Raw genomic sequence first — 72,089 nt, forward strand, 5'->3', positions numbered from 1 at the left:
GCATTACATCAAACAGATACAATCAAGGTCCGACTACGGAACAAAATAAAAGAAGACTACCCCAAAAGCTACACAGATCCCCGATCGTCCCGACTGGGCTCCACTACTAATCAACTGGAAACGGAACAACATAAAGGACAAGATCTTCATCGAGCTCCTCCTTGAGCTTGGTTGCGTCACCTGCTCGGTAACATCGGCACCTGCAAACTGGTTTTGGAAGTATCTGTGAGTCACGGGGGCTCAGCAATCTCACACCCTCGCGATCAAGACCATTTAAGCTTATAGGAAGGGTAAAAGGTATGAGGTGGAGCTGCAGCAAGCGACTAGCATATATGGTGGCTAAACATACGCAAATGAGAGCGAGAAGAGAAGGCAAAAGCACGGTCGAACAACTATGATCAAGAAGTGATCCTAGAACAACCTACGTCAAACATAACTCCAACACTGTGTTCACTTCCCGGACTCCGCCGAGAAGAGACCATCACGGTAACACACGCGGTTGATGCATTTTAATTAAGGTCAACTTCAGGTTTTCTACAACCGGACGTTAACAAATTCCCATCTGCCCATAACCGCGGGCACGGCTTTCGAAAGTTCAAATCCCTGCAGGGGTGTCCCAACTTAGCCCATCACAAGCTCTCACGGTCAAAGAAGGATATTCCTTCTCCCAAGACATTTCGTTCAGACTCGGCATCCAGGTTACAAGACATTTCGACAATGGTAAAACAAGTCCAGCAACACCGCCTGAATGTGCTGACAAATCCTGATAGGAGCTGCACATATCTCGTTCGTAGGGCACACTCAGATGAGCAGTCCGTACAACTAAAACCAAACCTCGAGTTTCCCCGAGGTGGCGCTGCAAGGGGCTCTAGTTTGGACCAACACTCAGAGGAGCACTGGCCCGGGGGGGGTTAAAATAATGATGACCCTCAGGAGCGCGACTCCCAAGGGAAAAGGAAAGGCTAGGGCGAATGGTAAAACCAATGTTGGGCATTGATGGAGGAGTTTTATTCAAGGCGAACTGTCAAGGGGTTCCCATTATAACCCAACCGCGTAAGGAACGCAAAATCCGGGAACATAACACCGATATGACGGAAACTAGGGCGGCAAGAGTGGAACAAAACACTAGGCAAAAAGGTTGAGCCTTCCACCCTTTACCAAGTATATAGATGCATTAATTAAATAAGAGGTATTGTGATATCCCAACAAGTAACAATGTTCCAACAAGGAACAACATCTCCATGTTCCAACAAGGAACAAACTTCAATCTTCACCTGCAACTAACAATGCTATAAGAGGGGCTGAGCAAGCGGCAACATGGCCAAACAACGGTTTTCTAGGACAAGGTGGTTAGAGGCTTGGCTTAACAATATGGGAGGCATGATAAGCAAGTGGTAGGTATCGCAGCATAGGCATAGCAAAAGAGCGAGCAACTAGCAAGCAAAGATAGAAGTGATTTCGAGGGTATGGTCATCTTGCCTGAAATCCCGCAAGGAAGAAGAACGAGTCCATGAAGAAGACAAACGGACGTTGTCGAATGAATCCTCACAACACGACGATACCGGATTACCGAGACGAAGTACACCGGAAAGAAAGCAAACAACATAGTAAACAACCACCACATAAGCATGGCACGATGCGCAAACAAGTATGATGCATGTCTGGTTTAATGAGGCATGGCATGGCAAAGTGCACAAGCAACCCTACAAATTAAGTGGAGCTCAATATGCAACGAGTTGCATATTGACGAAACACCACGACAAGTTTTTAGTTCGATCTCGTTTATGTACCCAACAATATTAAATGTTGTTAAACATGGCAAGAGGGTGAAGCAAAATAAAACTACCTATCTAGTCAAGGTTAAATGAGGCCGGAAACAATGAACAAAAAATTCCGGTAAATCCCCATATGCATATCTTAGATTTGGTGCTGTTCTGCACTAATCACAATTTTAGAGTTGTTAAACATGCAAAGTGATGCCACCATGTTAAACTAGGCATTTTTCTACACCATTTACATATAAAGTTTATTAAAATTGGAGCTACGGTTATTTAATTATGAAAGGATTCATTTTAACACATTATTTAAGCAAATTTAAATAAACATCATTTTAAGCATTTTAAACATGGCTGAAAGTTGCATATTATGAAACTAGACAAGATTCTAAGCAACTTTCATATATAAATCATTTTAATATGATGCGCGGTTATTAAGTTATTATATGCATGATTTACAAGGGGTTTTCTATAAAACAACAAAACCTGGGAAAATGCTAAAATCGCAACAGAGAAAAAAACACTATCGGGCTGAAATGGAACACGGCCCAACACTGCACAGGGACAATCAGTAGCTGGGCTGAGGCTCACTATATGCCTTGGGCCGGATCTGGCGCGACTGGCCCTTGGTCAACCAGGCGAAGAAGAGGCGGCCCAGGCGCATGGAGTGGTCGCAGTCAATGCCTGAGGCATGCATTCCTCCTCCTGCTCGAAGCAGGGGATGCAGGGGCGAAGCAGGAGCTTGCGAGCGGCGCAGGTGGTGCGGCGCAATGCCCTGGAGACGGGGACGAGGCCGAGGACACGGGGCGCATCGGATCCGGCCGGCGGGAGCCCATCTCCGATGATGGTGGCACCGGCTGGAGCTCCTGTTTGAGGCAAGGATAGAGAGAGAGAGCAATAAAGTCAGAGAAGCATAACGGAAAAGGAGAAGAAGAGAGAAGGCAAGGGCTACGGACGCACGAGGAGGAGGCATCGGGCGTGCTAGCAACGCGAAGACGGCTGGATCCGGGCGGCAAGGCGCTGAATCCCCACTTGGACAAGGCAGGGAAGACTGGCGACGAGTTCTCTGGGGCTTCATCCGTCGATGGTGGTGAGGCTCGCCGACGACGAGGCGAGGAAGAAGGGGTCTGTCAGCGTGGGGGACGCCCCGGATCGATTGGGAGGAGCTCGGGTGCGGCACCGAACGGGCTCAGTGGCGCGGGGAAGAAGAGCCTGGCTTGCTCCATCGAGAAAAGGGGGAGGCCGCGGTGAAGCGACTCCGATAGGCTAGAGTCGAGGTAGCGCACGGATCCGGCCGGTCTCGAGGAGCTCCGGGCGGCGCAGAAGCTTGAAGGGGAAGCCATGGCGCTCGACGGCGGCGTTGGTCCATGGCGGCGGTGGTCGAGGTGGAGGCCTGCGGCGGCTTCCATGGCGTGGGGAGCACCTGTATAGAGAAGAGAGAGGGATGAGAGGCAGAGGAAGCCACAGGAGGGAAAAATGGAGGGAGGAGGAACAAGGGAGAGAGCACGGGGTCGGCCTGGTGGTGGCTTCGGTCGCCGACGAGGGAAGTGGCTCAGGTTCGACGGTGGGAGCAGCGACGAGGAAGCAGGGTGCTCGGGCAAGACCGAGACCAGAAGGAGGAGGCGAAGGGGATTGAATCAAAGAAAAACAGAGGAGGCACTGGATTGGGCGATGGGGATCCCAAGGAAGATGCGGCGGCGGCACGACCGGACAGGCTCCCTAGGTTTTAGGGTTTGATCTGATTTGGGTAGGGGTTGGTCTATATATAGGGAACAAAAGGATTAGGTTTGGACCCTCCAATCAAAATCGGACGGTTTCGGATAAATAAGTTAGGTAGCCCAATTAAGAAAACGGAGACGTTTTGTAGACGTTTGGGGATGATCCGGATCCAACGGTGACGACTGTCCGGGTCGGGTCCGGGACAACTTTCGGGCGCGCACGCGAGGAGGGCCGCGGGCTGACGAGAGGGGTTAGGTAGGTCCTGATGGTAGGTAGTGGACTGTGGAGAGCGGGTTGGTCTGAGAGAAGAGGGGAGAGATGCAGCCCGGCAGGGTTTCCGGAGACCGAAAACGTCCGACGAAAAGACCGACTATAATGTCGCTATAGTTATCCGTTGGGCTATCAAACGAAATACAAATGCGATGAAACTTGACAGGCGGTCTATCTACACCATAATAAGACCACACATCAACTCTCATCCCATTCCGAGAACATTCTCCAGCCACTTATAAAATACTATTTCGGACATGCCGCGGGCGTGTGCAAGTGTGTTTGGCTCAGAACAGACAACGGATGGCACTGGGGAAACCCGGACGGATGCAGGTTTTGAAAACATGATGATGCAATGCGGATGATGACATGGTATGCAAAGCATGACACGCAAGCAATGACAAGACAACAACAACGAATAACTGGAGGACACCTAGCACATCGGTCTCGGGGCGTTACAACACTCCACCACTACGAGAGGATCTCGTCCCGAGATCTAGAATGGCACCAGAGGGACAACGGAAGAGAAAGAGAAGAGGTAAAACTAAGTTGCTCCTTTGACAAACGGGTGAAACCAAAAAACCTTGAAAAGGTTAAGCCATTTCGAGAAAGAATACAACAAAGATAAACGAAGTTGAAAGCACGCCGTTAAGAAAGGGGAAAGGAAAAAAACCGATTCAGGTAGCACTCCGGTTTAGAAGGGATGCAAGACTTGATAAGGCAAAAAGAACTTGAGCAAAAAGGTCACAACACTCCGGTTAAAACGGTAAGCACGAAAAGAACATTATCTTTGATGAAACGAGATGATGGTTGAAGAAAGCAACATCACAATGCTTCCGGAACAAAAGAACAGAAGATAGATAATTGAGATAAAAGAATGGAGAAGAAAAGGCCAACTTCTGCCACAAAAAGTTTGAAAAGGCATCCTTAGAAGAAGGGTCGAAACGGAGTTGTTGGAAACCCAACAATGAAAAGATAGGCTTGAAGTGGGCTTATGGAAAACATCTCAAAACCAAGAGGTGAAAATCTGCCACTAACGGAAACGATAGATTGGATTGATAACAACAAGGAGATGAGAAACTTATTTCACCGGGAGGATAGATGAATAACTTGGGTCATTTATAAACACCATAGATAGCAACAATCCTTAGGGAAGGCTTTAGGTGAAATATAACCCAAGATAACTTCAAAGAAGAGATTGATGGATTTAAAATACCTCATTCCTAACAACATGTGAATCATGAAACATGAGCCCAAATTATCAAGAATGACATAGTACCACCTCCAAAGATACGGTAGAAAGAATTGCACTCCGGATTGCAAAATGAAGAATGATTGAGCTCCTTAGAAAAGAATGTTGATGAACGCTTCGAGAAGGAAATAAAACCTCGATGAACCATCATGTAGAACCTCCATGAAGAACTCGGGTAACAAAAAGGATAACAAAAAGAAAGAGAAGTTGAAAACACAAGGTGAAACCTTGTAATGATTTAGATGGATCTTCGTGATAAAATAATTGAAAAAGGTTGGAACTCCGAGAAGAAGAGAAGATGAACAATGGAAATCAGGAATTTTGATGAACCTCTGGAATAGGGAATTAAACGCTTGGATGAAACAAGAATAAGAATTACATTCCGCTTATCCTTCACCATTTTAAATTTGATGATAATCAACGGATTTGACATATTACTTATCCTCGTAGAAAGATTAAGATAGATATAGCGCAAACTTGACAAAGTCTTCAACGATCCACCGGTAGAATTTGAAAAGCACGAATTCATAGATATGAGACACGAAGGAAGAAAACTCTTGAACGAACCACCGATAGGATGAAACAACGAAAGAATGGATATGATAAACGAATGACGAGAAGTCTTGAACGAACCACCGTAAGAATTAAAAATGAACAAAGAAAAGATAAGGAAGACACCGGGAAGAATTTAGCAAATGAACAAAGATGCTTGAGAGAATTTAGATACATGAGAACGAAGAGATCATGAGCTGATAAGAGAATACTTGAATGATGCACCGGTATGATTTGGAGAACGAGAGCTGAAAGTTGGAATGAATAATTATGAGATGATGGGCTCCGAAGAATCAAACTGAAAAGACTCTTGAATTGCTCCGGATGGGTGAAAAGAATTATCACGAACGAAAACAATTATGAGAGGACGGCATAAGGCTAGCACCATGAATCTTGAAGATAATGGAGCAAGATTAAAGAGAAACTCTTCTTCGGTCTTCAAAATTCCGAGAATGACAACGAGAAACACCACCATGAATTATTTAGACACTCCAGAAGAATCAAAACAAAGAGGTTGAGCCAACAATGAAAAGAATTGTGAAAGATCTAGGAGAAGGCATTTGACTGATGATAAATCATTCTTAAGTCAAACTTTGAAAATAAATTTGAGGATAGCTCCGGGAAAATAAGAAGAGTTAGGTAAGATCCTGGGAAAAGACCTGTGGGTTAGGGCCCACTCAAAAGAAACACCATAGAATGATTTGAAAGAGAGATTGCACCGGTTGAATTAAAAGACTTGAATAAGATAACAACCTCGAAAGATCTTGAACGAATGCAGAGTGGAAACACGAATCTTCGAAATATCTTCAACACTCCCGAATAATTAAATAGCGAGAAGTGAATGAATATGAGGTGCACCGGCATGAGAAGGTATTTGGAACGAGGAAAAATATATGATCAATAACGCTTGAATTTAAACCACCGGAGATGAAAAGAATGAAGAATGACGAACTTGAAGCTCCATTAGTCTCTTCCTGAGAATCACCGGATAAGAACACTAATGGAAAAGGAATGGAGAGGCTTCCCATCAATAAAAAGGATACTTGAATAAGAAATCTGAATCGTTGAAGAAAAAGGGTGGGTGGGCGGGAAAAACAAAGGCAACTTGGAGACGGATGAAACAAACACCGTTGAGAAGAACTGATACTTGATCTTGCGGATGTTGAAATGATCGGATCCACTTGAAGAGAGGCACGCCGGTTGAACAGGATTTACATGACAATCTCGATTATCAAGAAGGATTAGTATTCACATAGGAATACGAGAACACCACTTAGGAAAGGTATGGAATCAACATTTGACTTCGAAGCAACTCGAATACCACAACTCAAAACAAACAAAGGATTGGCTTGCAGAATAAGCCGGAACAAACATATGATAGAGATTTCGTCCGAAGTTTTCGTGGTGGGGCCTACACGGGCTCGATCGTACAACACCATCATGTACAAGGCAGTGGACATGACATACGAAGCGTCCCCGAGTCGGCATAGCCAAGGACTCTTTAAGACACAACGAGACCACTGTAAAACCGACCGTGAATAGGCGGACCACTAGACGTCGAACCCCAATTTCATATCATACATCTGTCGGAAAGATTATCCTAAGAGCTACTTGAATTCCCACTTATAAACTCCCGAAATTTTTCCGGTAATGCAATCAGGTGTTGGGGATACAGGGGAAGCAAAATATCTCACCCAAAACTAACAAATCCTACATCCAGCTGTATCCATCCTTCAACACATAACCAAGAAACCTTCGGAAATCGTCTACCTCAACCTTCGAAAATCATTCGTTATACAAGTTATGGCAATACTCCCGAACTCCCACCCCAGTACTGGGTGGCGTCGAGGTTATCTCACCAACAACTGCATAAAAGAGATTTTCGATGTCGGTGAAACTAATCTCAGGTATTCCAGAGCTGCAACGATAAAATTGTGACAACAACACCTCGGAGCTCAACTCCCCGGGACACTGCCACAACCCCTAAATGTCAGGAGGCACCAAGAACAATGTTCTCATCACAAAACCATCGGAATGACTCCAAGATACCCGCGTGATCCTAATTTTTTTTAGTGAAATTTGAGAAGAGAAGAGTCAAAACTCTACGTCAGGATGCCTTACCAAACCGATGAGGAGACTGGGGAGTAAAAAAGAATTCCTAAACTCTCCAATATATAATTCCTAAATGACTCAAAAACATTTTTCTAGACACAACTCGACCGCTAATAACGATCAAGCAATGGGGCTCCTAAGGTCGGGGAAGGCTCTGATACCAACTTGTAACACCCTCGATGCGGCTATATCTCCCATGTGTCGAAGCACGACTTAGAGGCATAACCGCATTGAAAGAAATGTCACAAGTGTGGTAATCTTCACACAACCCATGTAACACATAAGGGAAAAAGATACATAGTTAGTTTACAATCGCCACCTCACACAATTACATGAATAAAGCATTACATCAAACAGATACAATCAAGGTCCGACTACGGAACCAAAATAAAAGAAGACTACCCCAAAAGCTACACAGATCCCCGATCGTCCCGACTGGGCTCCACTACTGATCAACTGGAAACGGAACAACATAAAGGACAAGATCTTCATCGAGCTCCTCCTTGAGCTTGGTTGCATCACCTGCTCGGTAACATCGGCACCTGCAAACTGGTTTTGGAAGTATCTGTGAGTCAAGGGGACTCAGCAATCTCACACCCTCGCGATCAAGACTATTTAAGCTTATAGGAAGGGTAAAAGGTATGAGGTGGAGCTGCAGCAAGCGACTAGCATATATGGTGGCTAAACATACGCAAATGAGAGCGAGAAGAGAAGGCAAAAGCACGGTCAAACAACTATGATCAAGAAGTGATCCTAGAACAACCTACGTCAAACATAACTCCAACACCGTGTTCACTTCCCGGACTCCACCGAGAAGAGACCATCACGGTAACACACGCGGTTGATGCATTTTAATTAAGGTCAACTTCAGGTTTACTACAACCGGACGTTAACAAATTCCCATCTGCCCATAACCGCGGGCACGGCTTTCGAAAGTTCAAATCCCTGCAGGGGTGTCCCAACTTAGCCCATCACAAGCTCTCACGGTCAACGAAGGATATTCCTTCTCCCAAGACATTCCGATCAGACTCGGCATCCAGGTTACAAGACATTTCAACAATGGTAAAACAAGTCCAGCAACACCGTCCGAATGTGCCGACAAATCCCGATAGGAGCTGCACATATCTCGTTCTCAGGGCACACTCAGATGAGCAGTCCGTACAACTAAAACCAAACCTCGAGTTTCCCTGAGGTGGCGCTGCAAGGGGCTCTAGTTTGGACCAACACTCAGAGGAGCACTGGCCCGGGGGGTTAAAATAATGATGACCCTTAGGAGCATGACTCCCAAGGGAAAAGAAAAGGCTAGGGCGAATGGTAAAACCAATGTTGGGCATTGCTGGAGGAGTTTTATTCAAGGCGAACTATCAAGGGGTTCCCATTATAACCCAACCGCGTAAGGAACGCAAAATCCGGGAACATAACACCGATATGACGGAAACTAGGGCGGCAGGAGTGGAACAAAACACTAGGCAAAAAGGTTGAGCCTTCCACCCTTTACCAAGTATATAGATGCATTAATTAAATAAGAGGTATTGTGATATCCCAACAAGTAACAATGTTCCAACAAGGAACGACATCTCCATGTTCCAACAAGGAACAAACTTCAATCTTCACCTGCAACTAACAATGCTATAAGAGGGGCCGAGCAAGCGGTAACATGGCCAAACAACGGTTTTCTAGGACAAGGTGGTTAGAGGCTTGGCTTAACAATATGGGAGGCATGATAAGCAAGTGGTAGGTATCGCAGCATAGGCATAGCAAAAGAGCGAGCAACTAGCAAGCAAAGATAGAAGTGATTTCGAGGGTATGGTCATCTTGCCTGAAATCCCGCAAGGAAGAAGAACGAGTCCATGAAGAAGACAAACGGACGTTGTCGAATGAATCCTCACAACACGACGATACCGGATTACCGAGACGAAGTACACCGGAAAGAAAGCAAACAACATAGTAAACAACCACCACATAAGCATGGCACGATGCGCAAAAAAGTATGATGCATGTCTGGTTTAATGAGGCATGGCATGCCAAAGTGCACAAGCAACCCTTCAAATTAAGTGGAGCTCAATATGCAACGAGTTGCATATTGACAAAACACCACGACAAGTTTTTAGTTCGATCTCATTTATGTACCCAACAATATTAAATGTTGTTAAACATGGCAAGAGGGTGAAGCAAAATAAAACTACCTATCTAGTCAAGGTTAAATGAGGCCGGAAACAACGAACAACAAATTCCGGTAAATCCCCATATGCATATCTTAGATTTGGTGCTGTTCTGCACTAATCACAAATTTAGAGTTGTTAAACATGCAAAGTGATGCCACCATGTTAAACTAGGCATTTTTCTACCCCATTTACATATAAAGTTTATTAAAATCGGAGCTACGGTTATTTAGTTATGAAAGGATTCATTTTAACACGTTATTTAAGCAAATTTAAATAAACATCATTTTAAGCATTTTAAACATGGGTGAAAGTTGCATATTATGAAACTAGACAAGATTCTAAGCAACTTTCATATATAAATCATTTTAATATGATGCGCGGTTATTAAGTTATTATATGCATGATCTACAAGGGGTTTTCTGTAAAATAGCAAAACCTGGGAAAATGCTAAAATCGCAACAGAGAAGAAAAAAACACTATCGGGCTGAAACGGAACACGGCCCAACAGTGCACAGGGACAATCAGTGGCTGGGCTGAGGCTCACTGTAGGCCTTGGGCCGGATCTGGCGCGACTGGGCCTTGGTCAACCAGGCGAAGAAGAGGCGGCCCAGGCGCATGGAGTGGTCGCAGTCAACGCCTGAGGTGTGCATTCCTCCTCCTGCTCGAAGCAGGGGATGCAGGGGCGAAGCAGGGGCTTGCGGGCGGCGCAGGTGGTGCGGCGCGACGCCCTGGAGACGGGGACGAGGCCGAGGACACGGGGCGCATCGGATCCGGCCAGCGGGAGCCCATCTCCGATGATGGTGGCGCCGGCTGGAGCTCCTGTTTGAGGCAATGACAGAGAGAGAGAGCAGTAAAGTCAGAGAGGCAGAACGGAAAAGGAGAAGAAGAGAGAAGGCAAGGGCGACGGATGCACGAGGAGGAGGCATCGGGTGCGCTAGCAACGCGAAGACGGCTGGATCCGGGCGGCGAGGCGCTGAATCCCCACTTGGCCGAGGCAGGGAAGACCGGCGACGAGTTCTCTGGGTGTTCGTCTGTCGATGGCGGTGAGGCTCGCCGGCGACGAGGCGAGGAAGAAGGGGTCTGTCAGCGCGGGGGACGCCCCGGATCGATTGGGAGGAGCTCGGGTGCGGCGCCGAATGGGCTCAGTGGCGCGGGGAAGAAGAGCCTGGCTTGCTCCAGCAAGAAAAGGGGGAGGCCGCGGTGAAGCGACTCCGACAGGCTGGAGTCGAGGTAGCACACGGATCCGGCCGGTCTCGAGGAGCTCCGGGCGGCGCAGAATCTTGAAGGGGAAGCCATGGCGCTCGACGGCGGCGTTGGTCCATGGCGGCGGTGGTCGAGGTGGAGGCCTGCGGCGGCTTCCATGGCATGGGGAGCACCTGTACAGAGAAGAGAGAGGATGGATGAGAGGCAGAGGAAGCCACAGGAGGGAAAAATGGAGGGAGGAGGAACGAGAGAGAGAGCACGGGGTCGGCCTGGTGGTGGCTTCGGTCGCCGACGAGGGAAGTGGCTCAGGGTCGACGGTGGGAGCAGCGATGAGGAAGCGGGGTGCTCGGGCAAGACCGAGACCAGAAGGAGGAGGCGAAGGGGATTGAATCAAATAAAAACAAAGGAGGCACTGGATTGGGCGATGGGGATCCCAAGGAAGATGCGGCGGCGGCGCGACCGGACAGGCTCCCTAGGTTTTAGGGTTTGATCTGATTTAGGTAGGGGTTGGTCTATATATAGGGAACAAAAGGATTAGGTTTGGACCCTCCAATCAAAATCGGACGGTTTCAGATAAATAAGTTAGGTAGCCCAATTAAGAAAACGGAGACGTTTTGTAGACGTTTGGGGATGATCCGGATCCAACGGTGACGACTGTCCGGGTCGGGTCCTGGACAACTTTCGGGCGCGCGCGCGAGGAGGGCTGCGGGCTGACGAGAGGGGTTAGGTAGGACCTGAGGGTAGGTAGTGGACTGTGGAGAGCGGGTTGGTCTGAGAGAAGAGGGGAGAGATGCAGCCCGGCAGGGTTTCCGGAGACCGAAAACGTCCGACGAAAAGACCGACTATAATGTCGCTATAGTTATCCGTTGGACTATCAAACGAACTCCGAATGCGATGAAACTTGACAGGCGGTCTATCTACACCATAATAAGACCACACACCAACTCTCATTCCATTCCGAGAACATTCTTCGGCCACTTATAAAATACTATTTCGGACATGCCGCGGGCGCGTGCAAGTGTGTCTGGGCTCAGAACGGACAACGGATGGCACTGGGGAAACCCGGACGGATGCAGGTTTTGAAAACATGATGATGCAATGCGGATGATGACATGATATGCAAAGCATGACACGCAAGCAATGACAAGACAACAACAGCGAATAACTAGAGGACACCTGGCACATCGGTCTCGGGGCGTTACATAGAACTACCCCACCAACCACTCAAGCATGACCCACGTTGTCAATCAGTGTGGTGTCAAGCCGCAAGGTGATTAAGTGGCAGCCATTCGCCACATGGCAGCCATTTCCTACAGAAGAAACCCACAGATGACACCCGTTCTACGACATGTCAAGGGAACAGGCGCGGAGCTAGCAAGATAGCCCGGCAATCCTTGCCGAGCCAGCAGTGATGTGACACTAAGTGGTACATTTAATGCACCCTGTCAGCCCGCAGAGTTAGGTATGATAGCACTGTTTGCTATCATATCAGTGGATAATGACTACTTTGCCATTATGGTGACCCCTTGATCTATAAAAGGAGGCCCATGGCACCCATAAGGGGGGGGGGGGTTGGAAAGTTGACGAACCCACACCACCATACGCGTGTAGTCGCTACCGCCCTAAGGCAACCCCTGCTGGGCAAGTGTACTGTGCTCCACCACCTCCATTCCACCATCAATCCACCAAAGCAGCAGTAGGGTTTTATGCCTCACGACGACCCGAACCTGGGTAAATTGCTTGTGTGCTCTCTGCCGTGTTGTCGTGCGCTAGTCTGCTCTTTGCGCAATGCGACGTCCCCCTGCCAAACTAGCAAGGGGCCTCCTGGTCCCATAGGTGGTCGTGGATATCCCGTGACATGACGAAAGGATGATGGAGACTATGATTCCCCCACAAGTCGGGAGAGACTCCGGACGAAAAAAGGCCAAAAAAAGAGAGGGCCCAAAAAAATGAGAGAAAAGAGAGAAGGGGAAATGCTACTATCCTTCTACCACACTTATGCTTCAAAGTAGCACCATGATCTTCATGATAGAGAGTCTCCTACATTATCACTTTCATATAGTAGTGGGAATTTTTCATTATAGAACTTGGCTTGTATATTCCAATGATGGGCTTCCTCAAATTTCCTTAGGTCTTCGTGAGCAAGCGAGTTGGATGCTGTAACGCCCCAGATATAACTTGCCCAATTTGTACTCCAACTCTTGCCGTTTCCGGCGTTAAGTTATATTTATTTCTTGGGTTCGGGTCTTTGTCTCCGTGTGTTGTTTTCTTTTTCATGCATCTCATATCATGTCATCATGTGCATTGCATTTGCATACGTGTTCATCTCATGCATTCGAGCATTTTCCCCGTTGTCCGTTTTGCATTCCGGCGCTTCGTTCTCCTCCGGTGGCCATTTCTAGCTTTCTTTCGTGTGTGGGGATTAAACATTTCCGGTTTGGACCAAGACTTGTCATGCGGCCTTGGTTTACTACCGGTAGACCGCCTGTCAAGTTTCGTATCATTTGGACTTCGTTTGATACTCCAACGGTTAACCGAGAGACCAAAAAGGCCTCGTGTGTGTTGCAGCCCAACACCCCTCCAATTTGGCCCAAAACCCACCAAACTCTGCTCCATGTCCTAGAGCGTTCGATCACGATCGCGTGGCCGAAAACCGCACCTCATTTGGACTCTCCTAGCTCCCTCTATGCCTATATATACACCCCTCCATTTTCGAATCTCTTCTCCCTCTACGAAACCCTAAAAAACCCTCTCCGCCACCGCCGGACAACGTCCGCACGAGCCGGCCGTGTCCGGATCCCTCCGCCTCCAACCGCTAGCCGCCACGTGGCCGCGTCCACCGCCGCCGCCGCCGGCCCGGGAGAGCCCGCGAACGCCCCCCCGGCCCATCGCCGCCTCCGCGCCCAGGCGCCCGCTCCTCGCCTCCTTCCCCGAGGCCGGCGACTCGGCCCGCCGCGCCAGCCGCCACCTCGCCCTGCTCCGGCAGCCCCTCCACGCGGCCGCCGTGAGCCCGCCGCCTCGCCACTCGCCGCCGTGCGCCTGCACCGCGGAAGCCAGACCCCGCCGCCGTCTACGCCAACCCCGGCTCCGGCCTCCTCCTCTCCTCGCGCCGGCCACTGCCGCCTCCAACTCCGGCGTGGATTCCGGCGAGTCCTCCGGCGAGCTCAGATCCGATCCACTGCTACAGTAACCCTAGATCTGGGTTGACTTTTCTCCCTCTCCCTAATTTTTATGCCTACTTTGACCGGCCGTATCTCCGCATCCGTAGCTCGGTTTTAGACGTATAGTATATCAAATTGTTCATCTTGACGAGTACATCATTTCATTCCATTGCATCATTTTCATTTGAGCTCATCTTCATGCCCAAAATGTTGTTAGAAGGGGGCTTCGTGAGTTAATTGTCAGATCTGCTAGTTCATCTTAGACTTTTGTCATTTTTGCCATGATTATTGTGTGCATGCTATGCCTGTGAGTCCTTCATATGTTTTGTTAAGCATTTTGTCTTCTTTCCAAAGGTGCAACCCATGCATTTTTAGGATGTGTATGGTGACTTGTGCAAGCTTGCAAAGAGAGGCACCCGGGAAATCTGTTTTCAGAGACTTAGTTGTTTTCACTAAGTCTGGGATTATTTAGTTCATGATGCCATATGTTCAGCTTGTTTCCTAGTGATCCGTGCCTCTTTTGAGGATGATCAGTAAAGGAGTTTTATTAATCATGTTATGATCTATCCATCCATGTCTTTGTTTGCAATTATAGAGCACCCTAGCTTGAGTCAATCAAGCTCTACTTTTGCTTCGTTGTGAATCTGGGCAGATCGTCAACTCGTTTGCGATTTTGCCGATGTTGTTGTAGTTGATCCGTGCATGATATGCCATTGTTCTTGCCATGTCTAGCTTGTATTTTGTGCCTTATTAATGGATGTATGCTTGTCTTGCCATGACTTGCAACGTGGTGAGTGCATCGAGCTCGTTTACATGCCTTCGTGAGTTATATTTCAGCATGTCTCAGTTTTCACTAAGTCTGAAAACTGATTGTGTTTTAGCCATGTTCGTGTGCCCGTTAGTATATTTTGTGAACCCTTTTGGCCCCAGGTCACTTTGGGTCTTTTGTTAAGCTTGTTGAGTAGCTCCATGCCATGTTCTTACTTGTCTTAATAAGGTCATGCATCATGTTGTTTTGTTGCTCTGAAGAGGGCTTCGTGATCTGAAATTTCAGACAAGTGTTAATTTCACTAAGTCTGGAATCTGTTTTGCATTTGCGTTTTTGCCATGCTTGTTTGAACCTCATAATGGATGAATTGGCCGTGGCTCAGTGCTAGTCTTTTGTTAAGCATCTTGTGTGCATCCCTGCCATGTATTTTGTTGTCATGTTTGGTGGCTGTAGCATGTTCATTTCATTGCGTTTAGATGCCTACTTGCTGTAAATCGCATACCGGTGTCATATCTTAAAACGCTTGCCATTTCCAAACCGTAACTCCGATTCCGATGATCTTTATATCGTTTTCAAGCGATTTCATCTCATATTTCCAGTGGCAACCTTGGAATTCCAAGTTGAGGCCAGGTTCATGCTTTTCTTGTCATATCTTGCATTTTGCATCCCGCATCGCATCCCGCATAGCATACCATCATTGCATCTTATTGTTTGAGTTTGCACGTGGTTGATTGTATCATTGTTGCTTGTTTGTATTGTTGGGTAGAGCTGGGAGAAGAGTTCGCTACCAAGGAGTCCGTTGAGTTTGCTTGTGAGGATCCAGTCAACTCTGACAACTGTGCAGGCAAGATGATCATACCCTCAAAATCACTACTATCTTTGCTATGCTAGTTTGCTCGCTCTTGCTATGCCAATGCTACGATGCCTACCTTTTGCTTGTCAGCCTCCCAATTGCCATGTCAAACCTCTAACCCACCTTGTCCTAGCAAACCGTTGATTGGCTATGTTACCGCTTTGCTCAGCCCCTCTTATAGCGTTGCTAGTTGCAGGTGAAGTTTGGAGGCCGTTCCTTGTTGGAACATCATTTATTTACTTGTTGGGATATCATTACATTGCCATGTTATCTTAATGCATCTATATACTTAGTAAAGGGTGGAAGGCTCGGCCTCTCGCCTAGTGTTTTGTTCCACTCTTGCCGCCCTAGTTTCCGTCATATCGGTGTTATGTTCCCGGATTTTGCGTTCCTTACGCGGTTGGGTTATAATGGGAACCCCTTGATATTTCGCCTTGATTAAAGCTTGTCCAGCAATGCCCAACCTTGGTTTTACCATTTTCCACCTAGCCTTTTCTTTCCCTTGGGTTCTGCAGACTCAAGGGTCATCTTATTTTAACCCCCCCGGGCCAGTGCTCCTCTGAGTGTTGGTCCAAATAGAGCCACTTGCAGCGCCACCTCGGGGAAACTTGAGGGTTGGTTTTAGTTGTATGTAGTGTTCATCTGAGTGTGCCTTGAGAAAGATATGTGCAGCTCCTATCGGGATTTGTCGGCACATTCAGGCGGTGTTGCTGGTCTTGTTTTAACCTGTCGAAGTGTCTTGAGTTACCGAGATACCGAGTCTGATCGGAACGTCTTGGGAGGAGGTCTATTCCTTCGTTGACCATGAGAGCTTGTCATGGGCTAAGTTGGGACTCCCCTGCAGGGATTGAACTTTCGAAAGCTGTGCTCGCGATTATGGGCAGATGGGAATTTGTTAATGTCTGGTTGTAGATAACTTGAACCTTAATTAATTAAAATGAATCAACTGAGTGTGTTGCCATGATGGCCTCTTCTCGGCGGAGTCCGGGAAGTGGACACGGTGTTGGAGTAATGTTTGCGCAGGTTGTTCCTCTAGATTTTCGCTCGCGCTTTGCCTCCTCTTCTCGCTCTCTCTTGCGAATAAGATAGCCACCATATATGCTAGCCGCTTGCTGCAGCTCCACATATATATTTGCCTTACCCTTCCTATAAGCTTAAATAGTCTTGACCGCGAGGGTGCGAGATTGCTGAGTCCCTGTGGCTCACAGATTACTATAACTCCAGATGCAGGTCCAGGTGATTCCGCTCCAGGTGACGAGTACGAGCTCAAGTGGGAGTTCGACGAGGACTCTCAGCGTTATTATGTTTCCTTTCCCGATGATTAGTAGTGGTGCCTAGTTGGGGTTTGATTCAGGGCCTTGTCGCATGTTGGGTTTTCTTCTATTTTGGCGCCGTAGTCGGGCCATGAGTGTTTTGGATGATGTAATGTTATTTATGTTCTTGATTGACGTGGCGAGTGTAAGCCAACTATGTATCTCCCCCTTTTATTATATATTACATGGGATGTTGTAATGATTGCCTGACTTGCGACATTGCTTTCAATGCGGTTATGTCTCTAAGTCGTGCCTCGACACGTGGGAGCTATAGCCGCATCGAGGGCGTTACAGATGCACACCCACTTAGTTTATTTTTGAGCTTTCATACACCTATAGCTCTAGTGCATCTATTGCATGGCAATCCCTACTCACTCACGCTGATATATATATTGATGGGCATTTCCATAGCCTGTTGATAGGCCTAGTTGATGTGATACTATCTCCTTCTTTTTGTCTTCTCCACAACCACCATATTCTATTCCACCTATAGTGCTATATCCATGGCTCACGCTCATGTATTGCATGAAAGTTGAAAAGGTTTGAGAACATCAAAAGTATGAAGCAATTTCCTGGCTTGTCATCGAGGTTGTGCATGATTTGAATATTTTGTGTGATGAAGATGGAGCATAGCCAGACTATATGATTTTGTAGGGATAACTTTCTTTGGCCATGTTATTTTGAGAAGACATGATTGCTTTATTAGTATGCTTGAAGTATTATTGTTTTTATGTCATTATTAGACTTTTGTTTTGAATCTTATGGATCTGAATATTCTTGCCACAATAGAGAAGATTACATTGATAAATATGTTAGGTGGCATTCCACATCAAAAATTTTGTTTCTATCATTTACCTACTCGAGGGCGAGCAGGAATTAAGCTTGGGGATGCCTGATATGTCTCCAACGTATCTATAATTTTTGATTGTTCCATGCTATTATATTATCTATCTTGGGATGTTTTATATGCATTTATATGCTATTTCATATGATTTTCGGGACTAACATATTAACCTAGAGCCCAGTGCCAGTTTCTGTTTCTTCCTTGTTTTTGAGTCTCGCGGAAAAGGAATATCAAACGGAGTCCAATCGAGCTGAAAATTTACGATGATTTTTTATGGACCAGAAGAAGCCCCCGAAGCAAAAGAGTTGGGCCAGAAGAGTCCCGAGCCAAGCAGAAGGGTGGAGGGCGCGCCCTACCCCCCCCCCCCCCAGCGCGTCCTCCGACCTTGTCGTTGACTCATGGACCCCCCTGACTTGTTCTCGACGCCAAAAATGCCTATAAATATAGAGACCCCTAGAAATAAACCTAGATCGGGAGTTCCGCCGACGCAAGCCTCTGTAGCCACAGAAAACCAATCGTGAGCCCGTTTCGGCACCCTGCCGGAGAGGGAAACCACAACCGGTGGCCATCTTCATCATCCCGACACTCTCCATGACGAGGAGGGAGTAGTTCACCCTCGGGGCTGAGGGTATGTACAAGTAGCTATGTGTTTGATCTCTTTCTCTCATGTTCTTGATTTGGCATGATCTTGATGTACCGCGAGCTTTGCTACTATAGTTGGATATTATGATGTTTCTCCCCCTCTACCTTCTTGTAATGGATTGATTTTTCCCTTTAAGTTAACTTATCGTATTGAGTCTTTAAGGATTTGAGAACACTTGATGTATGTCTTGCATGTGCTTATCTATGGTGACAATGGGATATTCACATGATTTTCTTGATGTATGTTTTGGTGATCAACTTGCGGGTTCTGTGACCTTGTGAACTTATGCATAGGGGTTGGCACACGTTTTCATCTTGACTCTCCGATAGACACTTTGGGGCACTCTTTGAAGTTCTTTGTGTTGGTTTGAATAGATGAATCTGAGATTGTGTGATGCATATCGTATAATCAAACCCACGGATAATTGTGGTGACATTGGAGTATCTAGGTGACATTAGGGTTTTGGTTGATGTGTATCTCAAGGTGTTATTTTAGTATGAACTATAGGGTTGTTTATGACACTTATAGGAATAGCCCAATAGATCGATTATAAAGAATAGCTTTGAGGTGGTTTCGTACCCTACAATAATCTCTTCGTTTATTCTCCGCTATTAGTGACTTTGGACTAACTCTTTGTTGCACGTTGATGGATTGTTATATGATCTAATTATGTTATCATTGTTGAGAGAATTTGCACTAGTTAAAGTATGAACCCTAGGCCTTGTTTCTAAGCATTGCAATACCGTTTTTGCTCACTTTTGTTACTAGTTACCTTGCTGTTTTTATGTTTTCAGATTACAAAAACCTATATCCATTATCCATATTGCACGTGTATCACCATCTCTTAGCCGAACTAGTGCACCTATACAATTTACCATTGTATTGATGTGTTGGAGACACAAGAGACTCTTTGTTATTTGGTTGCATGGTTGTTTGAGAGAGACCATCTTCATCCTACGCCATAGACGGATTGATAAACCTTACGTCATCCACTTGAGGGAAAATTGCTTCTGTCCTACAAAACTCTATGCTTGGAGGCCCAACACGAGTCTACAAGAAGAAGGTTGCATAGTAGACATCGAAATGAAACTCACTTTGGTAAACCAGTTCAGTAGTAAGGTGGATAGGATAACAACATGAAACTAACATATATCTATGTAGTATGGTCGCTATATGGTCTATATCATTATAGTTTATGTTGCCAAATCAAGATAGAGGTAGTTCAAATCATATCTATTTAAGACAAAGTAGCATAGACAGAATATAAGTGTGGGAAACTACACAGCAATAACAACACTTGTAATGTGCATGGCATGGGGCGAAAAAATGGCGCTCCCACACCCCACCTCAGCGCTGACCACCTCTCCGGCGATCTCCATCCTCTTCCACTAATATGTGGATCTTCTCCAGCGACTCTCACTGGTGTGCTCTCTGGATCAAGGCAATACCCATCTTATATGGGTTCCTCTGGTGGATCTACTCTTGGTTTGGATTTCTCCAACGGTAGGGTTTTTTGTGATGAGGTTTTCAAATTGAATGGTCACACAATACACCCAGTGGGACGCAGGAGGGCATTCACATTGATTTTGTCTTTTAGTCGTCGTGCTTTCCTTTTGTCGGAAAATTCTGTGGCGGCGGCATTGGAAGCTACGATTGGTGGCTCTGCAATTGATCTTAGGGTTGATCACGTCAAGGATAAGGTTTACTCTTTCCAAGCCTCATGCAAGCAAGTTGGTTTTCTTATTATGGATCTTCGTTTGTTTTCTTGTGATCTGTTCAAATGTTACTTTAATCTGTGGGGCAATGGAGGGCCTAATTGGCTTAGAGAACTCAAGATCTAGCAAAAGAAGTGTGACACTGAATGGATTTTGATTAGTCGAACTAAGCATCGATCATCCTTAGGTCTTTTGGCCATGCATGCATAAACCTCCTATTAGATCTTCTCTTAAGTCAGCTAAGAAGAAATTATCTTTTGCCACATTTGAACAGTATAATGCTTGCAAAGGATATAGATATCCTGCTTCACAAAATTGCATTGACACAATCACGGATGGGGGTTATGATCTTTTTGCTCATGAGTGTGTGGTTATTTGGCAGTCTCACCCTTTAGATTTGCACTGGACGGTGGCTAGAACACCTATCGTGTTTGGTACGGTTGTTCCGTTGCCAGACTTAGGCCGGCTGGTGACCCCTGCGCCAGTGGGTGATCCGGAATCTGTGGAACAGATGCCCATGCATGCTGGTAATCTCTCTGCGCGGATCGCAGAGGCAGGATTGTCTCTAGTTCAAAATGATCACTATGTTGTTGGCCCATTACTTTCGGAGATCCAACCGGGCGGCAGCCCATTATTACAGAATAGCCCAGTTTCTGGTGGGCCTTCTATCTCCTCTAGCCCGAGCCCAATGGCCACTTCACAGGATATTCCTACCTTGCAAGAGGCTGCTCGGCAATTTGAAGCTTTGGTCGATGACATGGTGGACCGCATGGTGACTTGCACTGTTTCCTCTTAGAGGGGCCACATGTCATCTGCCTATGGAATGCGAGCGCTCTGCTCAGCTTGCTCACGCTCGAGTCACTCAAGGAAGGATTGTAATAATTTCGCGTGCTGTTGGGGATATAACTATTGAGTATAAACCGCCCAGGAGGGGCCGGGTTATGCTCGTGATGATTACCAATATAGAAGCCCATGAAGACATAAGAGGATGGCGACTTACGAAGGAGACTTAGTAAGAAGGCCCAAAGCCCGAAGGCGGATTAGGGCCCGTAAATGTAAACCGCCATATGAGTATGAATTTTATTGTAAGATAGGAAAGAGTAGATACCGAGCCGGACTTGTTTATGAGCCGGCCGGGGATCTATGAACCGCCGGGCGTCAACCTGTGTATATAAAGGGATGACCCGACGGCGGTTTGAGGACAAGAAATAATATATCAAGAGCCAGGTCAAGCGTATCCGCTCCCTGCTCATCGAAACCCTAGCAATACGACCTACAACTGGATTAGGCCTTTACCTTCACCGCAAGGGGCCGAACCAGTATAAATTCCTTGTGTCCTTTGTCCTGATTAACCCCTTGAAGCTAACCTCATCGCGATGGCTCCATGACTAAGTCCTCACACTAGGACATCTGCCGTGAAAATTCCACGACAGTTCGCGCCCACCGTGGGGCTATCACACGATGGTTTCAAGTTCTTAGAGGGCAACTTCGAAGGGATCAAGGGATACGCCGTGGGCTGGATGACCAAGAGTCGTCGCGGCAAGCTCTACATCGATGACGCAGGTTGGAGCCCCGATGCCGGCTCAATTGAGTACAGGTACCGGGTCCCCTTTGGCGGAATTCATGTCTTCATAGGCAAGATCGGCGAACCAGGCCCTGAGCCGGACATCTTGCACCGACATCATCGAGACGGCTCAGCATGCGAGACCCTCCAGGGTTCGGCCCGCCGTGAGTCATGCCTTTGTGGGATTTATCCATGGAGCGGAATCTGAGGATAGATCGGCATTTGGTGAGACCGTTGTTTACTCTGATGGTGAGTCATCCACCGGCGAGACCGAGTCATTGTATCAACTACAAGACGACCGGCTTGGGGGCTGTTCCGATTGTGACAATATTCCGGACCCCTATGAGCCACCGAACCGGGTTGCAATCTTCATGGCCGGCACACAACCTATACAGTACTCATCGACTGGAGTGGAGCTGATTTCCGGGTCAGTAGCGGCTGCCGGGGGAGGAGGCCGTGAGCACCCGCCGGCTCAGGTTTTAACCGATTTACTGGATAAACTGACAATGAAGTTAACAACAATGGTTAATCCGGCGGATCAAGATCTGCATAATGCGGCGGTCGTGAAGTTGCGTGACGAGATAGCATAGGCCAAGGAGGAGCTAAATATGGAAAACGCTAGGATGGCCGACGAGCGGGCTGCTTTGGATGCTCAGGCACAACGAATTTAGTCACAGTCTTACCGGCTCATACTAGACCAGAACGCTTCAAACGAAGTCATGAGGAGGAGGTATCAGACTCGTCTGCCCTTGGATTACGAGGCAAGAAATCTCATTAACACGCCAGGAGCAGGAACCTGTAACCCGGCAGTGGTAAACCGGGTCGAAGCGCCTGGGACGGGTACGGCGGTTCAGCCATGTACGATAGACCCGCCTCGTCAGAACAATAACCCGCCGCAGCATCTGCCGACGCCATCGGGTCATTATTCTAACCGTTTGGATAACATGATCGTTGTGGCATCAGGATTGGTGGCTCTTCCGGTTGATGGTGAGTCACCGATGGTGGTTGAGACACGGAGGGCTAGAGAGCTTGTTCAGACAATGCTAACTCAGCAGCAGGCTTATTCTTACAGTTGTGACAGGATTCATTCCACCCCTCACCCGAGTCGGAGTTACATCAGACATATTGATGAGCCGGCGGTGTCAAGCAGTGGACAAAACCATAACCCGCCCCGCGGACATAACCCGGCGGGCACTGGCGCTGATGCTCAGAATGTGGTGGATCAAGGTAGAGCCCGTCGGGAGGCCGAGTTAGTGGCGCAATATGCGGCCCACCAACCTACACCAGTTCGTCCAACCACTTCTGTGGAGCCAGGTGTAACCTTTAGAAATTTGGGCTTGCCATGTTTAGTACTAGATCTACATAATGAGCGTCTGCCCAAGGATTTCAAAGGTCCTCGCAAGGTGCCTAACTATACAGCCGATTTAAGTCCTAAGGCATGGATTGAGAGTTATGAGATGGCGATGGAATTGCTAGATGTCAGCGAGGCTGCATGTGATAAATATTTCCCCCTGATGTTGGAGGGAATGACCCGCACTTGGTTGAAGGGGCTTCCCGCCATTTCCATTGGGTCATGGGCCGAGTTAAAGGCCCGGTTCATCTAGAACTTCAAGGATACATGTAAGCAGCCTATGTCAATTGTGGATTTAGCCTCCTATATCCAAGAAGAAGGTGAGTCGACAATCCATTGGGTGCATCGGGTCTCAGCAATCCTGCACTCATCGGATCGCATCAATGCCGACTCAGTGGTGTTGATGTTGGAGAACAATTGTCGTTTCACGCCCCTAAAGCAGAAACTAGGGCGGCTCAAACGCCAATGCAATGACATGGGGACACTCATGGCGGCTCTGGTTAAGTATGTCGACTCTAATAGTACCAAGGACCCCGAGCCTGATGACGAAAAGCTGGTGAAGGGAAAAAGAGCAACAACGGTAAGCGCAAAGCTGATAATAGTTTTGACTTTGTGGCTAACACCAATGCACAGAATAATGGTCAGCGTCGTAAGGGTAAACCGTCCCCACGGACCGGAGGATCCGGTGTCAATCTTGAACAGATGTTAAATCAGCCCTGCCCAAGACATGGTATGCGAGAAAGACCATCCGGGCACCTCTGGAAGGATTGTTACATCATGAAGGAGTATAAAAATTCCAATCTTTTTCAAGACAGTCATGGGCCAGGTGGTGGTTCAGGATCCAGCTCTCACGGACCGGGTTATGGCGGTGGCGGCTCTAACTCTGGATTCCAAGGAAATCAAAGTAATCACGGCAACCAAGGTGGTTACAATCAGCAGAGTAATGGGGAGTCAACAGCAACAACAGTCTCGTTATCAGAGCAACCCAAAGCAGTTGAACAGTTGGCAGTACCACGTCTTCACCACAAGTTTATGCAAACAGGATTAGAAGCTTCATAAGAGGGCAGTGAATGATGTTGAACCGGCAGTTCCCCGTTACTTGCGTTGGTGTGAGCAGCCCATTGTGTGGAGTCGGGAAGATCACCCGCCCCGGGTTGATAATCCGGGTCACCTGGCATTGGTGGTCGCACCTCAGGTCGGAGCGTATAAATTTACCAAGGTGCTCATGGATGGAGGAAGCAGCATCAATATCCTGTATTACGAAACCTTCTGTTGCATGGGGTTGACGGATAAAAATCTTAAAGCGTCAAACACTGTTTTCCATGGCGTGGTGACGGGTAAGTCGGTGTACACAGTTGGTAAGATAGCGCTGGAAGTCGCTTTTGGAGATGATCATGACTCTAGGCCAGAGACATTGACCTTTGATGTAGTCAAGATTCACAGCCCGTATCACGCTCTGTTTGGACGGCCGGCTTATGCCAAGTTCATGGCGCGGCCTTGTTATGTTTATCTGCAGCTCAAGATGCCGGGTCACAAGGGGACTATTACAGTGCATGGGAGTCATAAGATAGCTCTAGTATGCGAAGAAGGTGATGCGGCTTATGCTGAGTCGGTTTGTGCAACGGAGTTAAAATTTTATAAGGACAATGTTGATCCGGCGGATATGACATCTTTGAAAAAGCCAACTACAGATCATGATCCGGTCTTAAAGTTTAAATCGGAGATGATACCAAGATGGTTGATTTTGTTCCTGGTGATTCATCCAAGCAGTTCAGTATCAGTGCTAATCTGGATCCGAAATAGGAAAACGCGCTCATCGAGTTCATCCGTGAGAACTAGGACATCTTTGCATGGAAGCCCTCTGACATGCTAGGTGTACCGGGGGAACTCGTTGAGCACACTCTTAATATTTACCCCAAGTATAAACTAGTCAAGCAGTTTCTTCATCACTTCAACAAAGAGAGGTGTAAGGCCATTGGTGAAGAAGTATCCCGGCTCTTGGCGGCTGGGTTTGTTATTGAGGTGTTTCATCCTGAGTGGTTGGCTAACCCAGTGCTGGTACTTAAGAAGAAGGGCACTTGGCCTATGTGTGTGGACCACACGGATTTAAAAAAGGCTTGTCTGGCTGATCCTTTTGCTCTCCCTCATATTGATCAGATTATCGATGCTACGGCGGGTTGTGAGCGTTTCAGTTTTTTGGATGCTTATTCTGGTTATCATCAGATCAGGATGGCAGTTAAGGACCAGGAGAAAGCAACTTTCATAACTCCTTTTGGAGCGTTCTGCTATGTGTCTATGCCTTTTGGGCTCAAGAGTGCCCAGGCGACTTATCAAAGGTGTGTGCAGAATTGTCTTCATGATCAAATCGGGCGCAATATTCATGCTTATGTGGATGATATTGTGGTAAAATCCAGAGAGAAGGAGACATTGATAGATGATTTGAAGGAAACCTTTGATAATCTCCGGGTTTATAAAATGATGCTTAACCCGGCCAAGTGTGTTTTTGGTGTACCAGCAGGCAAACTCTTGGGCTTTCTGGTATCTAATAGGGGCACTGAAGCTAATCCGGAGAAAATCAAGGCCATCACTTCTCTGGCTAAACCGGCGTGTGTCAATGATGTGCAACGTCTGGCTGGTCGTATTGCGGCGTTATGCTGGTTCATAAGCCGGTTGGGAGAGAAGGCTATCCCCCTATATCAGATGATGAAAAAGACAGATAATTTTGTTTGGAGTGATGTCGCTGATGCGGCGTTTGAGGACTTGAAGAAGCAGCTGGCTGAGCCACCTGTTCTGGCCGCTCCTGTTGATAAAGAGCCATTGTTGTTGTACGTGGCTGCCAATGTACGGGCTGTCAGCGTGGCTATTGTGGTGGAACGGAAGGAGGCAGGCAAGGAGTATCCGGTTCAAAGGCCGGTTTACTACATAAGTGAGGTGCTCATTGAGTCCAAGCAGAGGTATCCACACTGGCAGAAGCTTGTATACGGGGTGCTCATGGCTAGTAGGAAGCTTAAGCAATATTTCCTGGGTCATCCCATCACTGTGGTCAGTTCCGCTCCTTTAGGAGATATCATCCTAAACAGGGAAGCAACTGGCCGGGTTGCTAAGTGGGCCATTGAGCATGGACCTCATGGGTTAAAATATGTGCCTCGTGCGGCTAGGAAGTCCCAAGCACTTGTGGATTTCATCAATGACTGGACAGAGCTGCAGATGCCTGAGGAAATGCCAGATAACACATATTGTACTATTCACTTTGATGGGTCTAGGCAATTGGAGGGCTCGGGGTCTGGAGTTGTGCTTGCTTCCCCTCGAGGTGATAAATTCTGTTATGTTCTCCGTTTGATGTTTCCTTGCACTAACAATGCAGCTGAATATGAGGCCTTGCTTCACGGTCTTAGGATGGCCAAGGAGATGAACTTAAGCCGGGTTAGGTGCTTTGGCGACTCAGACTTGGTGGCTCGGCAAGTCTCTGGTACTTGGGATTCCAAGGATCGACTCATGGTGGCTTATCAACGAGAAGTGGACGTTATTGCTGGTCACTTCAAGGGTTATCAAGTTGAGCACGTTGATCAGAGGAAAAATAAAGCGGCGGATGCTTTAAGCCGGTTGAGTTCTCAATGTAAACCGGTGCCGCCTAATGTCTTTCTTGATGTTTTGCATAACCTGTTGGTCAAGTTACCTATAGAGGAGGATTTGGCTATTCCTGAACCGGAAGCTCAGTTGGTGGCGGCTCTTCATGTCATTCTGGATTGGACAATCTCTTATTTGGCTTATATGACCTGGGGCGAGTTACCTAAGGATGAAACCTTAGCCAGGCAGATAACCCAGCGGTCTAAGTCAATGGCAGTTGTTAATGGAGAGCTACATCATCGTAGTGTCACAGGGGCGTTTCAACGTTGTGTTTCTCCAGAGGACGGCAGTGAGATCCCGTGTGAGATTCATGAAGGAGAATGTGGTCATCATGCTGGTTTAAAATCTCTCATGGCTAAAGCTTTTTGTCATGGGTTTTATTGGCTAATAGCTCATGCTGATGCGGAGGACCTGGTCAGCAGGTGTGATGGATGTCAGAAATTTTCACGACGAGCTCATGTGCCGGCTCAAGAATTGAGGATGATTCCAATTACTTGGCCGTTTGCAGTTTGGGGGCTTGATATGGTTGGACCTTTCAAAAGATCCAAGGATAAGAAGACCCACCTTTTGGTGGCGGTTGATAAGTTCACTAAGTGGGTAGAGGCAGAGCCAGTCAGTAAGTGTGATGTAGCAATGACGGTTCAATTCATAAAGAAGGTGATCTTCCATTTTGGCTTTCCACACAGCATCATAACAGACAATGGCACTAATCTCTCTAATGGTGCTATGGAAGAATTTTGTCAACGTGAGCATATCCGGCTTGATGTGTCGTCAGTGGCTCACCCGGCCCCCAATCTAATGGCCATGCTGACAGAGCCAATCAAGAGATCTTGAAAGGCATCAAGCCCCGGCTTATGGTTCCCCTGCAGAGGACGCTGGGTTGTTGGGTGGAGGAGTTACCTTCCGTGTTATGGAGCATTAATACCACCCCTAACAGGTCTACGGGATACACACCTTTCTTCCTGGTTTACGGAGCAGAGGTGGTTCTCCCTAGTGACATCCGTCATGATTCACCTCGTGTGGCGGCTTACGTTGAAGCGAACAATGAAAAAGCGTGTCAGGAAGCACTTGACCTGTTGGATGAGGAGCGTGACATCACAGCGGCTCGTTTGGTGATTTACCAGCAAGATCTGCGCCGTTACCACAGCCGCCGAGTTAAAACCAGAACTTTCCAAGAAGGCGATCTGGTGGTCCAGCTTATCCAGGATCAGACTGATATGCACAAGTTATCCCCACCTTGGGAAGGACCCTTTGTGGTCAGCAAGAATCTAAACAATGGGTCTTATTACCTTATCGATGTTCGAGACCACAAGGACTCACGCACGTCGGAGGAAGAGACCCACCGGCCGTGGAATATTGTTCATCTTCGGCCTTACTACACTTGAGCCACTGGCTCTTCTGATGTACATATCTTGACAATGTATATATTATGATTAATATAATAAACCGGCATCCGTGTTAAAGCAGGGCCTCTATCGTTTTTCTTCTTCTTTTAAATAATGAGTTTTTGGTCACTTGGGGGCTTTTGCTTTATAAAGCGAAGTTATGATTACCCTTTGATCCGGTTTATTGGCCACAAAAAAAACATGGGGGCTTATATCCAGGTTAACAGGGACAAAGAGAGTTTGTTGCAAAAGCACAACTCAAACATAGGTGCCCCTTGAGCACAGCTCACAATATTGCTTGGGGGCTCTTTTGTTCTAAAAAACAAAGAGTTCTTATAACCCTTGTAATAGGCTTAAAAGCCAGGCTTGGAAGCCAGGTGTATTCACCTAAAACCCCGGGTTATCCTGCCTTTTTAAGTAAGCCACTCCGCCCAGGTAATCCTGGAACGACCCGACGAACGTTTGACAAGTCAATCTTATGCAGACCCTGAACTTGTCAAAGTTAAAATGATGATTGGTTATGTGAGGTCCATCTTATAAGGTTTGTAAAACGGTTTAACTCAGTGTCCTAGCAGCCCATGAAAAGCCTCGTTTTTCGGCCTGGCAGCCCATGAAAAGCCTCATTTTCATTGGTTTTTTATTTCGATAGATTGTTATTGAGGTTTATTTGACAAGGCTTATTAAACTTTATGATTATAATTCACCGGTGTTCATTAACTCGACCTGGCTTTTGACTATAAGTCGCCAGTATGAGATATTCTCTGGTATTTTTTAACCCGGCCTGGCTTTTGACTATAAGTCGCCAGTATGAGATGACAATATCCGGTGATTATTAACCCGGCCGGGCTTTCTTTATAAACCGGCAATCTCGGATAATTACCAGTACTCAAAAATTTGGGTTATCACCCTTACCGGACTTGCTTGGTAAACCAACAATGTGATGAAATATCACAGGTATGACATATTTTCAATCATATATGGTTATTATTCAGTTCAGCCTTGGCCATAAACTATGATAGCTTCCTATGGTTTATATCGGACATTATAACCCGTCCAACGGTAAACCGCCAGGACACTTTTCACCTATTGTATGCAGGAACAGATTCAAAATTGCTAATATCATAAAACATACATGGCATATCTTAAGATGGCAGATGAACAGTGTCATGCACAGCAAATATGCATGATGGCATAGCAGAATAAGAGTTTCAAGCTAGCCTATTACAAGGCGCTTGGTGCCCAAAAGAATAATTGTTTTTAAGTCACGGAGAAATCAGATGACAAAACCAGCCCCGGTTTATGAATCTTGGCCTGGCTGACTTGACGGTTGTGGATCATCCCGTGCCGGTTCATCTTCCTCTTATCTACCCAGTGGCTGGAAGTCAATGTTTGTCCAATCGATCTCCGTTAAGGATTTAAATACAGTTTCATCACTTATGAGTGTGGAGGGGTCAACATCAGGGGCATAGGTGTGCTTACGGATTGGAGGAATAAGTTCTGGAACATCATGAGTTGGCGCTTTAACTCTCTTGTTGTTGGCATCATAAATTGGCTGATAATGTGAAAGATTGGTCTCTTCAGCCAATTTGCTAGCCAATGGGCGCATTTCCCTTGTTAGGGCTCCTAGGGCATCAACATCAAATTCTGACCCGTCCTCCTTTATGCTTGGATAGACGTTTGCTAAATCGGCCGGATTAAGATCAGATATCCATGCTTTAGCCCGGGTTAGTGCAGTAAGAGCACCCGCCCTGGCAACTGATTTCTTTAGCTCTTCAAGTCGTGCAGGTATCATGGCCAGCTTCTCCAATGACTCCTTGATCAAGGTTGGGAGCACTTTGTTATAAGAAGTGGTGCAGATAACCTGTTGCACGCCGGTATATAGCTGCTCTATAAGTGTATAGGCGGCTTTCAGTTTTTGGCGCATATCTGAGCCAAGATGAGTAACATGGCTTCCTGCATCATCAAAAACATCTATAAATTGGCGTGTTATTAGATAATACATGATTTAAACTTATCACGAAGCTATTTACCAAAAATAGCAGCAGTCATGGCGTTTATTTGCTGCTTCAAGCCAGTCAGTTCCTCTACTACCGGATTAAGGGCCGCTTCAGCATCCTCATCCCTCTTCAGCAGAGTTGATTTTTCTGTAGCCCAGCCTGCCCGTTCGTTTTTGAAACTCCCCTTCAATTTTTCTATTGCTGCTAAGGCACTGGTCAGTTCATCCTTGTCCTTGGAAGATTCTGCTTGTTGAGATTTGATATTTTCTTGAAGGTCGGCGATTTGGGTTTCCTTTTTGCTAAGCTTAGCCTGCAAAAGACAAGCAATTTATGAGATAACAATGCATATTCAAAGTCCCAAGCACATAACAAGTATTATTCTTGGCACTTGGGGGCTAATGTCTATTGTTTCTTATAACTTTTTACAAGTCCCAAATCTCAACACAAGTGTCATTCTTGGCACTTGGGGGCTAATGCATATTTGCTCCAATTAAAACTATGAATTTTTCTTCTACTATCAGCTTGGTGGTTAACCGGTTTACAAAGGTCATAAACAAGAATTTTGTGCCTTACAGTATAATTAGTTGCAACTTAACATATTTGTTAAGTCGGCCCTTGGGGGCTACACAGGCAAATTTGAAGAGCTGCTATTCTAAAAAGTCCCGGTTCGTCTAGAAAGAATAAACCGGCCTTTGGGGGCTATACAGACAAAATCGAAGAGTTGTTATTCTACAAGTCCCGGTTCATATTCACAATATAAACCGGCCCTTGGGGGCTACTGGAGTTGTTGTATATAGTTCTTGGAAGTCTACAGAACATTCTATTCTATGAAGTTCAATAAACTTGGCGGCTAAGGGAAGAATATTTACGCAGAGTTCACAGCATTTACCTCATATCGTTCCTTCATCATATTCAGTAAACCGGCTTCATAGTCGCGGCTTGTGTACAAACTATTTAAAAACCCAGAATGAATATCTTGGGCACTGAGGTGGGCATAGCTTTCCAAATCTGCTTTCCACTTGCCTTTATCAATAGCAGACAATTCTTCTTTGGCACTATGTTTTGACAGAACAATAGGATTGCCTGGAGCTGCGTAAAAAAACACCAGTGACTATAACATCTTCAGTCTTGTCATCAGCAACTTTGGTGGGGCTTGACGGATTATCAGAATGAGGCATTGGATCAACTTCCATATGCTCAGCTGAGATTTCATGGTCTTGTAGTGGTGATTCATTAAGAATAGCCTCAGTATGTGTGTTAGACTGTTCTGGAGTCTCTTCCGGATCAGTGGGAATGCTGTCCTCGGCCGGTTTATTTGGTTTGGCCCTTTTACCGGCTCTGGCTTGGGCCCTGAAAACAATAAGTGTAGGTCAGGTCAGTATAAATGTGACACCCTCGATTTGACCGTACACTAGTCATACACGCAAATGTGTACGAACAAGATCAAGGACCCAAGGGAAGATATCACAACACAACTCTAGACACAAATTAAAATAATACAAGCTTTATATTTCAAGCCAGGGGCCTCGAGGGCTCGAATACATCAGCTCGAAAACAAAAGAGTCATCGGAAGCAACAATATCTGAGTACAGACATAAGTTAAACAACTTTTCCTTAAGAAGGCTAACACAAACTGGGATACAGATTGAAAGAGGCGCATGCCTCCTGCCTGGAATCCTCCTAAACTACTCCTGGTCGCCGTCAGCGGCCTGCACGTAGTAGTAGGCACCTCCAGTGTATTAGGAGTCGTCGTCGACAGTGGCGTCTGGCTCCTGGACTCCATCATCTGGTCGCAGCAATCGGGTAGAGGAAAGGGGAAAAGGGGGGAGCAAACCAACCGTGAGTACTCTCCAAAGTACTCGCAAGCAAGGAGCTACACTACATATGTGGACTGAACTGCAGAATGCCGGAATAAGAGGGGGATAGTTAGTCCTACCAAAGACTAAGCTTCTGGCAACCTCCATCTTGCAGCATGTAGAAGAGAGTAGATGGTAAGTTCACCAAGTATCATCGCATAGCATATTCCTACCCAGCGATCCTCTCCTCGTCGCCCTGTTAGAGAGCGATCACCGGGTTGTATCTGGCACTTGGAAGGGTGTGTTTTATTAAGTATCCGGTTCTAGTTGTCATAAGGTCAAGGTACAACTCTAAGTCGTCCTGTTACCGAAGATCACGGCTATTCGAATAGATAAACTTCCTTGCAGGGGTGCACCACATTTCCCAACATGCTCGATCCCCTTTGTCTGGACACACTTTCCTGGGTCATGCCCGCCCTTGGAAGATCAACACGTCGCAGCCCTACCTAGGCACAACAGAGAGGTCAGCACGCCGGTCTAAATCTTATGGCGCAGGGGTCTGGGCCCATCGCCCATTGCACACCTGCATGTTGCGAGGGCGGCCAGAGAGCAAACCTAGCAACCTCCATTACAAAGGAAATTGCGTTACGCGGTCCAACCCGGCTACCGCCGCTCAGTCGCTGACGTCACGAAGGCTTCGGCTGATATCATGACGTCGAGTGCCCATAACTGTTCCCGCGTAGTTGGTTAGTGCGTATAAGCCAGTGGCCAAACTCAGATCAAATTCCAAGATCTCGTTAAACGTGTTATTTTGACATAACCGCGGATGCCGACCAGGGCCAGGCCCACCTCTCTCCTAGGTGGTCTCAACCTGCCCTGTCGCTCCGCCACAAAGTAACAGCCGGGGGCCGTCGGGAACCTAGGCCCACCACTACCTGGGTGGAACCACCTGCCCCTTCAGCCCCCAACATCGGAATCACTTGCGGGTACTCAACGAGTCGACCCGACTTTAGTCACCACCTGTATAGCATGTATATAGTTATGTATATACCCGTGATCACCTCCCGAGTGATCACGGGCCGATAGTATAACATGGCAGACAGACAAGAATATAGGGCCACAGATGGAATACTAGCATCCTATACTAAGTATTTAGGATTGCAGGTAAGGTACCAACTACGGTAGCAACAATGATAGGCTATGCATTCGGATAGGATTAACGGAAAGCAGTAACATGCTACACTACTCTAATGCAAGTAGTATAGAGAAGAGTAGGCGATATCTGGTGATCAAGGGGGGGGGGGCTTGCCTGGTTGTTCTGGCAAGAGAGAGGGGTCGTCAACACCGTAGTCGTACTGAGTAGCAACGGCGTCGGTCTCAGTGTCTAGCGAGAGAAGAGGGGGAAGAAACAATAAATATTAAGCAAACAGATGCATAGCGATGCATGACATGACAAGTAGCGGTGCTAGGGGTGCCCTAACGCGGTATGAGGTGATACCGGTGAAGGGGGGAAACATCCGGGAAAATATCCCCGGTGTTTTGCGTTTTCGGACAGATGAACCGAAGGGGAAAAGTTGCGTGTTCGCTAGCTAGGGATGCGTGGAGGACGAACGGGCTGCCTATCCGGATTCGTCTTGTCGTTCTGAGCAACTTTCATGTACAAAGTATTTTCATCCGAGTTACAGATTATTTTATATTAATTTTCCAAGTTTTAAATTTATTTTCTAAATTTCTGGATTGAATACTAATTCAAAATATTATAAGAACTAAATGCTAAGTGCACCCGAAAGTGTACCCAGCAGTGTGTGCTAGAGACTGGCAATGGGCCCAGGTCAATAGTTGACTTAGCAGTCAACATTTGACTGGTCAAACATGAGCAGTGTGGGGGCCATCTGTCATTGGCTAGGTGATACACAGTTAGCATTTTGACTGGACAAACTGGTCAAGGTGGGGCCACATGTCATAGTCTAGAGTTAAGTTCAAGAGTTTAGTTTAACTAGGGGGGTCCACTATCATATGCTGTTAGGCTAGCTAAACCAATTAATTAGGTTAATTATTCAAATAATTAATAAACCAATTATCATATTTTATTTATTTATTTTGGTTATTCTTTTCTGTCCTTTTTTTAAAAAGGGATTGGCCCCAGTGGCTGTGCCCACGCACGAGCAGACGTAGGAGGCGCCTGCAGCACCACCTGGAGCACGCCGCTGCGGGGAGGCATGGTCGGCGATGGTTCTCGCAGCCACGGCGGCAGAGGCTTGCGTGCACGGCGAGGGCAGCGCCAGCAGCAGCAGAGCGGCAGTGGGCAGCGGGCGTTATTGGCGAAGCCGGGATGGGCGCGCGCGCGAGGTGGTGTGCACGCGCGCGGCGAGGGACACGGCCACGCGTGCGGTCGGGGAAGAGGGAAGGCCTGGCAAGGTCTTGGCGGGCGCGTGGGTGACGCGACCCCGGGCGGCCAGTCGGCACGCGGTGGCCTGAGCAGAGAGCACGCGGCCACAATGACGGGTTGCGGGGAAGGTGTGGACGGTGATGAGGGAGACGGTCAGGGGACGGGGGCGTCCCGGGCCTGCGTTGGGGAGACGGAGCGCGGTAGTGCGCGTGCGGCATGCGAACGGGGCGCCGGTGCAGCGCGTCGAGCGCATCCCAGGGGCGTGCGGCGCAGATAGAGAAGGTGGGAAGGAAGGGCAGAGCGGGATCTCACGTGCGTCGTGAGAAGAGGGTTCGGCGAGGCGCGAGGAGGCCATCGGGGAGGAGACGAGGACAGGGCAGCGGGGATGAAGGCGACGCAGGGGAGGACGACGTCGCTGGCGGTCCGGCGAGGTGGGCTCCGGCGAGGCAACGTGGTTCACGAGGGAGAGGAAGGGGGCCGGGAGGTGCCGGTCGCGGAGGGGGGTGGAGGCGCGGTGGGGCGGCCAGGGGGGGGGGGGGGGGGGGGGATTTCCCCCGATCTGAGGGGAAGGGGATCGTGGGGGGGAGTGGGGCGACCGGTGGGTTAGTCGTGGGGTTATGGGGGTACGGGGTGGGCCCAGCCTGGTTGGACCAGAGGCCGGTTGGGCTGTGTGGTCCAGTGGGGGTGGGGGGGGGGGGTCCTTTTGTTTATTTATTTATTTTGGGTTTTCTTTTCTCTTCTTTTCTTTTAATTTTTGCCACTGTTTTCTAATCAAATGAGTGCCCAAATTTTTCTTTTATAAATATTAAACTTGGTACATAAATTCTTTGGAATATTCTGAGGTTGATCAAAAGGCTTGAGGCCAACTAGAAAAGTTTATAATTGCGTTTGCATTTAATTGGATCACTTTAAATGATGTTGGTACATTCTAAAATTAGTTAGGGGCATTTTAGGAACTCTCTCAAGTGGGGTTTCTTCATGAAAAAATATCAGTGGATTATTTGAAACATTATGATCACTTTTGTTTGTAGTTTGAAGAAATGATTTATTTGACTTTACTTTAAAATTTGAATCTGAACTCGGTTTGGACCAAGGTGTGCTTTAGCAAATTCATCATGATGACATGGCACCATTTGTGTGTGATTACTGTAGCTTAACTACCGGGGTGTTACAATAAAGATCAAGTATAAGATATGAAGGCTCATTTAAATATGCTCACCCAGAAACCGTTTTAAGGGTTGGAATCTGCATTCCTGTTGACTCGCCAGAGGAAGAATGGGAAGTTCCCTGATAATTTGAATCACACGGATTAAGAGGTTGTCGGGAAAAAAACCCGCCTTGGGATAACATGGGTCAGAAGTATAGGAGACCTCTGGGCGGTGTTTACGAACCGGCGTGTTCGGTAAACCGAAAGAAATCACCACATGGCCGTTGTGCCAGGTTGTGCGGCGAGCTTCGTGTTGCTGTTTCTTCAAAAGAATGTTTGGATCCAAGTAAGCAAGAGGGTGAGAAAATCTTACTTTCCAGCTTGCTTGTCGGGTTTTCTGTGTGGGCAAAGGTTCTGAGCCGGATGAGAGAGTAATTACCTCTACGTCATTTGCATGGCTGGCTTCTGCATCGTCATGATAATAATCATTGTCAATGAGGTGTATGAAAAAGGAGCCAAGTGAGTCAAGTTCTACCTATGACTCCGGGTTATCATCGTCATCGTCAAGGTTTAACTCGGCGGTCTTCTTCTTGGCGGGTTTCCACTATAAGAAATCTCATCCCGAGATTTAAGAGTTAGAGAAGGGGGGGGGAGGTCTAGTTACGAAATTTGATCGGATCTTTTCGGCCTTGGTTGCTCTTCTTGAAGAGGTCGGTCCATTACATTGACGTCTTCATTTCTCAGCTTTAGGTCATCATGGTGAAGTCGTTCTTTTCTTCGGGAACTTCAAGGTAATTACGAATAGGTAAGGGACAGTTCAGCTACGACAGAATGCTTATGATGGAAACAATCTGGGGTTAACCCATGAATGAGCATAAGAGTATCTCTCGAGTTGAACGTATAAAATACATCGAGAGTAAGGTACGTAGGTACAATAAGAGATTCCAAGCAGATAGATAGTTGCTCGAGGTCTGAACCAGAGTGAGAAAGGGGTTTAGAGCAGCAAGGGTAAGTATTGCGTCTGATACCAGAAGAGAGCACTAGGAAGGTGGCCCGTGAATTAAATATGAAGATAAGCATGAGGAATACCCATTAGAAACAGGGTTTTACAGGAGAGTCAGGTTTCGATCCTGGGACCTATGGGTTATGGGCCCACCATGTGGGTTAAAAGTAGGGAGGGTGTTGTCTTCTTGCACGATCATAATAGCAAGGCGTCATGATAGCCAGGCATGCCAGAGAAGAGACTGTTGGTTATGTTGGAAATAACGTTGGTACCAAGGGCGAGGGACAAAGAGAACAATTTTCCTGCTCGTTGAAATGAGGCGGACCTATAGGCAAAGTTCTCGTCCATCGGTGGTTACCGGAATGTCATCAACAATAGTAACAGGGTCTTGCTGATAGAATTGTACACCAAGGAGTTTACATAAGCAGGAGAATATTACTGCTTAGATCATATAGAACACCAGAAAGGTCAAACAAACCAATGGAAAGGAAAATGTGATCATCAGGTTAAACAGAACAATGGAAAGGAAAAATGTGTTTAAACACATATTTCAGGGGTATATCCTTCCCAGGGACAAGCAGAGCATGATATCCATGATAGGATATAATGTAGAAAACCCTTTAGGAAAGGGGAGAGAAATATCATGACATTACCCATACAACGATGTTTGGGGTAATTGAGCAAGAAACATTTAGCATTGGGCTCCAAATGTTTTTGTTGAAAATCGGAGTACCACAGACATGCTTCGAGATAGCATTGACATGGTCATCAAGTAAGGGTCAGATTTTTGACACACAAAGGATCCATCAGGAACAACTTATAGAATAAGTCTTACGATTTCCTCATGGAAGAATCGCTAACCTTGCTAAAAAGGAAACTAGTTCATTCGGCCAGGTGTGCTAGGCATGACATCACCTTACCGGGCCGTATAAAGACCAACATTTATAACTCTTGGAAATATGTTCCAACCATCATATCTGACCGAGAAATAGATCTGATTGGTGTCAGGATACCTCAGACTCAGGATGCCTGAGAAGGAAAAGGTGCGACACAAATAGACGACATGGCATTGTAAGATTTTCGGGAAATGAACTATGGAGGCAAGTCCCGAAACAAGAGTTCATCATTAAACCAAGGAGAGGATGAGGAGGTGGCTGATGGACTAAACGACAATTCATCGAGATTTCCAGAAGATGGATTTCCACAATCATGTGAACAAGGAGATAACATTTGCCAGATCAAATGTTATAAGGATATATGCTCGAGGAAAACATACCCAATTAAACATTGGTTGAAAAGGGCACCCGAAATATGGTCTTAGGTAGCATGATCAATGTTTGAAAGGTGATTCAATAACAAATAATCTAAGAATGAATGGTCGGCCATTAACTTCAAAGCAATAGGGTTGCTAGAAGTACAGAATCCAAACAACACCGTTCACTTGTTGGTATCCCTGTTAGAATCAACACGGGAACCAAGAAATAATGGTGATGGTGAGAAGTATCACTATTTCAAGAATTTTTAAGAGGTGGAGCAATTCTCATAACATCCTTGACGTAAAAGATGGCAATACTCCAAGGTAGAACATAACATAAGCTGGATAGCAAGGAACTCAAGGTACTACATGAAAAATGAACAAGTTTGTGTTGGAGGGAGGGCAATAAAGATGCCGATGATAACACAAATCATTGAGGGTCAATGATGGTATTTCTCATCAAGAATTCGATAGATATCCCGGAAAGGGTCAAAATGTTGATGATGACCACGACACACTTGTCGAGGGGGTTTCATGAGGATATAATCGATCACCGATGACATCAAGCAAAAGAAAGGGTGAAGCGAAAGTTATCAGAACCATCGGTATGAAACAAACTCGAAATCAAGTTTGCTATTCAAGGAGAAATGATATGACCAGGAAGATCGACGTAATATTAGCTCACTGTCGAAATTTGTGCTCCGTGAAGAAGGACCAGGTAGCACAGTTAAAAATTAGCCCAATAATGGTATAGCCAATCAGGCTAGGAATGACTTGAAGGATTATTAAACTCATAAGCAACGAAAATTAATTAGGGTTTAGCGGACCGGAATGCGGAATTGGTTCACATATCGGTGTTCTCGGTTGACGACAACCCAGAACCCAGAAAAATTAGAATTGGTGAGAAATAACAGTTAATGAAGAACCCATAAGTTATGCAGTCCCATGACATTATGAAGATATTGTAGTGTAATACTCGACAGTAGATCAAAGTAAAGGTTGGACAGGTGCAATGATCTGCATAAGACAACTACTCCAACTTGTCCGAGAAATGGTATTAAGGGGAAAATATGGTCGGAACCTTGATTGCAAAGGACCAAACATAGATACAGGACAAACTTATAACAAGGGGATTATTATCATTTTCAAGAAGCTTTGATGATGAGTTCCACATTGGGTCCATGGGCATGAACGCAAAGGCTCAAGGTCGAATCCCACTTCTTCAATGTATAACCTTTCATTTTACTTCTCGCTTTTGATGAGGTTGTAGTGTAGAAATTTTATCTGGCGAAACAACAGAAGAGTATGACTCACAAAAACTTTTGGGTTCGTACGGTTTGGGGAAGGCATAGGTTCAACCCATCGAGGCATCTTAGGAGCATATACCACAATTTCAGGAATAAATAACACAAGCTCGATAGTAGATCATGCTAGAGAAAGCAGAGGATACAATTTACCAAAGGCATTATGTATCCGAGGAAAGGCTCACAAGCTTATAGAATATGAAGGACACTGTCGGATAAAATCCAACAAAGGATCTGGTGGTCCACAAGGGATCTGATGTGAGCATCGGTACTCAACCAGAGGAAGAAGGAATGCAAGGAGATCAGTTTATAGAAACAACTAACTAACTCAAAGTTCAAATGCAAAGGAATTATGAATTCCAAGACAAGGGATCAGAAGCAATGCTCTGATTAGGGATGGATAAGTTGAATAGCCTTAGGGGTACAATCGATGGAAAAATTTGATTGGTCGAGATCCAGCTCATGTTTAAAACGGCGTATGAGCCGGAAAGACAAATTTTATGATCTGGTTGAGGATTGCGAGCATTCACACTTGTTGAATCAATGGGATCAAAATGATAGTGGCAAAGGATGCCAATAAGATTACTATACTTATGGGATTAACCATAATGCAAGCAAGCAAGAATTTCAAGAGCAATAAGCTGCTGAGAATTTTTGAAAGATCAAATAGTATTTCGAAGACTTTGTGAACACATGAACAACTCGGGAGAAACAAATCCTCGGTGAGTGTGAGGATTAAGTTGTAGGTGTATTGAGGCGACAAGGAACTACAAGGCAGTAAGCACAAAGATTTCTCGGAGCAATAGAGAGAAGTTTGAGGTATCTTGTAATAACAAGATCAACTTGGAATAAAAGTAAGAACGACGAGTGTATGTATTTATCCATAGGGATATTTTAGTGGTAGGGAATTACAAAAGCAACGGGCACAAAGTCTTGAGAGAAAATCTGAGAGTATCTTCAGAATCTTCTGGTGTAGCAGGCGATCATCTGGAATGTGGGATCTCCGGGCGAAAGTATTATCGAGAACCTAAAGTTAGACTTAGTAAAACCATTTTAACCTGAATAAGATAGAGATCAGAGTCCCAGAGTATAGACGAGGAATAAAAGATCATAATACCACCCAATGGCGACGTGGGCCCGTAAGCCACACAACCATGTTAGTAAAACAATTTTCACTTACTAGACTCAACTTCGGCCAAGGAGTATGAAAGGGGGATTCCTACAAGTAGTCGGCTCTGATACCAACTTGTGACGCCCTCGATTTGACCATACACTAGTCATACACGCAAATGTGTACGATCAAGATCAAGGACCCAAGGGAAGATATCACAACACAACTCTAGACACAAATTAACATAATACAAGCTTTATATTACAAGCCAGGGGCCTCGAGGGCTCGAATACATTAGCTCGAAAACAAACGAGTCAGCGGAAGCAACAATATCTGAGTATAGACATAAGTTAAACAAGTTTGCCTTAAGAAGGCTAACACAAACTGGGATACAGATTGAAAGAGGCGCAGGCCTCCTGCCTGGGATCCTCCTAAACTACTCCTGGTCGCCGTCAGCGGCCTGCACGAAGTAGTAGGCACCTCCAGTGTATTAGGAGTCATCATCGACGGTGGCATCTGGCTCCTGGACTCCATCGTCTGGTTGCAGCAATCGGGTATAGGAAAGGGGAAAAGAGGGGAGCAAAGCAACCGTGAGTACTCATCCAAAGTAGTCGCAAGCAAGGAGCTACACTACATATGTATGCATTGGTATCAAATGGAAAAGGGGTATCATATGTGGACTGAATTGCAGAATGCCGGAATAAGTGGGGGATAGCTAGTCCTACCGAAGACTACACTTCTGGCAACCTCCATCTTGCAGCATGTAGAAGAGAGTAGATGGTAAGTTCACCAAGTATGATTGCATAGCATATTCCTAACCGGCGATCCTCTCCTCGTCGCCATGTTAGAGAGCGATCACCGGGTTGTATCTGGCACTTGGAAGGGTGTGTTTTATTAAGTATCCAGTTCTAGTTGTCATAAGGTCAAGGTACAACTCCAAGTCATCCTGTTACCGAAGATCACGACTATTCGAATAGATAAAATTCCCTGCAGGGGTGCACCACATTTCCCTACATGCTTGATCCCCTTTGTCCGGACACACTTTCCTGGGTCATGCCCGGCCTCGGAAGATCAACATGTCGCGGCCCTACCTAGGCACAACAGAGAGGTCAGAACGCCGGTCTAAATCCTATGGCGCAGGGGTCTGGGCCCATTGCCCATTGCACACCTGCATGTTGCGAGGGCGGCCAGAGTGCAGACCTAGCAACCTCCATTACAAAGGAAGTTGCGTTATGCGGTCCAACCCGGCGCACGCCGCTCAGTCGCTGACGTCACGAAGGCTTCGGCTGATACCACGACGTCAAGTGCCCATAACTGTTCCCGCGTAGTTGGTTAGTGCGTATAAGCCAGTGGCCAAACTCAGATCAAATACCAAGATCTCGTTAAACGTGTTATTTTGACATAACCGCGGATGCCGACCAGGGCCAAGCCCACCTCTCTCCTAGGTGGTCTCAACCTTCCCTGTCGCTCCGCCACAAAGTAACAGTCGGGGGCCGTCGGGAACCTAGGCCCACCACTACCTGGGTGGAACCACCTGCCCCTTCAGCCCCCAACATCAGAATCACTTGCGGGTACTCAACGAGCCGACCCGACTTTAGTCACCACATGTATAGCATGTATATAGTTATGTATATACCCGTGATCACCTCCCGAGTGATCACGGCCCGATAGTATAGCATGGCAGACAGACAAGAATGTAGGGCCATAGATGGAATACTAGCATCCTATACTAAGTATTTAGGATTGCAGGTAAGGTATCAACTACGGTAGCAACAATGACAGGCTATGCATCAGGATAAGATTAACGGAAAGTAGTAACATGCTACACTACTCTAATGCAAGCAGTATAGAGAAGAGTAGGCGATATCTGTTGATCAAGGGGGGGGGGGGCTTGTCTGGTTGTTCTGGCAAGAGAGAGGGGTCGTCAACACCGTAGTCGTACTGGGTAGCAGCAGCGTCGGTCTTGGTGTCTAGCGAGAGAAGAGGGGGAAGAAACAATAAATATTAAGCAAACAGATGCATAGCGATGCATGACATGACAAGTAGCGGTGCTAGGGGTGCCCTAACACGGTATGAGGTGATACCGGTGAAGGGGGGAAACATCCGAGAAAATATCCCCGGTGTTTTGCGTTTTTGGACAGATGAATCGGAAGGGGAAAGTTGCGTGTTCGCTATGCTAGGGATGCGTGGCGGACGAATGGGCTGCCTATCCGGATTCATCTTGTCGTTCTGAGCAACTTTCATGTACAAAGTATTTTCATGCAAGTTACAGATTATTTTATATTAATTTTCCAAGTTTTAAATTTATTTTCTGAATTTCTGGATTTAATACTAATTCAAAATATTATAAGAACTAAATGCTAAGTGCATCCGAAAGTGTACCCAGCAGTGTGTGCTAGAGACTGACAATGGGCCTAGGTCAATAGTTGAGTCAGCAGTCAACATTTGACTGGTCAAACATGAGCAGTGCGATGGGGCCATCTGCCATTGCCTAGGTGATACACAGTCAGCACTTTGACTGGTCAAACTGGTCAAGGTGGGGCCACATGTCATAGTCTAGAGTTAAGTTCAAGAGTTTAGTTTAACTAGGGGGTCCACTATCATATGCTGTTAGGCTAGCTAAACCAATTAATTAGGTTAATTATTCAAATAATTAATTAACCATTTATCACATTTTATTTATTTATTTTGGTTATTCTTTTATGTCCTTTTTTTAAAGGGATTGGCCCCAGTGGCAGTGGCACAGCCGTGGCTGTGCCCACGCACGGGCAGACGTAGGGGGCACCTGCAGCGCCACTAGCAGCACGCCGCTGCGGGGAGGCATGGACGGCGATGGTTCTCGCAGCCACAGCGGTAGAGGCTGGGCGTGCACGGCGAGGGCAGCGCCAGCAGCAGCAGAGCAGAAGTGGGGAGCGGGCGTGGCTGGCGAAGCCGGGATGGGCGCACGCGCGAGGTGGTGTGCACGGGCGCGGCGAGGGACACGGCCACGCGTGCGGTAGGGGAAGAGGGAAGGCCTGGCAAGGTCTTGGCGGGCTCGTGGGTGACGTGACCCCGGGCGGCCAGTCGGCACGCGGTGGCCGGAGCAGAGAGCACGCGGCCACAATGACGGGTGGCGGGGAATGTGTGGGCGGTGATGAGGGAGACGGTCAGGGGACGGGGGCATCCAGGGCCTGTGTTGGGGAGACGGAGCGCGGTAGGGTGTGTGCGGCATGAGAACGGGGCACTAGTGCAGCGCGTCGAGCGCATCCCAGGGGCGTGCGACACAGATAGAGCAGGTGGGAAGGAAGGGCAGAGGGGGATCTCACGTGCGTCGTGAGAAGAGGGTTCGGCAAGGCGCGAGGAGGCCATCAGGGAGGAGACGAGGACGGGGCGGCGGGGACGAAGGCGACGCAGGGGAGGACGACGGCGCCGGTGGTCCGGCGAGGTCGACTCCGGTGAGGCGACGTGGTGCACAAGGGAGAGGAAGGGGGCCGGGAGGTGCGGCGCCGGCGAGGTGGCGCCACGGAGGGGGATGGAGGTGCGATGGGGCGGCGATGGGGGGGGATTTCCCCTGATCTAAATCGGGAGGGAAGACAGAGGAGGGGAAGGGGATCGTGTGGGGGGGGAGGAGTGGGGCGACCGGTGGGTTAGGGATTCGATAGTGGGGTTATGGGGGTACGGGGTGGGCCGACCTGGTTGGACCAGAGGCCGGTTGGGCCGTGTGGTCCTTTGGGGCTCCTTTTGTTTATTTATTTATTTTGGGTTTTGTTTTCTTTTAATTTTTGCCACTATTTTCTAATTAAATGAGTGTCCAAAATTTTCTTTTATAGATATTAAACTTGGTACATAAATTCTTTGGAATATTCCGAGGTTGATCAAAAGGCTTGAGGCCAACTAGAAAAGTTTATAATTGCATTTGCATTTAATTGGACCAATTTAAATGATGTTGGTACATTCTAAAATTAGTTAGGGGCATTTTAGGAACTCTCTCAAGTGGGGGTTTTCATGAAAAATATCAGTGGACTATTTGAAACATTATGAACACTTTTGTTTGTAGTTTGAAGAAATGATTTATTTGACTTTACTTTAAAATTTGAATCGGAACTCGGTTTGGACCAAGGTGTGCTTTAGCAAATTCATCATGATGACATGGCACCATTTGTGTGTGATTACTGTAGCTTAACTACCGGGGTGTTACAATAAAGATCAAGTATAAGATATGAAGGGTCAGTTAAATATGCTCACCCAGGAACCGTTTAAGGGTTGGAATCTGCGTTCATGTTGACTCGCCAGAGGAAGAATGGGAAGTTCCCTGATAATTTGAATCAGACAGATTAAGAGGCTGTCGGAAAAAAACCCGCCCTGGGATAACATGGGTCAGAAGTATAAGAGACCTCTGGGCGGCGTTTACGAACCGGCGTGTTCGGTAAACTGGAAGAAGTCACCACATGGCCGCTGTGCCAGGTTGTGCGGCGAGCTTCGTGTTGCTGTTTCTTCAAAAGAAAGTTTGGATCCAAGTAAGCAAGAGGGTGAGAAAATCTTACTTTCCAGCTTGCTTGTCGGGTTTTCTGTGTGGGCAGAGGTTCTGAGCCGGATGAGAGAGTAATTACCTCTACGTCATTTGCACGGCTGGCTTCTGCATCGTCCTGATAATAATTGTTGTCAACGAGGTGTATGAAAAAGGAGCCAAGTGAGTCAAGTTCTACCTCTAACTCCGGGTTATCATCGTCATCGTCAAGGTTTAACTCGGCGCTGTTCTTCTTGGCGGGTTTCTTGGCCTTAGTCTTGGGACGAGCTGCTTTGGTCGGTTTATCTAGTGGTTTCTTCTTCTAGAACGGATCATCACCCTATTAAAAATTGAAAAGATAGTAAGGGAGTGTGAAGAGTATGAATTAAGCGGGAGTTGGGCAATTCTTACAGCTGGCGGTTTATTTGAAGTGCAGAAAGGACTAAGTCCTGTTTTTTTGCACTCAGCCACTAATTCATTCAGCATTTTCTTGACGGCTTCAGTAATTTCAGCATCAGTCAGCTGAATATCAGTGTGGCGTTGAGGGTCTTTTACGTTCCCTATGTATTCACACCTTAACCCAGAGCGACAGCTTAAGGGCAGAATACTCCCAGACACCCAACAACGGACAAAATCGATGCATGTTAAACCATTCGCAACGAAGGCTCTGAGCTTTGAAAGCTGTGGTGCATACTTGGCCCGTTCCTTTGCAGTGAGTCTTTGGGGAAGTGGATGTGTGCTGGTAAGCCGGTGAGCATGATAACCCAGCAGAGGATTCTCACCAGTTGGAGATGTATCTAGGCAGTAGAACCAAGTTTGATTCCTGTCTTTGGGGTGGCTATGATGGTTAGCGTGAGGGAAGCTGACATCTTTCTTCTTTTGGATGGAAACTCCGCCAAGTTCAGTATTCGGCCCATCCACAAACTCTGTACGGCAGTTTAAATAGTAGAAATCTCTGAACAGTTCAACCGTGGGCTCCTCTTGCAGATAAGCTTCACAAAATACTTGAAAGTTGCAAATATTGGATACGAAGTTAGGTCCAATATCTTGAGGGTGCAGTTGGAGGAAATGAAGCACGTCACAAAAAAATTGATCCGGGAGGGCTGAATCCTCAACTCAGGTGGTTAACAAAGACGATCACTTCCCCTTCCTTGGGTTCAGGAGGATTTTCAGGACCAGAGACTCTCCAATGGATGTCTTCCTTTTTGGTTAAAGCGCCAGTGGCAACATACCCATTCAGTTCTTCTTCTGTAACCCAGGATGGAACCCAGTTGTAGGAATAAAAGGACTTGACCATTTATCGGATAGCCCGAACGAAGATTTATGCCGGTTTAAAAATTCATGGTTAATCTGTTAAAGGTTAAGAGGCAGAAAGGGTTGAGACATGTATAAGTGTTAAACCAGAGATTGACATTATTAAGTTGCAGAGATAAGCAATTGGTTGTTTAAGAGGGGACTAATGGTACCTGGCAGGTTATTATTTTCTGAGTTAAACCGCCTACACATATATTGAAAGGATAGATCTGAAGATGGAAAATTTGCTAAGTGGTGAAAACAGGTTTCACAGACTGATCTTATAATTTTGGATCTACCGCATGACAGGAAATGAACATATATTCAGGCTTAAATATTGGTGCTTGAGCAGTTCATATGAGCCAGACTAGATCTTTCACTCAAGAAAGAGGCGCTCTGATAACAAAAAAGGAGCTATAATCATTACCGCACAAAGAAGATAACAAGTTTGGATCAAATATTAGAGTTATGATGAAGAAAAGCGCCAAACCTATACGAGCTCGTACGAAACCTAATGAGATCTATGGAGGGGGAAGGAGGGAGAACTTACCGAGGCTGGTGGAGCAGCGGAGGCGTGCGAGCGAGATCTGGACCAAATCAGGTTGATGCAGCGGCCAAGGGTGATGCGGGGGAGAGGGCTGACGGCGGCGGCTAAGCTCGAGAAGACCGCGTCGCAAGGAAGATGATGGAAATGAAGATGCAAGGGGGGAAAATGAAAAGGACCCCTGGCCCTATTTATAAGGTGAATGGATAAGTGGCATGCGCGGGAATCGAGGAGGTCAAAATTGGATATGTAACCAGGCCGGCGCCTCGGTTGTCGGAGGTTCATTAAAACTGAAGGTTCATAAATGATTTTGGATTTGTATATAATTAATGATAGGTGACGTCATGGTGAGTTATCAGGATCTCAAAAGATGACGTCACTGGGAGTTACAAGCTTTCATGAAGGCAATGGAGAAGGAATTTTCTTAAGTGTTGAAGATTGACATGAACAAGTTCAAATCAACATGGGGCCTAATGTTGGGGATAAAACTATTGAGTATAAACCGCCCAGGAGCGGCCGGGTTATGCTCGTGATGATTACTAATATTGAAGCCCATGAAGACATAAGAGGATGGCGACTTATGAAGGAGACTTAGTAAGAAGGCCCAAAGCCCGAAGGCGGATTCGTCCCCATAAATGTAAACCACCATATGAGTATGACTTGTATTGTAAGATAGGAAAGAGTAGATACCAAGACAGACTTGTTTATGAGCCGGCCGGGGATTTATAAACCGCTGGGCGTCAACCTGTGTATATAAAGGGATGACCCGGCGGCGGTTTGACGACAAGAAACAACATATCGAGAGCCAGGTCAAGCGTATCCGCTCCCTGCTCATCAAAACCCTAGCAATACCACCTACATCTGGATTAGGCCTTTACCTTCACCGCAATGGGCCGAACCAGTATAAATTCCTCGTGTCCTTTGTCCTGATTAACCCCTTTAAGCTAACCTCGTCGCGATGGGTCCACGACTAAGTCCTCACACTAGGACATCTGCCGTGACAATTCCACGACACGCGCTCCACTAGATTGGTTTGGAAGCTAATTTCTTTGCAACAAAATACGAGTATATCGGAATCCTCCGCCTGTCATGGGAAGGGAGCCAGAGTTATTGGAATAGTCTGTCCAGCCACATCACCACCGCCCGCTTTGCGGCAATGTCCCTCTCTTCCTTCCAAAGAAAACCCTAGGCCAACTCCCCCATCTTCATCCATGGTGAACTACGAGCTTGATCCTCGGCGCTTTGTGCCGGATGGCCATCACATCATCGATGGCGATGACCGTCGTCTTCCTCGCACCTTCTTCACGCCTGCAGCTCGTCCGCCCTGCCGCCATGAGGATTTCATGGTGGCTGAGGTGATACCTGCTCCGGAGGGACCTCTCGGGCTAGTTCATGAGGAGATTGTTCAGTTTCTTCAGGGCAGAGGTATTTTGGTCCGCTCTACTCAGCCATGGTTTCATGGGGTTGGTCTGTTTCAAGTTAGGGATCCTACTGTCAGATACACTCTGGTTCATCATGCTCCATTTCTGCTGGGTAATGATGGATTCGTTAGATTCATGAAGCATGATGAGGGGGGAAATTTCAAGGGGACTCATGGTTTCTGCAAGGGCTGGCTTATGTTCGTTGGCACTCTGCTAGATTATCGCACTCCTGAGTTTATCTCGCAAGCGGTAGGTACTTTTAGGAAATTTATCTCTTAGGACAGTGAAGATCCCTACCTTGTGAGAACACTGGCTGAGGCTAGTTTTCTGGATACACCGCTTGTTCCGTGCAATGTGGTTTTTGGTGACTATGCTGAATGGGGTGGAGCTCAGGTTTCTTGGACTACAACATGTTATGTTCTTAGCGCAGACTTTGTTGATCAAATGCCAAATGATGAGGACACAATGCCATTGGATGGAAACCCTCACCCTTTGTCTGGCAATCTGGTACCTGACAATTTGCCATTTGTCTTGCCTCCTTATCCTATGGTAGGATGGAATGACGCACATGTGGTTGCTCCAGCACCGCCTAAAAACAATGTGGATGCTTGTTGGGGCAATGCTCATTGGGGAGACAATGGAGAGGACCTTGATCAGCCTCCACAACCTGCAGCGCCAGAGCAGGATCAGGTCTCTATTGTCATTGATCAGCGAGAAGGTTCAGTTTCTGTGAAGCAGCATATGCAGGCTCAGAATGTGCAGCAGGAGGAGGAGCAGCTACTGAATGATTAACAGTTACAGGTTGAACAGCAGCCTGCTATTATGGGAAACCCTCTGGCAATTGTGCCCTACCAGCCCCCAGTCATTCAACAACATCAAATCTTCATTGGTATGGCTCGGATTGTGGCTGGGCCACCTCTTCCCCCAGAGATTATCTGGAAAAGGTCATTTCAGAATTTGATGTTTGATTTCACTGTTAAGGAGGTGCCTGGGTCATTCTTCTTCAAACCCCTTGGCACAATGACATACTCTAAGCGCTCCTGGTCAATTTTGCTTTTGATGAATCCAGAAAGATGTCTATGCTGGTGGCTAGTTTGCCTAGCTCTACTCCTATGGGGACATCTGTTTTGGCCAAGCGCCCAGTGGCCAAAACACTGTTTGAGGATTCGTCTGAGGATATTGCTCCTGTATCTGAAGATGCTCTACCTGAAGCTTCTACTAAGATGCCTTAGTCCTCACCTGTGGTTTTTTCTGCAGAGCCACAAGTTAAGGAAAAGAAATAGAGAGGGAGGAAGAAGATATCTGCACCCCTTGTGGACATGTCTTTGCGGCGTTGCACCAAAAGCGCAGCAAAGCTTAATTGTTCCAAATCTGTGGTTTTTGAGCAGCTATCTCTTCAACCGACAAAGAAGCGTCCTCGTTGCAAGACCATGGAAGCCAAGGCCCAGCCCACTACTGAAGATGCTCACAGCCAAGACAAGTCTACAGATGTTCCTCTACACACTCCACTCAAGGTGTTGTAGGCAATTGGCGTGGAGCTAGAGATCGAGCCCTCCCTCCTCTCTAAGGATAAGCTTATGGCTGATCCCGAGGATCGCTCCTCTTCTTCCACCACTTAAATGTTTATGTTAGATACTTTATTTAGGTGTAGCGAGCCTGTAAAATCTGCTTCTTTTATTGCTGTGTTGGAACTTGTTGCATGTGATGCAGACCGCGTTTATGTTGTTTGTTATGATCTGGGATGTATGACATTGTATGTCATGCTGCTTTTGTCCACATCTTTATTTGATTATCTATGAATATAGTGTCCACGCGTAGCTGGAAAACTCTCTGTTGGAATGTCAGAGGCTTGAACTCTGACGCACGACAATGCTCTATTAGAGAGAAAGTGATTGGGAGTCAGTGTTTGGTTGTTTGCCTACAAGAAACTAAACTCCCTATATGTTCCGGTGCTTTAATTAAGAGAATTTGCCCTACTGTTTTTGATCAGTTTATTGAATCTCCCTCGAGAGGAGCCTCTGGTGGTATTTTAACAGTGTGGCGTTTAGATGTGTTTCATGGATCTCTGGTGGAAGTAAAACCTTTTAGCCTAGTGATTAGTTTCACCTCAGTACATAATAATGATCACTGGTTTATGGTAAATGTTTATGGGCCGTGTCAAGGTGAAATGAGGGATGATTTTGTCAACTGGCTATATCATTTGGAGGTGGAGCCTGAACAAAAGTGGATGTTGATGGGAGATTTCAACTTTATTAGATCCATCGATAATAGAAATCTCCCTGGAGGAGATGTCAATGATATTTTCATTTTTAATGAGATCATAGGCCATTTGGGTCTGCTGGAACTTCCATTAAAAGGAAGAAGGTTTACCTGGTCGAACATGCAGGATATACCATTACTAGAACAACTTGATTGGGTATTTACCTCTGCTAGTTGGATCAGTCTATATCCTATGACACAAGTTACTCCGCTTGCGAAAACTTCCTCAGATCATGTCCCCTACCTAATCTCTATTAGCACATCAATACCAAAAGCTAACATTTTCAGATTTGAAAATTAATGGGTACATCAACCTGGTTTTATGGACTATGTGCAAGAGGTTTGGGGCAGAACCTCTTACACGTCCCATATATGAGCAATCATTGTGGATACATTGAAATCCTTGAGGTTTTCTCTTAAGAAATGTCAAAAAGGGTTGTCCCACATAAAAAGGTTGATTGAAAATTGCAATTGGGTGATCCTTTGGTTGGATAATTTAGAGGATCTTAGGCCTTTGTCCAAGTCGGTAAGGTTGTCAAGCTGCACCATGAGCATCTTTTGCACCTGTAGTTCCTCTACTTGAGAAAATGTGTACCATTAGGTATATGAAGGTAGGGGAGGAAAATCCAAAGTTCTTCCAGGCAATGGCCACTAAAAGATACATGAAGAATTCTATTGCAAGTCTGCTGTTATCTGATGGCACTGTTACTTCAGATCATGAGGAAATGGCCAGGGAATTCTTGATGTCTTTCAAGGGCAGAATGGGTACTATAAAGCCAATATTGTTGGAGAGAGATATCTTCTCTCTAATTCCAAAGGTGCAGGGGCTGGAGGTCCTCACCAAACCTTTTGAGGTCAAGGAAATTGAAAAGGTGATTAAGGAGTTGCCCATTGATAAGGCACCTGGGCCTGATGGTTTTAATGGCTTATTTCTAAAAAAAGCGTTGGCACATCATCTCTAGTGATTTTATTACGCTGGTGCAGGAATTTCATGCAGGAACTGCTCATTTGGAGAATCTTAATGATGCCTTCATTACGTTGATACCTAAAAACAGTCCCTTGAGGTTGTTGGAGATTTTAGGCCAATATCACTAACCACCGTTGGTCTGAAGTTTCTCGCTAAACTTGCTGCAAGCAGGTTTCAGGAAGAGATCACAAAATGTGTTCATAAGAACCAATATGGTTTCATCAAGTCAAGAACAATACGGGACTGTCTTGCTTGGGCTTTTGAGTACATTCATCAGTGCAACCAATCAAAGAAGCCCATCCTTTTGCTCAAGTTAGATTTTGAACAGGCGTTTGATTCCATTCAGCATGAGGCAATCCTAAAGATTCTAGTGCTAAAAGGATTTGAAGAAATGGATCACATGGATTTAGCAACTCTTGTCCTCTGGAACTTCTTCCACACTATTAAATGGAGTGCCTGGAAACCATTTTAAGTGTAACTGTGGTGTAAAACAAGGAGATCCTATCTCTCCTTTGCTCTTTGTGATTGCTGCTGGTCTTTTGCAAACTATGATTAATAGTCTGCTGCATCAGGGTCTGTTATATTTGCCTTTGTCAACCCATGACCCTGATTATCCAGTGGTTCAATATGCTGATGATACACTGCTTTTTGTCGCTGCTGATAGTTCTCAGTTGGAGATTCTTAAAACAGTGTTGAATTCCTTTTCCATGGCAACAGGACTGCAAATCAACTACCACAAATCTTCCATGTATCCCATTAATGTTGAGGTTGTTGTTGCTTCAGGCTTAGCTGCCCAGTTTGGTTATCAATTGGGCTCAATGCCCTTTACATTTTTGGGTTTGCCAGTGGGAACGACTAGACCTAAAATGATCTTCTACCATTGGTGGACTGCATGGAGAGACTGCTCACTGCTAGCTCTTGGTTTTTGCCCCAAGGTAGCATACTGCAGTTGGTTAATTCAGTAATTTCTTCCTTGCCTATATATTTTGTATGCAGCCTGTCAATACCTCAGAGTATCTTGAAGAAGTTGGAAAGAATTCAGAGATAGTGCTTATGGAGAAAATATGATCAGGAGAAGGGACATTCTTTGGCTGCTTGGCCATTGGTCTACAAGCCCAAACTTAAAGGTGGTCTTGGAATTCTTAACTTGGGATTGCAAAATGAAGCTCTGCTCCTCAAATACCTCAACAAATTTTACAACAAAGTGGATGTGCCTTGGGTTCACTTGGTATGGGACTCATACTACTTCCAAAGAGTTTCTCATGACACAACAATCTGTGGTTCCTTTTGGTGGAGAGATATTTGCAAGTTAATGGAAAAATTCAGGGCTATCACATCTGTCACTGTTAGCAGAGGGGACACAATGCTCTTTTGGTCAGACCATTGGGAGATTGGAAATGCTTCCACCCTTCTTCAAGACAGATTTCCAAGGCTATTATCTTTCTTCATGCATAAGAATCTCTTTGTTATGGAAGTTTTTCAGGCTGAGAAATTCCAATAGATGTTCTCTTTGCCTGTGTCCGAATTAGATTTTCAAGAGCTAAATCAGCTCACTACCCTGATGGCAGATATCAATTTCGATAGTGGAGGTACTGATGTTGGGGAACGTAGTAATTTCAAAAAAAATCCTACGCACACGCAAGATCATGGTGATGCATAGCAATGAGAGGGGATAGTGTTGTCTATGTACCCTTGTAGACCAAAAGCGGAAGCGTTAGCACAACGCGGTTGATGTAGTCGTACGTCTTCACGGCCCGACCGATCAAGTACCGAACGCACGGCACCTCTGAGTTCTGCACACGTTCAACTCGATGATGTCCCTCGAACTCCGATCCAGCCGAGTGTTGAGGGAGAGTTTCGTCAGCACGACGGCATGGTGACGATGGTGATGTTCTACCGACGCAGGGCTTCGCCTAAGCACCACTACGATATGATCGAGGTGGATTATGGTGGAGGGGGGCACCGCACACGGCTAAGAGATCAAGAGATCAATTGTTGTGTCTTTGGGGTGCCCCTTGCCCCCGTATATAAAGGAGTGGAGGAGGGGGAGGGCCGTCCCTCTCTATGGCGCACCCTAGGGGAGTCCTACTCCCACCGGGAGTAGGATTCCCCCTTTCCTAGTAGAACTAGGAGCCCTTCCAAGTAGTAGGAGTAGGAGGGAAGGAAAGGGAAGGGAAAAGGAGAAGGAAGGAAGGGGGCGCCCCCCCTCCCTAGTCCAATTCGGACTAGCCCATGGGGAGGGGTGCGGCCACCCTTTGAGGCCTTCCTCTCCTTTCCCATATGGCCCATTAAGGCCCAATATGAATTCCCGTAACTCCCCAGTACTCCCGAAAATACCCGAATCACTCGGAACCTTTCCAATGTCCGAATATAGTCGTCCAATATATCGAACTTTACGTCTTGACCATTTCGAGACTCCTCGTCATGTCCCCAATCTCATCCGGGACTCCAAACTCCTTCGGTACATCAAAACACATAAACTCATAATATAACCGTCATCGAACTTTAAGCGTGCGGACCCTACGGGTTCGAGAACTATGTAGACATGACCGAGACACGTCTCCAGTCAATAACCAATAGCGGAACCTGGATGCTCATATTGGCTCCTACATATTCTACGAAGATCTTTATCGGTCAAACCGCATAACAACATACGTTGTTCCCTTTGTCATCGGTATGTTACTTGCCCGAGATTCGATCGTCGGTATCTCAATACCTAGTTCAATCTCGTTACGGGCAAGTCTCTTTACTCGTTCCGTAACACATCATCTCACAACTAACTCATTAGTTGCAATGCTTGCAAGGCTTATAGTGATGTGCATTACCGAGTGGGCCCAGAGATACCTCTTCGACAATCGGAGTGACAAATCCTAATCTCGAAATACGCCACAACAAGTACCATCGGAGACACCTATAGAGCACCTTTATAATCACCCAGTTACGTTGTGACGTTTGGTAGCACACAAAGTGTTCCTCCGGTAAATGGGAGTTGCATAATCTCATAGTCGTAGGAACATGTATAAGTCATGAAGAAAGCAATATCAATAAACTAAACGATCAAGTGCTATGCTAACGGAATGGGTCAATTCAATCACATCATTCTCCTAATGATGTGATCCCGTTAATCAAATGACAACTCATGTCTATGGTTAGGAAACATAACCATCTTTGATCAATGAGCTAGTCAAGTAGAGGCATACTAGTGACACTCTGTTTGTCTATGTATTCACACATGTATTATGTTTCCGGTTAATACAATTCTAGCATGAATAATAAACATTTATCATGATATAAGGAAATAAATAATAAATTTATTATTGCCTCTAGGGCATATTTCCTTCAATTGACACCTGGGCCTGGAGTCATGGTAAGAGGTCTGAGTACTCTGCCAAGAAATTGTATGACTTTGTGCACCAACCAATTTTGGCTAATCCGACACTGAGTTGGATCTAGAAGAGTTGTTGCACCATGACAATTAAAATGTTTGCATGGCTAGTCATAATGGACAGAGTTAACACCAAGGATATGATTCAACGTAGGCATTGGAAAATTAATGACGGGCCTAAGTGTGTTCTCTGCCCAACTTGGGCACTAGAGGACAGGAACCACCTCTTTTCTAGTGCAACTTTAGTGTGCATATATGGAATTATCTTCAGGTTACTTAGCTGGATAGCAATGACATGGTGGAAATTGCTTTGCATGCTAGGAGGGCTTTCAATAAACCATTCTTTCCTGAAGTGGTTTTCCTTGCATGGTGGAATATTTTGAAACTAAGGAATGATAAGGCTTTTAGACATATCCATCCATCTTTCAGGCAGTGGAGGAATGGTTCCATTCATGACCTTACCCTCCTCTCCCATAGGATCAAGAGAAGATTCAAGGATGCTCTGCTTAAATGGATTGACTTCTTACCTCCTTGATGAGGTTTCTGATGTATTTCTTTTTGTTTTGTTAGGTATAACCTCTCCTATTTCTTCTTTCTTAGCTTGTTTAGTATTGTATAGCTCTTTCTTTCTTTTTCTTTTTGTTCCTCTTCTTGAGGAACACTTTTGTATTCTTTTCTGCTGAATTTTAATAAAATGCAGTGGCGTGTAAGCCATGTGTCTTCAAGGTCAAAAAACATAATTGTTTATTCAATTGAAACTAAAATTAACATAGAGCAAGTTACAACAGGAAACACGTTAAAAACAGCTTTAAAACATAACCGTTGCGCCATTGGAGTTTCAATTGCATCCTTCAAAATTTGAAATTAGTTGGTATGAGTAAATACAGTGATGCAAGAGCAAAGGAGTATGAACCAAAGCTACGGAACGTGAACTGAAAACAATTCTTCTTCTGCTTTAGGCGTTGAATTGGGGTTTGAATTGGTGGTCCTCGTGCTTTGGGCACTGTACTTGCGTTACTAACTGCTCGTGTTTGGGTGCTCTGTGGTGGAGACGGTGCTGTGTCAACCGGAACTGGGTTACTATCTGTGGAGGTTGGGGTTAGAAGGGGTGTAGCTGGTTCTTTGTCCAACTAGGTAGGGGTAAAATCTGCATGAGTCTGGGTTATGTGTGGTGGGGCTGGTTCTTGGGCAAGTACAACCATGGTTCTATCTGCATCGACAGGTAGCATGATCTTTTCTTAAGACCGTGTTTTTACTCCCGCGGATACTGCCATCACCCCATCCAATTCAAATGGCTGATAAACAAGAAAAGCAATTGAATGTACAGACATTGTAAGATAGACAGGTGCAATGGATAATAGGCAAGAAAACAGGGCATGAAATAATTCACATTTATGTTGTCTAACCAAACAGAATAGCATGACATAATTTCACATATATGATGGCTAATTAAACAGGATAGCATGACACAATTTCACATGTATGATGGATAACTAAATAGGATAGAATGACATACTTCAAAATATGATGACTATGTATACAGGATGACATGATATAACTATACGATGTGTCTATTAAAGTGGTTGGCATGCCATAATTCACAAACATGCCATCGATGGAAACATGATGGCATGATATAATTCATGGAAAGAATGACATAATTGAAAATATGATGACTATGTAAATAGGATGAGATGATATAACTATATTATGTCTTTAGAAAACACTACAAAAAAAGACACATCCGTGACATTTTGGGCCAAACGAAAAAAAATCTGTCATACTTATGACACTTCTATGACGACAAATGTGACAAAACCCGATATCATCATAGATGTGGTGGGATCCTACTTCTATGACAAAAAATCATGACATAAAATGGGCTTTTCGTCTTGGGCGGGCCGGAGATGCAGCTGCATGACATTCTTTGGGCCGTCCATGATGGAGAAAACCATGGTAGAAGCAAGGGAGAGGAAAATATCAGGGGAGTTCCCGGTTACGGTGGGTGGTCGGGGCTCGAGCGATGCGCGTTTCTCTCGTACGTATGTAGGCGTGTGTGTGCGAGGCGTTGGGCTCTAACTGAACCCGAGCGATTGTACTACAGGCTACGCGTTACTGAACCCGAGCGATCGATCGATGGCTGTTAACTAAACCCGATCGAGCGATTCCATCGCTACTGCTACTAACTGAAGCTGATCGATGCTGCCTCTGGATCAACAGTGAGCGTTGTTGGGGGGTTTGGATGAACAGTACCCGGTGGGGGTTGGATGTACAAGAACCCGTGGTAGCAGAGGTCGTTGTCGCTGGATGAACAGTACCCTGATCGATCGAGCCAGTGGATGAACAAGACCCCATGGAGGGCTGGATGAACAGGACCGCGTGGAGGGCTAGTTGAACAGTAGCCGGTGTAGGGCTGGTTGAATAGTAGCCGGTGGAGGGCTGGATGAACAGTAGTCCGTGGAAGGGTGGTTGAACAGGACCCCGTGGAGAGGGTTGGTTGAACAGTAGCCGGTGGAGGCTTGATGGACAGGAGCCCGTGGATGAACAGTTGCAGGTGGAGGCTGGAGGAGGTCGCGGTGGATGAAAGTGGCCCGTGGAGGCTGGAGCAGGTCGACGGTGGAGATGAACAGTATCCCGTGGAGTCCTATTTTGCGGTATGCCACACCCCTCCCAATGAACAGGACCCCCGTTTCGACCGTAGCGCTCCAACACAAGTCCGTTTCCTCAGTTTTGTGGTACGCCACACCCCTCCTGATTAACAAGACCCCATTTCCACCGTAGGAGGTCCGTTTCCTCCGTTTTGCGGTACGCCAGAGCCCTCCCGATGAACAGGATCCCGTTTCCAAAGTGGCCGGTCAAACACAAGGTCATTTCCTCCGTTCTGCGGTACGCTAGGCCTCGTTTCCATCGGCTATTCCATCCAAGCCGGTTGGTTCCCGATGAACGTGACGACGCATTCCGTTTCGACCCAGCCGGTTGGCTCCCCATGAACACGACGACGACATAGTTTCTCCATTCTGACCCAGCCACAGCCATGTACACGAGCCCTGGCCGTACGTATGCATGAGTAGGTGTTCGAGACCCCTCCCGTTTGTACATACGTGGCTGTATTTTCTTTCTTGCAACCTGGCCGCTGTACGTACGTGTACATGCTACGTGTGTTCCTCAACTACGACACATGCACGCCTCTACTACGACACGTGCACGCCTCTACTACGACATGTGCCCTTCCTTGCATGGCCACGGTTCATCGCTTCAACCTACAGATAGACCGATTGAACAATATGTACGTACACATTCGCGGCCAGAATGACAACGCTACGTACGCTTCAACCAAGTGGGTCCCGACTGTCAGGCACTTCCTTGCGTGCGAAGATGTAGCTAGTGGGTCCCAGCAGTCAGGGGGCGAATCGTTTTTTCCCGTAATATGGACGCACTTCCTTGCGTGCAAAGATGTAGCTGGTGGGTCCCAGCAGTTAGGGGGCGAATCATTTTTTTGCCCGTAATATGGACACACTTCTTTGCATGCAAAGATGTAGCTGGTGGGTCCCAGTAGTCAGGGGGGAAACATTTTTTCACGAAATACGGTGTCCCATCCGGTGGGCCCCTGCTGTCAGGTGGAGGAATAATTATTTTCCGCGTAATAAGGAGGCACTTCCTTGCTGTGGCCGTGGACCCATCCGGTGGGCCCCTTCCGAAGTTGGTCGTTGACCACATTGACCATGCCGCCCCAAGAGCACCAAGGTGGTGGACGACGGCGAGGCCTAGGAAGGGGATGGCGTGGAGGGGGGGAAGACACGGCAGTGGATGCCCATGCAGAGAGGAGTACGAGGGTTCACTGGTTCGGCTGCGGTGTGAGGATGCCATCGCCGCAGGGCCTGGCCAACGGTCGTAGTAGGGGGCTGTGAGGCCTCCGCGGCAGCAGAGCCGGCCACGGGAGGTAGGAGCAGGCGGCACGACCCGCGCTGCTTTGGGAGGCTGGAGCAAGAAGACCAGAGGTTGAAGCACGACGACCGTTGGATGGACATCATACGGTCGCTGCAGCTAGAATTGTTTATATTGACTATGTTGACAAAGCCCTCGGTACGCATCAACTTAGTAGGCCCACAGGTCAGCCTCTGAAACAGTCCGCCCCAGATGTCAGGGGGAGGAATCATTTTTTGGGCGGGTGAAGCTAGAATATCCGAGATTGAAGAAGAAGCACGACATCCGTTGGATGGACATCCAATGGCCACTGTTGCTAGAACCATGTGTTGATTATAAGTTGATAAAGCCTTGCATACACGTCAACTTATTTTTTTTTGAGGGGACGCATCAACTTAGTAGGCCCACAAGTGTGTGGCAAAGAACTTATAGCCCATTTGAGATTTGTAAGAATGTACAGCCCATTTTTGAATTCTAATGGAATTTACTACAACCCATTTACAGTTTGTTAAAAGTACAACCCATTTTCTAGCTAGGACAACGATTAATAATTTCAACCAAACGTTCAAAACAGAATTCAATAAAATTTCCCACATTTTGATGGGATCCGAAATATTTTTATCTCGAAATTTCTAGTTAGAGTAAATACAATTTCAATATAAATTTGTCTTACGTAAAAATCCAATGAAACATTGCGCGCGCAACAATTAATGAAATTAAAATTTTCAAAATCCAAAATTAATATTTTATAAACTAATTACATGTTTGGTGCATTTTTTATAGTTACAGCCCAGTTTTTATATTACATCCCATTTATTATTTCTTAAAGAACATTTTCTTGTTAAGCCTAATGCATCCCTCCTAGGAAATATTTGCAACCCAGCAGGGCGGAGAATAACAAGTTAACCTTGCCTGGGTATTCCTCAAAAAAAAGTATAGCTGGGCTAGCCATTTTCAGCTTGAAAAAAATTAATATCTGGGCTGGATATTTGGCCTGGGGTAGACGGGCCACAGCCCGCCCAGTTAATACCCTGCTCTCCTCTGAACAACAATGAAAACATCGCTCAAGAAAAACTCTGTAGTGCTCACACCTCAAAAACACAAATACTGCTCGAGCTGCTTGTGCAATTCTCTCGTTTATTGACTACATAGGTTGACAATGGTGTGGGACCGTGATATCAGGATACCAAGAGGAAGCAAAAAATATATAGTTGTACATAATAAGGAGGCACTTGCGTAAGTACGGCTATGGCCCTAGTGGGTCCCTACTGTCATCCAGTCGAAATAAAGTCATCTCATGAATCCTCATGTTCGTTGACCATGTTGACAATGCTCGGCACCATGGCAAGCACAACAACTCGAAGGACGACGGAGAGGGCCTCGCGGGCCCTACAGATGGTCTGGTACAGCGCCCGCTGCTCATTCATGAAGCCAGGATCAACGGACACCTATGAGCATGTTCGAGAGACTGAGACGGCATGAAACTGTAAGGGCGCGCTTGGGAGCTCTGATTTATTTCACACCTATATTAAGATACAAGTGTAATTTACTCGTCATCGGAAACAACGCATAAAATACAGGCATAATGAAACCGAGGGCCCGAGGTCTGTAACGAAAACTGGAGAGTTACACGTGTAATTTGAGAGACCACTGCATATTTTACTAGTCGAAATCAACCAACCAAACGCTTCGCCCGAGACCATCTGCTTTTATTTACAAGCGTCAGTTTTACAAGCGGTTTTGGTTGGAAAATAACGATCCAATCACGGCCTAAGATGATGAGTTGGTTGGAAGATTATATGGTTTCACCTCTAACCTACCCGAGATGTCGCATAGGCTATGAATGAAACATAAGACAATGAACTTCTTAAGCATAGAAACAACAAAAGAGGATGATCTTATTAATATGCAAATCACAGGAATTAGCTCAAGATGCAAAACAATATGAAGCATTATTCTCAGGAGGCATGGTGAACAACTCGTGATGCCGCATGCCACAGCATTCCAAGCTCAACTTTGCAATCAAACTCACAAGGCCTGGCATTACATTGACAACATTCAGAACAAACTCTTAAAATACCTTACATAAGTCAACATTCATGTGACTATGCATCTCAGTAGAGTAAATATTTACTTTGGAACTGAAGACAGGAATAGGAAAAAACGATCGACGTTGCTCACAGCAAAGGGTGTCCCACTCAAAAATATCAAATGCATGTCTTCTGGCTAACATCAATGAGCAAACTTTGACAAGGTTTTTCAATTCCAATATATTAAACTAATGTCTTCTTGCTAACATCAATGATTAAACTTTGACAAGCTTTTCCCATTCAAAATATGTAATGCCTATGATTGTGGAATGGGCAGGGTTTGTCATCAGTTTGTCATCTGATAGTTCGGTGGCTCAAGGTGACGACGAATGATTAGAGAACCATTCGATGTATTGTGCATTACGAAGTATTATGGAGGACACGAACCATCTGAACATTTTGTGCAGTTCCACTAAAATCAAGCTGACATCCCTGTGGATTTCGTATTTATATGCTGCAAGAAAACAAAGACACATCAGCACACACATGAATATTGGCCCCAGTGTCAACCCACCAATCGGTGGACTAACAAACTAAAAGTACGGTAAACAAATTACCATACCCAGATGCCCCATCATTGTTGCTTAGAATGACATTGACGGACTAGGAGTCCTGTCATGGCTTCTTGTAGTTGTTTGGGCACTTTTTGCCCAGTGCACTCCACGTGATGTAGAGTTGCTTATGCTCTCTGCAGACTAGTCATGTCACCAGCCTCTACTAATACTCTGTAAAGCTTCTCGATCATTCCTTCTATAATGTAGCGCTAACAGTTACTGCTTCTTTCTGCAAAGTGGTAAAACCAACCGGACCCACTAATGCAGCAGTTTGCCTTAGACACATTGGCTCCTTTTGTGCAGTTCAACTAAAATCAAAGTCGGAATAAAACCAAGCTTTAATCTTGATATCCCTGTAAGCAACAATAGGTATAAGGGAAACAATTACTGAGAAATAACGGTTGATGACTTGTACTCCCAGAAGAAAAACATCTACTAATCTACCTTATCTTAATGGGAAACAAATCAGGAGAGTAGCAATTCTCCATCAGTGTGATTCATTCATATTAACTGAGACATTATCTTAACAATGCATTGTTTTAACATGTATAAATAACGACAAAGCGGAAAAGCACCATTCCTAAAACAATGCGACTGATTCATTTTAATCGAGACATTATCTTAACAATACCTTGGTTAAACATGTAGAAAGAACTACAAAGCAGGATAGTACCATTTGTAAAACACTGTAACTGATATATAATAACAGAGACATTATCTGAACAATACATTTCTTAAGCATGTACTCCGGCCGATCCCTAACAGAAATGGTACTCCCGCCGATCCCTAACAAGTGTTGTAGTTTTGAACTAAGATTCAGTAGTTAATTCTGAGGAAAGTCGATACTGAAAGTCAGTACTGACCTTTCAAGACCAAAATTTGAAACAACTCGTGAGGAAGACCTAAAAGAGATCTCAACACATATATGGAAATCCGGTCTACAATAGCAACAAGTTGAATAGATATCCCTGTTTTAATAGAGGCAAAAAAGGAATCGATTACTGGCCAATAAAGGAGGATGAAACATGCAGCCACAAATATGGTAATCCTGCCAATCCCAAACAAGTGTTGCAGTTTTGAACTAAGATTCAATAGTTAATTCTGAGAGTGGCATTGCTTAATTTTACAAGCGGCATTAGATTAACAAAAGGCATAAATAGCTCCAGGGGAGAGTGGGCGCAACAAGACCATGTGCTTCTATCTACGTATAAAGGGGGTGATGCAGAGTTTTGTTGTAACAAAGAAACAAGCATCTCTGGGTTGGAACAATTTTTGCCCACTCAATGGTAAAAGACAACAGTTCAATAGCTTCAATTCAACATTTATCCAAAACAGTACCAATACAAGTAGCACAACATCTCAAAGCACACTCCAGCATCATGTGGATGAAAGTTGGTACTGACCTTTCTTGACCAAGATTTCAAGCAACTCACGTGGAGGACTTGAAAGAAATCCCAACACATATATGAAAATCCATGATCTCCTTTTGTGCAGTTCAACCAAAATTAAGCAAAGTCGCCGGTGTGCCATTCAAGTGGAACTGCACAAAACACTCCTAAAACATAAGTGTTTCGCATAGCGAAGCAAAATGTCCTAATAGCAACAAGTTGAATAGATATCCCTATTTTAACAAAGGCAAAAAAGGAATCAATTACTAGCAAAATAAAGGAGGATGAAACCTGTGGCAACAAAAATAGTAATTCCGCCAATCCCTAACAAGTGTTGCAGTTTTGAACTAAGATGGTTAATTCTGAGAGTGGCATTACTTAATTTTACCAATGACATTAGATTAACAAAAAGCATAAATAGTTCTATGGTAGAGTGGGCGCAACAACACCATGTGCTTCCATCTACTTATAAAGGGGGTGATGTAGAGTTTGTTGTAACAAAGCAACAAGCATCATGTCTGGGTTGGTACCATTTTTGTTCACTACTTAATGGGAAAAGAGAGCAATACAATAGCTTTAATTCAACATTTATTTAAAATAGTACCAATACAAGTAGCACAACATCTCAAAGCACACTGCACAATCATGTGGATGAAGGCCTGTACTGACCTTTCATGAGACAACCAACATAAAATACGAATCTACCAACACGAATAGGAAATCCAATATCTTTTGTGCAGTTGCACTGAAATCAAGCAAAGTTGCCAGTGTGACATTTAAGTTTGCTATAGCAACAAGTTGAATAGATATCCCTATTTTAATAGAGGCAAAAAAGGAAACAATTACTGGCCAATAAAGGAGGATGAAACATGCGGTGCTACCTCTTGAGCACTGTGTTGGTTTTCCCTTGAAGAGGAAAGGGTGATGCAGCAAAGTAGTGTAAGTATTTCCCTCACTTTTTGAGAACCAAGGTATCAATCCAGTAGGAGACGACACGCAAGTCACCTCGCACCTACGCAAACAAATAAGAACCTAGGCATGATTATCTATATAGGCATCACTTCCGTGACAAGTACACCAAAACGATTCTGCATCTACTACTATTACTCCACACATCGACCGCTATCTAGCATGCATCTAAAGTATTAAGTTCATAAGAATAGAGTAACGCATTAGGCAAGATGACATGATGTAGAGGGATAAACTCAAGCAATGTGATATAAACCCCATCTATTTATCCTCGATGGCAACAATAAAATACATGCCTTGCTGCCCCTGCTGTCACTGGGAAAGGACACCACAAGATTGAAACCAAAGGTAATCACTTCTCCCATTGCAAGAAAGATCAATCTAGTAGGCCAAACCAAACTGATAATTCGAAGAGACTTGCAAAGATAACAAATCATACATAAAAGATTTCAGAGAAGAATCAAATATTGTTCATAGATAATCTTGATCATAGACCCACAATTCATCGGATCTCGACAAACACTCCGCAAAAAGAATTACATCGAATAGATCTTCAAGAAGATCGAGGAGAACTTTGTATTGAGATCCAAAGAGAGAGAAGAAGCCTTCTAGCTAATAACTGTGGGCCCGAAGGTCTGTGGTAAACTACTCACACATCATCGGAGAGGCTATGGTGTTGATGTAGAAACCCTCCATGATCGATTCCCCCTCCGGCGAAGCTCCGGAAAAGGCCCCAAGATGGGATCTCTTGGGTACAGAAGGTTGCGGTGGTGGAAATAGGGTTTCGTGGTACTCCTGGATGTTTTTGGGGGTATATGAATATATATATATATATAGGTGGAAGAAGTAGGTCGGTGGAGCTATGAGGGGCCCACGAGGGTGGGGGCGCGCCGAGGGGGGCAGGCGCGCCTCCCTGCCTCGTGGCCTCCTCGCTCCTTTCCTGACGTCTACTCAGGTCCCCTGGATCACGTTTGTTCCAAAAATAACTGTCTCGAAGGTTTCATTCCGTTTGGATTCTGTTTGATATTCCTTTTCCGCGAAACACTGAAATAGGCAAAAAACAACAATTTGCACTAGGCCTTGGGTTAGTAGGTTAGTCCCAAAAATAATATAAAGTGTATAATAAATCCCATTAAACATCCAAAACAGATAATAAAATAGCATGGAACAATCAAAAATTATAGATACGTTGGAGACGTATCAAGCATCCCCAAGCTTAATTCCTGCTCTTCCTCGAGTAGGTAAATGATAAAAACAGAATTTTTGATGTGGAAGGCTACCTAGCATAATTCTCAATGTAATTTTCTTTTTTTGTGGCATGAATATTCACATACGAAAGATTCAAGACAGAAGTTTAATATTGACATAAAAGTAATAATATTTCAAGCATACTAACTAAGCAATCATGTCTTCTCAAAATAACATGGCCAAACAAAGTTCATCACTACAAAATCATATAGTTTGGTCATGCTCCATTTTCTTCACACAAGAATGCTCTCATCATGCACAACCCCGATGACAAGCCAAGCAATTGTTTCATACTTTAGTAATCTCAAACTTTTTTCAACTTTCACGCAATACATGAGCGTGAGCCATGGGTATAGCACCATGGGTGGAATGGAGTATAATGATAGGGGTTATGTGGAGAAGACAAAAAAGGGAGAAAGTCTCACATCGACGTGGCTAATCAACGGGCTAGGGAGATGCCCATCAATTGATGTCAATGCAAGGAGTAGGGATTGCCATGCAATGGATGCATCAGAGCTATAGATGTATGAAAGCTCAACAAAAGAAACTAAGTGGGTGTGCATCCAACTTGCTTGCTCACGAACACCTAGGGCATTTGAGGAAGCCCATTGTTAGAATATACAAGCCAAGTTCTATAATGGAAAATTCCCAGTAGTATATGAAAGTGACAAAAACAAGAGACTCTCTATCATAAAGATCATGGTGCTACTTTGAAGCACAAGTATGGAAAAAAGGATAGTAGCATTGTCCCTTTTTATTTCTTTTTTTGGCCCTTCCTTTTCTTTTGGCCTTCCCCTTTTTTATTTGGGACAATGCTCTATTAATGATGATCATCACACTTGTATTTATTTACAACTCAATGATTACAACTCGATACTAGAACAAAATATGACTATATGAATGCCTCCGGCATTGTACCGGGAAGGGCAATGAATCAAGAGTGACATGTACGATAAATTATGCATGGTGGCTTTGCCAAAAATACGATGTCAACTACAGGATCATGCAAGGCAATATGACAATGATGAAGTGTGTCATAAATGAAACGGTGGAAAGTTGCATGGCAATATATCTCGGAATGGCTATGGAAATGCCATAATAGGTAGGTATGGTGGCTGTTTTGAGGAAGATATAAGGAGGTTTATGTGTGATAGAGTGTATCATATCATGGGGTTTGGATGCACCGGCGAAGTTTGCACCAACTCTCAAGGTGAGAAAGGGCAATGCACGGTACCGAAAAGGCTAGTAACGATGGAAAGGTGAGAGTGCGTATGATCCATGGACTCAACATTAGTCATAAAGAACTCACATACTTATTGCAAAAATCTACAAGTCATCAAAAACCAAGCATTACATGCATGCTCCTAGGGGGGTAGATTGGTAGGAAAAGACTACCGCTCGTCCCCGACCGCCACTCATAAGGAAGACAATCAAAGAACACCTCATGTTTCAAATTTGCTACACAACAGTTACCATACGTGCATGCTACGGGACTTGCAATCTTCAACACAAGTATTTATCAAATTAACAACTACTCAACTAGGACAACTCTAATATCACCATCTTTATATCTCAAAACATTTATCAAGTATCAAACTTCTCATAGTATTCAATGCACCTTTTTATGAAAGTTTTTATTATACCAATCTTGGATGCCTATCATATTAGGACCAATTTTATAGCCAAACCAAATTACCATGCTGTTCTAAAGGACTCTAAAAATAATATAAGTGAAGCGTGAGAGATCAATAATTTCTATAAAATAAAACCACCACCATGCTCTAAAAGATATAAGTGAAGCACTAGAGCAAAATTATCTAGCTCAAAAGATATAAGTAAAGCACATAGAGTATTCTAATAAATTCCGATTCATGTGTGTCTCTCCCAAAAGGTGTGTACAGAAAGGATGATTGTGGTAAACTAAAAATCAAAGACTCAAATCATACAAGACGCTCCAAGCAAAACACATATCATGTGGTGAATAAAAATATAGCCTCAAGTAAAGTTACCGATGGACGAAGACAAAAGAGGGGATGCCTTCCGTGGCATCCCCAAGCTTAGGCTTTCGGTTGTCCTTGAATTTAGCTTGGGGTGCCTTGGGAATCCCCAAGCTTAGGCTCTTGCCACTCCTTATTTCATAATCCATCAAATCTTTACCCAAAACTTGAAAACTTCACAACACAAAACTCAACAGGAAATCTCATGAGCTCCATTAGTATAAGAAAACAAACCACCACTTAAGGTTCTGTAATGAACTCATTCTTTATTTATATTGGTGTTAAACCTACTGTATTCCAACTTCTCTATGGTTCATACCCTCCGATACTAGCCATAGATTCATCAAAATAAGCAAACAACACACGAAAAACAGAATCTATCAAAAACAGAACAATTTGTAGTAATCTGTAGGTTTCGAATACTTCTGTAACACCCAAAAATTCTGAAATAAATTGGTGCAAGTGAGGAATTTGTCTATTAATCATCTGAAAAAAGAATCAACCTAATCACACTCTCCAGTAAAAAAAATGGCAGCAAATCTTGTGAGCGCAAAAGTTTCTGTTTTTTACAGCAAGATCGCAAAAACTCCCCCCAAGTCTTCCCAAAGGTTCAACTTGGCACGAACACTAAATAAAAGCATAAAACCACATGTAAATAGAGCCTAGATGAATTATTTATTACTAAATAGAACCAAAAAGCAATAAAAAAATAAAATTGGGTTGCTTCCCAACAAGCGCTATCGTTTAACGCCCCTAGCTAGGCATAAAAACAAGAATAGATCTAGGTATTATCATCTTTGGTATGCAATCCATAGGTGGCTCCCATAATAGATTCATAAGGTAATTTAATTTTATTTATAGGAAAGTGTTCCATGCCTTACCTTAACGTAAATTGGAATCTAATATTCCCTTCTTTCATATCAATAATTGCACCAATCGTTCTAAGGAAAGGTCTACCAAGAATAATGGGACATGTAGGATTGCAATCAATGTCAAGAACTGTGAAATCTACAGGCACATAATTCCTATTTGCAAAAATAAGAACATCATTAATCCTTCCCATAGGTTTCTTAATAGTGGAATATGCAAGATGCAAATTTAAAGAACAATCATCAAATTCACGGAAACCTAACACATCACACAAAGTTTTTGGAATCGTGGAAACACTAGCACCCAAATCACATAAAGCATAGCATTCATGATCTTTAATCTTAATTTTAATAGTAGGTTCCCACTCATCATGAAGTTTTCTAGGGATAGAAACTTCTAATTCAAGCTTTTCTTCATAAGATTGCATTAAAGCATCAACAATATGTTTGGTAAAAGCTTTATTTTGACTATAAGCATGTGGAGAATTTAGCACGGATTGCAACAAGGAAATAAAATCTATCAAAGAGCAATTATCATAATTAAACCCCATAAAATCCAATATAGTGGGTTCATTGCTATGTAAAGTTTTGACCTCTTCAATCCCACTTTTATTAATTTTTGCATCAAGATCTAAAAACTCTAAATCATTGGGACGCCTTTTAACTAAAGTTGACTCATCTCCAGTCCCATCATTATCAAGTTTCGTATTGCAAAACAAAGATTTAATAGGAGACACGTCAGTCACTTTTAGATATTTATCCTTATTATCATCAAAACTAGAAGAACATGCTTTTATAAAGCAATCTTTTTTAGCACGCATCCTAGCGGTTCTTTCTTTGCACTCATCAATGGAAGTTCTCATGGCTTTGAGAGACTCATTGATATAATGCTTAGGTGGAATAGATCTAAGTTTCAAAGAATCAACATCAAGAGAAATTCTATCTACGTTCCTAGCCAACTCATTAATCTTAGACAATTTTTCTTCAATCAAAGCACTGAAACTCTTTTGTGAACTAATAATAAATTATTTAATACTAGATTCAAAATCAGAGGGCATCTTATTATAATTTCCATAAGAATTGTTGTAGGAATTACCATAATTATTAGAGGAATTACTAGGATACGGCCTAGGATTAAAGTTTCCTCTATACGCGCTGTTACCAGAATTGTTCCTACCAACAAAATTCACATCCATAAATTCATTATTATTCTCAATCAAAGTAGACAAAGGCGTATCATTAGGATCAGAAAAAATACTCTTATTAGCAAACAATTTCATAAGTTCATCCATCTTTCCACTCAAAACATTAATTTCTTCTATAGCATGAACCTTTTTACTAGTAGATCTTTCGGTGTGCCATTGAGAATAATTAACCATAATATTATCTAGGAGTTTGGTAGCTTCTCCTAAAGTGATTTCCATAAAAGTGCCTCCCATGGCCGAATCTAAAAGATTTCTAGAGGCAAAATTCAATCCAGCATAAAATTTTTGTATGATCATCCATAAATTCAAACCATGAGTAGGGCAATTGCGAATCATTAATTTCGTCCTCTCCCAAGATTGTACAACATGCTAATGATCTAGTTGCTTAAAGTTCATAATATCGTTTCTAAGAGAGATGATCTTAGCGGGAGGAAAATACTTAGAAATAAAAGCATCTTTGCACTTATTCCAAGAATCAATACTATTTTTAGGCAAAGAAGAAAACCAAGTTTTAGCATGATCTCTAAGCGAAAACGGGAATAGCTTCAATTTAACAATATCATTATCCACATATTTCTTCTTTTGCATATCACACAAATCAACAAAGCTGTTTAGATGGGTAGCGGCATCTTCACTAGGAAGGCCAGAAAACAGATCTTTCATGACAAGATTCAGCAAAGCAACATTAATTTCACATGATTCAGCATCAGTAAGGGGAGCAATCGGAGTGCTAATAAAATCATTATTGTTGGTATTGAAAAAATAACACAATTTAGTATTATCTTGAGCCATCGTGACAAACAATCCAACACACAAGCACATAAGGAGCAAGCAAAAAAGAGGCGAACGGAAAAAGAGGGCGAATAAAACGGCAAGGGTGAAGTGGGGGAGAGGAAAACGAGAGGCAAATGGCAAATAATGTAATGCGAGGGATAAGAGTTTGTGATGGGTACTTGGTATGTCTTGACTTGTGCGTAGATCTCCCCGGCAACGACACCAGAAATCCTTCTTGCTACCTCTTGAGCACTGCGTTGGTTTTCCCTTGAAGAGGAAAGGGTGATGCAGCAAAGTAGTGTTAGTATTTCCCTCAGTTTTTGAGAAACAAGGTATCAATCCAATGGGAGACTACACGCAAGTCACCTCGCACCTACACAAACAAATAAGAACCTCGACTCCAACGCGATAAAGGGGTTGTCAATCCCTTCACGGTCACTTACGAGAGTGAGATCTGATAGAGCTAATAAGATAAATATTTTTTGTATTTTTATTATGTAGATTGGAAAATAAAGATTGCAAAATAAAATAGATTGGAAACTTATATGATAGAAAATAGACCCGGGGCCATAGGTTTCACTACTGGCTTCTCTCAAGATAGCATAAGTATTATGGTGGGTAAACAAATTACTGTCGTGCAATTGATAGAAAAGTGCATAATTATGAGAATATCTAGGCATGATCATGTATATAGGCATCACGTCCGCGACAAGTAGACCGAAACGATTATGCATCTACTACTATTACTCCACACATCGACCGCTATCCAGCATGCATCTAGAGTATTAAGTTCATCAGAATAGATTAATGCATTAGGCAAGATGACATCATGTAGAGGGATAAACTCAAGCAATATGATATAAACCCCATCTTTTTACCCTCAATGGCAACAATACAATACGTGCCTTGCTGCCCCTGCTGTCACTGGGAAAGGACACCACAAGATTGAACCCAAAGCTAAGCACTTCTCCCATTGCAAGAAAGATCAATCTAGTAGGCCAAACCAAACTGATAATTCGAAGAGACATGCAAAGATAACAAATCATACATAAAAGATTTCAGAGAAGAATCAAATATTGTTCATAGATAATCTTGATCATAAACCCACAATTCATCGAATCTCGACAAACACACCGCAAAAAGAATTACATCGAATAGATCTCCAAGAAGATCGAGGAGAACTTTGTATTGAGATCCAAAGAGAGAGAAGAAGCCTTCTAGCTAATAACTGTGGACCCGAAGGTCTGTGGTAAACTACTCACACATCATCGGAGAGGCTATGGTGTTGATGCAGAAGCCCTCCATGATCGATTCCCCCTCTGGCGAAGCTCCGGAAAAGGCCCCAAGATGGGATCTCTTGGGTACAGAAGGTTGCGGCGGTGGAAATAGGGTTTCGTGGTGCTCCTGGATGTTTTTGGGGTATATGTAGGAGGAAGAAATAGGTCAATGGAGCTGCGAGGGGCCCACGAGGGTGGGGGCGCGCCCAGGGGGCAGGCGCGCCTCCTTGCCTCGTGGCCTCCTCGCTCCTTTCTTGACGTTGACTCCAAGTCCCCTGAATCACGTTTGTTCCAAAAATAACTCTCCTGAAGGTTTCATTCCGTTTGAATTCTGTTTGATATTCCTTTTCTGCGAAACACTTAAATAGGCAAAAAAAACAGCAATTTGCACTGGGCCTTGGGTTAGTAGGTTAGTCCCAAAAATAATATAAAAGTGTATAATAAAGCCCATTAAACATCCAAAATAGATAATTTAATAGCATGGAACAATCAAAAATTATAGATACGTTGGAAGCGTATCATGCGGCCACAAAAAGAAGCATTTACCTTATTTTGATGGAAAACAAAGTATAGGACAGTAGCATTTCTAAAACGGTTGCATTGATTCATATTAAAAGAGAAATTCTCTTAAAACTGTTCAGTAGTTAACTTGAAGAGTGGCATTGCTTTACCAACAGCATTAGATTAAGAAAAAGCATAAACAGTTCCGTGGGAGAGTGGGCGCAACAACACCATGTGCTTCCATCTACTTATAAAGGGCGTGATGCAGAGTTTGTTGTAACAAAGCAACAATCATGTCTGGGTTGGTACCTTTTTGTTCACTACTTAATGGGAAAAGAGAGCAATACAATATCTTCAATTCAACATTTATTTAAAACAGTACCAATACAAGTAGCACAACATCTCAAAACACACTTCACGATCATGTGGATGAAGGCAAGTACCAACCTGTCATGATGCACACAAGATCACCTATGAATCTGCCAACACGAATAGGAAATCCAATCTCATTTTGTGTAGTTGCACTGAAATCAAGCAAAGTCACCGGTGTGACGTTTAAGTTTGCTATAGCAACAAGTTGAATAGATATCCCTGTTTTAACAGAGGCAAAAAAGGAAACAATTACTGGCCAATAAAGGAGGATAAAACAAACGGCGACAAAAA

The 72,089-nt window shown here is 45.0% G+C and overlaps 1 protein-coding gene across 1 annotated transcript; it reads right to left on the bottom strand.

Annotated features, from left to right (window-relative positions):
* Window positions 1–29,428: 29,428 nt before the first annotated feature.
* LOC123083782 (uncharacterized) lies at window positions 29,429–34,287 on the bottom strand. Its single transcript, XM_044505708.1, has 4 exons — window positions 34,230–34,287; window positions 31,604–31,620; window positions 30,304–30,580; window positions 29,429–30,226 (listed from the first exon to the last, which is right to left on the bottom strand). Exons 1-4 carry the CDS (start codon window positions 34,285–34,287, stop codon window positions 29,634–29,636), a joined length of 945 nt encoding a protein of 314 aa, XP_044361643.1. The 3' UTR covers window positions 29,429–29,633.
* Window positions 34,288–72,089: the final 37,802 nt, after the last annotated feature.

This window comes from Triticum aestivum, chromosome 4A, assembly GCF_018294505.1.
Source record: "Triticum aestivum cultivar Chinese Spring chromosome 4A, IWGSC CS RefSeq v2.1, whole genome shotgun sequence".
In the NCBI taxonomy this organism is placed as follows: Eukaryota; Viridiplantae; Streptophyta; class Magnoliopsida; order Poales; family Poaceae; genus Triticum; species Triticum aestivum.

Coding starts and splice junctions, on each gene's coding strand:
- LOC123083782 (XM_044505708.1), bottom strand. CDS start 34,287: ATGCCTCCCCGCAGCGGCGTGCTCCAGGTGGTGCTGCAGGCGCCTCCT. Junction 30,227..30,303: donor CATGACTGCTGCTATTTTTG/GTAAATAGCTTC, acceptor TTGATGATGCAG/GAAGCCATGTTACTCATCTT.